At 45.3% G+C, this 72,089-nt stretch overlaps 1 protein-coding gene across 5 annotated transcripts; it reads left to right on the top strand.

Moving 5' to 3' along the window:
• The first annotated feature begins 33,076 nt into the window (after nucleotides 1-33,076).
• On the top strand, nucleotides 33,077-64,090 carry HNRNPA3 (heterogeneous nuclear ribonucleoprotein A3). Of its 5 annotated transcripts, none has more exons than XR_015874827.1 (14): nucleotides 33,077-33,231; nucleotides 38,058-38,084; nucleotides 39,648-39,770; nucleotides 40,373-40,519; nucleotides 40,597-40,807; nucleotides 41,460-41,549; nucleotides 41,638-41,769; nucleotides 41,856-41,927; nucleotides 49,417-49,575; nucleotides 49,752-49,874; nucleotides 49,958-50,048; nucleotides 61,153-61,210; nucleotides 61,869-62,014; nucleotides 63,179-64,090. XR_015874827.1 is itself a non-coding variant. In XM_088461208.1 (12 exons), exons 1-11 carry the CDS (start codon nucleotides 33,211-33,213, stop codon nucleotides 50,029-50,031), a joined length of 1,179 nt encoding a protein of 392 aa, XP_088317334.1. In that variant the 5' UTR covers nucleotides 33,077-33,210; the 3' UTR covers nucleotides 50,032-50,048; nucleotides 50,143-51,822. The 5 variants fall into 5 exon arrangements, 3 of the variants coding, with proteins under 3 accessions (XP_088317334.1, XP_088317335.1, XP_088317336.1); XR_015874828.1 differs by having other exon boundaries at nucleotides 61,153-61,214; XM_088461208.1 differs by lacking the exons at nucleotides 61,153-61,210; nucleotides 61,869-62,014; nucleotides 63,179-64,090 and adding an exon at nucleotides 50,143-51,822.
• The last annotated feature ends 7,999 nt before the right edge of the window (nucleotides 64,091-72,089 follow it).

Here is a 72,089-nt window from a genome sequence, read left to right as displayed (position 1 = left end):
AGCTGTCCGCTCGGTGAGCAGCAGTGGTCCGTGGTCCTGGTCAACGCATAATTTGTTTTGGAGTCAAGTTGTTTTTCATTGCCTAGTTACCGTTACCCAGACAACGCTGGGATCCTTTGCCGGTCTAGTCGCAGTGTGATGAGGTCACGGACTCTGTGCTCCACGAGACGACGCTGGTCACGGAAAGCAACTGGTGTTAGCTGTTTCTCTGATACACTTGGGTATATAGGTGAGTTCATTTTTATTTCATTCATGTAATGTATATCCTGATGAAAAGACCGCACAGGTCTTGAAACGTTGATTTATGGATTTAAAACTATTTTGATTTTTTGAAGTCCGCCGAGTGCCGCCTGGTCCCTGGGATACAGGGGTCTTTTGGTGTATATATATATATATATATATATATATAGATATATATAGCTATTTTTTCAGGAAACATAGGTTCAGGAACTGTGGGTGGAGCTACTGGAGGTGAAGCTATGGATGAGGTGATGAGCATTTCTGTGTGCTATGGTCCTGATGACGGTGCCTGTGAAGACTGAAACGTCAACTCCACTGACGCCCCTGCGTGTATATATATATATATATATATATATATATTAGATATAAAGTGTGACTATTATTATTCAACATTTTCCCACACAATATTAACCATGAGGTGCTCTAGTTGTAAGGATTGCTAACAAATCTGATTCAGTGAGCAGTAGAGATGGTTAGTGAGTGAGTGTCTCAACACAATGACTCAAATAATTCAGATGTTCAAATGATTCAAGTCACTCAGTGTTTGGTGAGTCGAGACACCCACCTCTCTAGCCTCTCTATCAGTGGGAGCCAGAGTGAGTGGCAGCTCTGCCCTCTACACTGCTGAGCCGACCTGATCATACTTCTGTACTGAGTCAGATCAGCAGTGTAGGAGGCGGAGCTGTCAGCAACTCACTCTGAGTCGCGCTGCTACTGCCAGGGCTCGGGGGAGTGCACTGACTCAAGAGAGTCAGTGCAGAACCTTGAGCTGTAGTGCTGGGCTGCGGGGGGGCGAAGCTGTCAGCGACTCACTCAGAGTCACCGGTACCTCTGCTTCCGAAAGCTCTAAAGAGCTGAGTACCGAGACACTGTCCTGAGACAAACCACTGAGTTGAGCCATGTGACTCAACTCAGTACAATGAATCGATCTGCCCATCCCTAGTGAGCAGTAGCCCCGCCCCCACAACTGCCAGTGTGCATGTGACCTGTGCACAAACTACCCTGCTAGGCAGGTGCAGCATCACTGTTAAGGTGCCCATACCCTACCCTCCAACATGTCCCGTTCCATTAGGTACAAAACACTCTGCTCCTGGACTTCCCACCTAATGTATGATTGCCGTCACCTGTGTTGATGAGACAGGTGTTTCAGCACAGGTGGATGCAATCATAAATTAAGAGGGAAGTCCAGGAGCAGAGCATTTTGTATCTAATGGAACGGGTCATGTTGGAGGGTCTGCCATACATGGTGCAATATAGCAGCCGATCCAACGGATTGGTACGCTATAGCTGCTATATCGTAACGTATGATATGGGCATGATATTGGCCAGTGCGCGCTCCTGTGAGGTTGTACATCGCACCTCCAGATCTTACTGCATGTTCACTTGATCTGGGGATGCGATGTACGATCCCATGCATCGCGGCTATTTTCCCGTCGTTTGCGCATGCGCAGTACAGGAAAAATGTCCGCCACAGCCATTTTCCTGGTGACTTGCGAATGCGATATAGACTTCGGGCACACTCTAGTGCCCAGAGTCTATAAGTGCGGCGCTGGCCGCGCACAGCTCAGTGCGCTGCTGGCTGCCGGAGGAAGAGGAGGGGTCCGTGTCGGAGACTGCACACGGGTACCCTCCTCTGTAGAAACGCCCCTGCCTGGAGTGTACTGTCACGCTGCCCAATACATAATATTTTCCCTTTTTTTAGGGGGGCACCAAATTATAACTTGCCTCCGGGCGTCTGGGATGAACTTACGCCACTGTATATGACTACCCCTGAGGAAGCTTTTATCAAGGTGAAACGTGTTGGGACCCCTGCCTCACCTCCACTCACCTCTGCTGACACCCCAAAACACCAAGATACCTGTCCTGGGAGACCAGCCACAGAGATCTTTATAAAATAAGCACTTTTTATAGCCACTAGATCAGCCATAGCCCAGCTTTTGAAACACCCTAATCCCCTGTCCCTTTCTAAGATTGTAGGATATGTTCAGAGGAGTTATGACATGGAGACCATTGGATTAAAATATTCCACCTCTACTACTTCCCCTTTGACCAAGTGGCAATTTTGGCTTGAATACTATTCTACTTCTAAGTCATTTTGAAAGTCTATGTTAGGCATTCCAACTTTATGTTGAGTGGGACCTTTGATTTTATTTAATTTACAGAAATACTGTATACAGAATTTTATCTAGCCATTTCTGTTTACTTTTGTGCACAGATGAATCAGGATTGTACCCCTGTCCTTTTTTTTCTTCTTCCCCTTTGTAACCCTTTTCATTTATATTGAATTGATGCTGTATTTGATATGTTGATTTTTTCTTTTTTTTCTTTTCGTTTTTTCTTTTCTCTTTTCCATTATATATGTGTGATTTTTGGTTGTGGTATCGTGGTCATTTCTGACTGTAATTTCAAAAGGATTAATACAATTTTTCAAGTAAAAAAAAAAAATGTCCAGTAAAATATTTGTACCAACACAAATCTTTTTAAGCAATCCAAAATGTGAGCGTAATTTGCACTACATGAATTAAGCAGCGGTGTAGGGAAGGTCTGGTCACTAGGTCTCAATGCAGTACATCTCGCATATCCCTTATCCTGGGGTGTAGAGGTAGTACTGGGACCGGTATATGCCCTGAGTAAATCCTACCGCTATAGCTCAACATCCCCAGGTAGAAGCACAATCCATGACAACGGTTCAGTTTTTTCTCCACGTAATACGGGTTGAGATGTGGGTGAAACTTTAACCAAAGCCAGAAATAAGAACAAAGCCACCCACTACCAATTATTTTTTGTTTGTGTTCCTATGTTATGTGTGTCTACTACTGTGAAACTGTTATTGTTACTTATGTTTAACCTTTCAATGAGGAGGAGGAAGAGGAGTGGGGCTTGTCTTTCGGAGATATACCAAGACTGTGAAGGACGAGCTACTTGTCCTCCATAGTGAGTGGCAAACAAAAGATAACAACTAACAAACCTGTACACCACTAGTGCTAACGTCCGGTGGGAACCCCCTGCAGCCACTGGGTCCAATAGGAAAGTGACAGGGGAGGGACTTTATTTACCTCAAACTCCCTAATCCCACCACCTACAAAGATGGGAGTACCCTTGTTTGAAATAGGGGAGTCTCCTCTTTCTAACATGAAAGCTAATTTTTGCTGATCACAATGATCAATAGACATTAATCCTTTGCACTATAGAATAAGGCATTGGAGAAGGTCTTCCCAAACCTGGCTAAATATTTAAGGGGCACCCATTTCAGAAAGGGGTGTCCCCTCTTCCAAATGTTGCTGCCCTTTGTATGTTTTGCCAGGCAATGTTACCCCAAGCTATGGAAAATGTATGTAACAGTAACATGATTTATTGATGTGTCCATACTCAGGAGAGAATTAGTAGTGAAATACTGGGTCTTCACCTCTTCAGGGTAAACCAGACATTTCCCTGTTCCCACCATCTCAACATGTTTCTATGCAGCAAAAGGAGTACTGTCAGCACAAGAGTACACATGTACACTCTACATAAAGTAATTTTAGAACTAAAAGATCAGTCTTTATTCAATCAATAATTTACAGAGAATAATTAATAAAATGAAAACATAAAAAATAATAGATTATGTGTCCCCCCTTTCCAGGGGCTGGCTGGCAACTTTCAGGCTGGGGGGCAAACCCAAGTGAGTGGCTCCGGGTTTTCTCTCAATAAGAAAAAGTGACAGAAAATTATAGTGGAGCAGTCATAACTTATTTACGAACAACACATACACAGTACAATAGAAACTACATTGCTGAATTCTAACCTGCGATGTGACACGCAGGTTAGAGGTACTCACTCTACCAGCAGCCTTCTCCGTCCCTAGTTTGTCTCCGCAGCCTCATGCATTCTAATTGGTGGAAATCCCCACCACTGTGACTGGTGGATGAAAAGAGCCTTCCACCAATCAGCAGCCTATCAGCATGGCCGTACGGAATCATCATGTACATGCTGAGGCCAGAAGATGGTGATCAGTTGCTCCAATCAGAGCTGTTTTATGTTTTGGGGGGGTCCAGGGCACTTAAGCTGGGGGGCCTTAGATGGCAACATATAGGACACGGGGATCAAGTCCTTGTGTGCCAGCTTTGGGCACATTAATGAAAAAGTTGCATGGCCACAAAGCACGTCCCCATTTCATGCTTGGGGCATGCACATCACTTTCCTATAGGCTAGGCTGCACTCTCTACCTTTCCTCCATGCTACAGGTGTGACAGCACCCAAAAAACAGGACTGTCGCACCTCAGTCATGATGGTTGGGGGTATGCACACATGCACTGTATATGTACTGTTTTACACATACGCAGGCACGTACATATAAATTTACAAACGTACTGTAGTACACATATACACACACACATATAGTCACATACATTTACATACGTACTGTAGTACACATATACACACACATATAGGGCCTGATTCAGACCCGCTCGCGAGCGCTACGTGCTCGCAAGCGGGTCGATCGTGGCCCAGTGCGCATGCACACGACGGAGCCGGATAGCGACGGGCAAACCATCGCTCCGGGTCTCGTACCGAAGGGGGCGTGCTGTCGATGTTGAGTGATGTTTGGTGGGCGGGCCGGGCGAGTGGCCCAAACAGAGGCGTTCCCATGTGACATGAGTGATGTCAGTGGGAGAGATTTCGGCTCTGTGAGAGCCGAAATCTCTCTGGGGCTTGAGGCAACGAGACCCTACCACAAGGGTCTCGTCGCAAGCCCGATGGTCGCGATGGTCTTGACCATTGCGACCATCTTCCTGGCCGCTCGCTATAGCTGTGGGTGGTCACCCACAGCTATGCGAGTGGCCAGGAGGCCGCTCTAAAAAAACAAGAAGGCCGGCCCTGATTCAGAGCGAGCGCTCTATCAGAGTGTCCGGCTCTGAATATGGGCCATAGTCACATACATTTACATATGTACTGTAGTACACATATATACACACATATATAGTCACATATATTTACAAACGTACTGTTGTACACATAGCCACACATACATCAGGCTTGCCGACATTTAGCTCCCACCTTCTGGGAGGGTACTTTCGGGCTTACACAGCGGGAGGCGTGATGCTGTCAAAGGAGGTGGGGCCCACAACTGAAGCATCATTGGGGCAGAGCATGGGGCTGTGACAGCGTGATCGAGTCATCGCGGCTCTGTCCCCTCTTCACATTGCAGACATTAATGGCATTGTGCAGCAGGGGACGGAGCCACGATGATGCGATTCAGCGTGAATCGCATCACCGCCTCCCCGCTGCTGGGGTTTATACTTTCAACTGCGGAGGGGGGGTGCGAACACATCACTGGGGGCCAGGAGGCTTGCCTGCCTTCCCAGGGGGCCGGGAGCGGCACCAGATTTTTCCGGGAGGCTCCTGGCCGAATCGGGAGGGTAGACAAGTATGAATACATAGGGTGGTATTCAATTGTTTTAGCGGTCCGGTTCTCCCGTCTAAAGTGACGGGTGATCGCGGGGCGCTATTCAATTGTTACTATTTTTCGTGCTGATCGCGCCCAAAGTGGTCGGGTTTAGTCGCGTAAATCAGCTTGCCCCTGATCAAAGTGCTGGGTGTGATCACGAAAAGTGCCGTTTGGACGGCCAAATAGGACACTTTTTGCCCATTTCAGCTGGCACACCCCTGGGGCTGCGAGCTGAAATGGCGCACTGGTAGCTGACAAGAGCAACAATTGAATCGCTCCGTCGGGCGCGAAGGGGGCTGGAATCAATTGAATTCCGCCCATACTGTCACACAGATATGCAGTAACACACTTATACTCATGCATACTGTCACACACATATATGTATACAGTCACATTTATTCATACAAAATTATCACACACATATACACATACAAACACATAGTCACACACGTGCATAGTCATCACATAGTCACACATACATACTGTCATCACCGTCACACACATATACAAACAGGCATCACATAGTCACACATACCTACATACATAGTCACATACACATACATGCATACATACAGTCATCACATAGTCACACACATATACATACAGTCACATACACATATATGCATACATACTGGCATCACAGTCACACACACATACAGTCACATACACTTGCATACATACAGTCATCACATAGTCACATATACATGCATAGTTGTATACATACATACACACATACATACATACAGTCATCACATAGTCACATATACATGCATAGTTGTATACATATATACACACATACATACAGTCATCATATAGTCACATATACATGCATAGTTGTATACATATATACACACATACATACAGTCTTCACATAGTCACATATACATGCATAGTTGTATACATATATACACACATACATACAGTCTTCACATAATCACATATACATGCATAGTTGCAGAGCTGGCCCTAGCCAATTTGGTGCCCTAGGCGAAATTTTGACTGGTGCCTCATAGCAGATAATCCCACCACCAATCTAAGGCCCCCATTTATCAACGAAGGATAACCCCTTTAGCACTCACTAAGGGGATTATGCCATCTTTTCTGGATATAACAAACAGTGGTAATCAAAGATTACCGCTGTTTGTCAAGCATCGCTCTCGCTATCTTTTAGATGGCAGCTGGGGCAAGAAGGAGGATGGGAGCAGGCAGTGTTGGGGGTAGATGGCAGCTGGTGCAGTACTGGGGGGCAAGGAGGGGTTAGGGGCAGACAGTACTGGGGTAGGGAGGGGGCAAGGGTAGATAGCAGCTGGGCAGTACTGGGGGAGCAAAGAGGTGGTAAGGGGCATGCAGTGCTAGGGGTAGATAGGACGTGAGGGTAGATAGAAGGGCAGCTTAAAGTAGTAGTAGCAGCTGGACCATCCCACCCCCTACAAACACATAATCTACTTGCAGACCTTGCTTCATTGAAACAGCATAGGATGAGGTGGTTGTGATCACTGCTGTATGAGGTACAATTGTGAGGTATTTAAATGTCAAACAAAACCAGACAAATAGGACAATAACAGAAGTTGACAATTATGGAATCTAAGGACAGAAAAGCCCAGATGAAAACAATTTTCAGTGCAGCACTAAACTACTTGTCCGAACAGCTCGTGTTGGCCAGCCAGCTCATACTGTCATAGTGCATGTGATAACAATCAAGATGATCCACTAGTTTCAGTATACAAACCAGCACTAGCACTCATAGTAAACAGATAGACACTAGTATAAATATACACTAACTACTTGCAGACCTTGCATTATTGAAACATCATAAGAGGAGGAGGAGGTGATTGCTAATGCCTTACTGCTGCTTTGAAAGTGCCGCCAAGGCTGCCCTCTTGCCAGCCGGATCTGCCTTCCCACCAGGTGCCGGGGACGTCCTCCTGCTGGGTGCTGCCGGACCTGCCCTTCAGCCGGGCGCCGCCCCCCCCGGCTGGGTGCCGGAACTGCCATCCCGCCGGGTGCCGGGGAAGTCCTTCTGCCTGGGAGCCAGACCTGCCCTCCAGCGGGTGCTGGGGTTGTCCTATTGCCGGGTGCCAGAACTATCCTCCTGCTGGGTGCCGCCGGACCTGCCCTTCAGCCGGGCACTGTCCTCCTGCCGGACCTGCCCTCCTGCCGGGTGCTGGGGAAGCCTTGCCTGTCCCTGTAGTGCCAGGTGCTATTACATCCAAGCCACACAAGCAGGAGCCAGGGGATTGGCCACGATAGAGCGCATCCCCGCGGACCCACCACCCATTCCGCAAAAGTGATCTATTACGCCTATTTGTGATCACTGAATGGGAGGAGAGAGCAGCATCGTGAAGGGGGGGGGGCAGCGTCGCGGAGGGGCAACGTCAGAGCCCTGGAATGCCCAAAGGCATACCAATTGCCCGAGGCATTTGCTTAGAATGCCTATGCCTAGGGCCGGCTCTGCATAGTTGTATACATACATACATACACACATACATACAGTCATCACAGAGTCACATACACATACATAGTTATATACATATATACATACACACATACATACAGTCATCACATAGTCACACACACATACATACAGACATCACAGTCACATACATGCATCACAGTCACAAATACATACAATCACACACTTGTCACATATATACATATAGACATTAGTGTTCTCCCTCCCACTTACATTAAACTCTACCACTGTGACGTTACTGGCTGCAGCTCCTCCATGCTCTCTCCCATCATGCTGCTCCTGGCCCTGCTCCAGTGCCGTGTAGCCCCGCCCCCTACTAGGACTCCGCCTCCATTTCTTCAGTTTAACTCAGAATCAGATGATCGCTGCGCTTGTCTTTAGTTTATCTGCGATCAAGGGCTGGGGGGAGGCTTCTGCGAAAGGGAGGGCACGGGGGCACTTATCACCTACCCCCTGTGCCCCCTCCTTAATCCGGCTCTGGCTCCATTATGTGAGTAACACAAATGGAGTGGGTGGATCAGCAGCATCCTCTGCTTGTCTCCAGCCATTCTATCAGCGTTCGGCTGCAGGCAGATGGCGGCCCCCAAGGACTGATATAGTAGCGGCCCGGGGGGCACATGGCACCCTGCCCCCCGGCCCAGCCCGCCACTGCCCCTTTCCTTTCCCAGGCCATATTAGGCAGAATAATGGGATCCATCATCCTCATTGGCGGATTTTCTTTGGAAATTTGGGTTTCTTCATTTTGATTTCTTTTTTATGGTTCCCATTTATGTACCTAATTTTTTTAGATTAGGTTTTTTTGATGAACTTGCTGGTCTTTGGCTTATTTGTCTTTGTTTTCTGCTTCTTAAGTGTTCCTGGGGTTTCTTCAGCTTCAGCATCATGTGTTCCTGGGGTTTCTTCAGCTTCAGCATCATGTGTTCCTGGGGTTTCTTCAGCTTCAGCATCATGGTGTTCCTGGGGTTTCTTCAGCTTCAGCATCATGGTGTTCCTGGGGTTTTGACACTGAAAGGAATCATGACAGAATGTAAGTACAGAGTAGCAAAAACATATCACATTAAACTTACTAATGGTAACTGGAAAAAACAGATGCGATTTCATTGTGTTTAATATAGGGTGCTGGCCTAATATTAATTAAAATAAAATTTAAAAAAAATGTTTCCCCATATTACTGATTTGGTAACAATATGAGTTAGAGTTGTACATAAGTCCATTTGCAGCGTGTAAGAATATGCTGGCCTACAATGTGCATGTGCAGAAAATGCAACTGTCTTTAAATTTGGATTTAATTTACACTTTGGTCCCCTTGCGCCTGGAGTGATGAATCAGGGGTGGGCAGGATAATCTCAGTGCAGTAGGGTGTGCATATGTAAGTGTAATGCTGGGTACACACTATTCAATATATCGTCAGTTTAGCTGATGAATGAAATATTGCATAGTGCATCTGTATGTATACAGAAGATATGTCTGTGAACGTCATCATTCACGGGCATATCTGACCGGCCTTGTTGCACAGCCGATGATGATATATCTAGCAGATATATATTGTTTCATTTGCATGTGTATGCAGGCGACCCGCCGACCGGCCCATTAGGAGGTTGCAGGAGCCCATTTGTTATGTTTGCACAGATTGGTAAGTGTGTATAGCTTACCAAATCGAGCGTGACGGGCTGTCTGCACATTAATCTTTCAGGTGTGTATCCAGCAAAATAGTCACACTGGAGATGTGACCACTAGGAGGTACTGAATGCTGTGTGAGATATCTGTCTGGCAGGACTGTAATGATAGATACAGTAATAACAAATTGATAAATTTAAATCCTCCGTCCCCTACTTTGCACCAGGCCCTGTCCTGCAGGTAAGAGCTCAAGCAAACAGACTCCCACATCAGAGGTTGACCAGCCTGATCTAATATTGTAATATTGTAGTCCTCTCATGGGGAATTCTATGAATCATAAGATCATGATGGGGCGGGGCCAATATGACATGATTTACACAGAAACACTACATGTTGGCCCCGTCCCTCCCTGCTTACCCGCGATTTGTGGCATTATCCTCCTCATAGTACCAACTTCCTTAGGAAGTGGGCAGGATTCGGTAGGACCGCCTCCTTTTCCAGAGGTGCGGGGGATTGCCTGCAAATTCAGGCGTCTCCCTCAATTTCCCATAGAGTAGGCGCGTATGCGTTATTTAGTCTTATTGCTTCTTGGTTGCAAGAGCTTACCCACTGTCTTTACATATGTTCTCCTTTTAAGGGAGAGTAGCATACCATGTGTTGTGATTGGCTGCTTCCAGTGATTGCTTTTGTGTGCACCTGATATAATTTAACTTATTTTGGGTTACTCCATAGGTTTAGAAACAAAAGAACTCCTTTAGAATTACAAATACATATTAGTGGACTTTTAGAATTACAAATAAATCATAGTGTAACATTAGTCTTAAATATAATTATTAGTGCTCCCATAGTATAATAAATAAATTATTAAATCAACATTATTATTAATTCTCATATTTTTCTCCCATAAATGTTTCTGCAGGTGTAGTGCCCTTAATAACTAATTATCAGGAATCTGGCTTAATGGAATGGGTATGTAATGCCAGCTGTCGGGATGTCTCCTGTCAAAATACAGACAGCGGCATCCCAATGGTTGGTATCCCGACAGGGGTCAGGTAAGTATACTTATCGTGCCTCCTTCTCCCCCTAACTCTCCCTTCTTGTAGCCTAACCCTAACTCTCCCCACCATGCACCCTAACGCTAACCCTCCCCAATAGTGCCTAAACCAAAGTCTCCCCCCTTCGTGCAGAAACCTAACCATCCCCCCTTAGTGCCTAACCCTAACCCCCCCAGTGGTGCCTAACCCTAACCCTTCCACCTAGGGGTACCGCAGCTAACAGCTAAGGGTGCCCCGGACTTACTTTGTTCAGGATGGCGTCATTCTGGATTCCGGCATCGAGATTAAGATAGGGGTCGGTATTTTGACGCCTATCTTAAGTCCAGTTTCGGACTTCAGCGTCGGGATTCAGACCGTCGGCATGTCGTCTGCCGGTCTGATAACTACATCTCATATTGTAGTCGGGCTTACTGGATTAAATTATTTGTCATTGGGAGCTCCACATGAGCAGTGCATAGTGTCTATGTGGTGGTGTTTTTATTCCCATATGGGTCACTGGCAGTTGTTGAGTCACACCAACTGCCAGTGAGTCCCGGCTGGCGATGTTTGGCAGTGTTTGGGGTGGCAGTTGGTGTGGCTCCTCTATTTGCATTTTGGACTGCGATGCAGCCCCACCTCTAGAGCCGCCACTGGTTACGTCTGATTCAGCAACAACATAAATGAGACCCCCTTTCTCTCTATAGGATGGAGAAATAGAATTATTATTACCTGGTTTAGGAAGCCTGTAGATCAAAATGGACAAGATCTAAATCCTCAAGTACCTGCAATCTAGTCAGCAGCTGAAATTTGCTCAGGCCTTCCTTAAGCATTTTGAAGCTGGATTGTAAACATAACGGGAAATTGTCAATAGCGCATATAACACTGCCTTGTCTTGTTCCTACAATTTTCCAGAAATAAATCCCGGGGCTATCCTTGGAGATAAGGGACCGTTGGCCACTTTGATAATCCTAGTTATCTGATCTAATAAGGATCTCTATTTCCACTACCCCCCAGTGCCATGTTATAGACCTGGGGACTCCCATCCCAGGGAATGCTGTGCTTTGCTGTGTTTTACATGTCCCCTGCAATCACTTTTCCCCAGGGAAATTGTGATAAATTATTAGTTGCTTATCCCCCTATAACATCTCAACACCCTTAATAATCTGCTATATACTCCTGCACTCATTTATCCTCATTTATTTGCTCCACAAATAATTAAGCTAGTGAAAAAGATGAATATATTTAGCTTTTTCACAAAGATATACAGATTAGTGAAATATCCCGAGAAGTTGTGAGATTCTTTGATTTGCAACATAATTGCACAAATTCTAGACAGATTTGAAATACAATTCTGGAAACATAATACCCAGTCAGGAGATAGATGCTTAGCATATGTATGTAAGATGCAAGTTCCTGCAGCCAGTGATTTGTGGTTTGCTGGATGTTCGATCTGACCAAACCTCTTCCATTTGGGATGCGACCTTCACTTCACTGTCTCACACGTTACTAAACTAAATTTAGGACAATCCTAGGACAATGTGGACTGTCAGCTGAGCAGATTTCCCTATGTTCTGTTTGCTTCATAAAAAGAATATAAAATCACAATTATGTTGTGTCTGAGGGAAAAGGATGAAGACATAGGGGGTAAATGTAATAGCCTGCGCAATCAAGGCATCTGCGAGTTTCCGTCAAGTCTGGCCACTGTTTTGAAAGGGGCAATCATGTAAAAGGCAGAATCAACCTGGTGCTGCATTTTTAAATGTTTTAAAATGCTTAATGTTAAAGTGTTTTTTTTCTCATTTTAATAAAGAGATAATTAAAAAAGTTCCATAAATATTCATTAAATCTCAAAACCTTCAAAATTGCTCACTCCCCCCCCCCCCCCCTTGAGGTTTATTGGGATATTTTGTCCTGTTACACAAAATGTTGTTATTACATCTGTGTACAGAAGTGGATGCATACCTGCCATTAGCTAGCATGCCATGTCCCGATCTACCCATAATTGCTCAGTTCCTCTATTCATAAACATCAAAAATGAACTCCCGTCACAAAGTAAATATTTAAGATTAAAGTAACTTCAAAATGTAATATAATGTGTAGTAACTTACTAAACACAGAAGCAAATGCAGGCACAAGTAAAGCACAGAAGAATAATAGCGGGTCCCGCCATCATTATTTCTCCAAGTCAATGTCCAAATGATTTAACTGTCCAGGAAAGAAAGATGAGAGAAGCATGTGATACATTTTTAGCTGTGTATGCAGAAAGTGGATATAGTAAAAGTAAAATATTACATTTAGGGACCTTGGCCCTGATTCAGACCCGCTCGCAGCCGCTGGCCGCTCGCTGGGTCTGTGGGCATTTTTTATTTTTATTTATTTTTTCCTCCAGCCGCTCGTAAAGCTGTGGGAGACCACCCACAGCTTGTGCGAGTGGCCAGGAGACCATTGTGATAATTGCGACCATTGGCCTGCCGACAAGACCCTGCGGTAGGATCTAGGCTGCCGCAAGGCCAAGTGGACTCCCTGCTCTAATAGAGCAGGAAGTCCACTACTGACATCACTAGTGATGTCAGTTTGCCCGCCCAACAAACGCCAGGCATTCCTAAGGGAACGCCTGCTTTTGTACAGCCAGCCCCCTACCCGCCCACAAAACGGGGCGAGCTGTCACTCACCATCGACAGCCGCCCCGTCTTGTTGCGAGCCCCGTAGTGACTGAACTTCAGTCGCTCAGCGGGGCTCGTGCACGTCAGACGCAGCGCATGCGCAGTGCGCAAACATCGGGCCGCTTGCGAGCGGCTCTGAATGAGCTCCCTAGTTATCAAGCAATTCTGTCCTTGAAATATGCTGAGTCTGCATGTTTAAGGTCAGAATTAGGTATCCCTAACATGTAATAAGACAGAAAGCAGGAGATATAGGAAATATCTGAAGATGGTGTTAAGGACACCATACATCAGCAATAAATTGGGACAATTCTGCATTTTGCAGAGGGTTGTGTAAAACAATCTGCTATGTATGGGGTTCACAGATCCCAGATTCCCATCAAAAAGTTATTGGAATTGGTGAATCAGGTTGTCCAACATGTTGGATTTCACAGACCTCCGTCGCAGTGCTGGGATGGCAAATGCAGCAGGGGGTGTATACAGGGGGTGTCATACAGGGGGTGTCATACAGGGGGTGTATACAGGGGGTGTCATACAGGGGGTGTATACAGGGGTTGTCATTTACCCTTCCTGCTGCATTCGCATTATTGCAAAGATCGCAATGCACAGCTGCCTGCATACAGCTTTGCAATTGTGTTTCTTGATGAATCAGGGCCAATGACGTACAGACTTATGGCTGCCGCCTGTAGAGCTGTTTTGCTGTCTGAGGTGGCAAATAAAATACCCTCTTCTCATCTCTTACACACACTAACATAAACACTTATATAAGAATTGTGTAAGGAGACAAGCAATACAAATACTGTACTCGAATCCCAGAGCCGCGCACTTTATAAGATGCTCCATTGAGGCCCCTGGAGATCCTTTAAAAATAAACATAAATTCATTATATATGTGTGTGTCTTTATTAAGAGATTTACTTAATGACAACCCCATAAGTATGTCTGTGATTTCGGGGTAGAAAACTAGAAGACACGGCAGAGTGAGATACTATACTATACAGACATTACAGAGCTAGTAGGCTCCCCGGCCTCCTTGTCTCATATCTGCCCCATGTCTCTCTCAGGTGTTGTTTGTCTACTATTCCTTACCTCACACTTGTCTGTCTGCTCCTTTCCTCACCAGCATTGTCACCGTTACCTGCTCCACCTTTGCCTCATCTGTGCTCCAATTGTCCCCCATGTCTTGATCACTTTCTGTAACCATGCATCATTTGTCAATGTCCCCCTCCCATGTCTCAGATGACCCCCTGTCTGTTCTCTTGTCTCTTTCCCCTACCACAGAATTATGGAAAGACCACCCCCTTCCCTTGTCTCAGATGACCCCCTGTCTGTTCTCTTGTCTCTTTCCCTTACCCAAGGATTATGGAAACACCACAATCCCAATACCGATGCTCTCAGCTGTTGCTGACACTGCCAAGGTTCCATTTTCTCCCCCATCCCTGATCTGTGGTGACTTCTGTGCCTGGGCCCTTGCTGTTTTGCTGCCTGTACCCAATTAGAGGGGAAGATAAGCAACAGCCATGGACATCTGATACCCCTTGCAGCTTTGGGGAGCTTTTAATGGGTGGTCTTCATAGGGACATATCTAGGACACACTATTTACACTGGGTACTGTCCCTGGGAATCAAGGAAGAATGGCCAGCCTAGATTGGTAGGCCTCATTGAATTTATACAAGGGAACATACAGTAAAATCTACTCTGAAATAGCAGGTAACCATGAAGGGCAACAATCCCTATGACTACTTGAAAATGACTGAAACAGAGATATAGAAAAAAATGCATTTCAGGTATCAAATGGGATCATCAGTGCTGTTCCCTGCATTGGTTATAATTATAAGGCAATATGATCCCTATGGCTACATGCATTTTCAAATAAGATTCTTAATCATCACTTATATGGAATCACCTGTGAGCAGAACACAAGACATGAACAAGCCCTGAAAGTATCTCAGTGTATTTTTATCATTACTGAGTAACAACTGCAGGGTAAAGAGCCGCTAATAAAGGTGGTTCCTCTTTGCCCGATGAATGTGTTGGATGAGCTCTAACCAGCTCATTGCCAGTTTCCTTTGTCCCAGACACTATACTGTATACAGCCAACCTGCGATAGCATGGAAATTGCTGTGTAAGTGGCTTATGCAAATTATGATGATTATCCATTTAGTCGACATCGACTTTCGGACACTTTATAGATCAGTGAACGCCACGCTTCTCTTTCTCTGACCGCTTCCTTCAGGTCATTTATGGGCATGTTCTAGGGAATTAGCCCGCATGACATGTCCAAAATACGAGAGTCGTTGTTTGGTCATCTTGCCTTCTAATGATACTTTTGGTTTGACCCGCTCTAGGACTGCCTTGTTCGTATTCATTGCTGTCCATGTTATGCGCAGCACTCGCCTCCAGCACCACAATTCAAAAGCGTAGATTCTCTTGCGATCTGCCTTCTTGAGTGTCCAGGTTTCGCATGCATACATAAAGATCGGAAAAACAATTGCATTGACCAACCGTGATTTTGTTGCACTGCTGATATCGTTGCTCTTCCATATCTTCGTCATTCCTAGCATAGCATTGCGGCCAAGTGCAATTTGTCGCTTTATTTCAGTAGATGATTCTCCACTGCGATCAATCTTAAAACCCAGAAAGAGGAAGTCTCGTACCGTTTCGACTTCCTCATTATCGATTGCAATATGGACTGCATCTTCACTTGCCGTAGTCATTATCTTTGTTTTCTTGATGTTGAGGTACAGTCCCATGTTCTCGCTTTCTTCTTTGACTGTTCTGACCAGATATTCTAGGTCTTTTCTACTTTCAGCAAGCAGAGTCGTGTCATCGGCATATCGTAGATTGTTGATGTTCCTCCCTCCGATTTTTACTCCAATTGTAGACTCGTCCAAACTGCATCGTCTCATGATCATTTCGATTAAAGATTGAATAAAGTTGGCGAGAGAATACAGCCTTGTCGAACGCCTTTTCCGATCTTGAACCAATCCGTGTTGCCAAAAGCTGTCCTGACTGTGGCTTCTTGACTCATGTAGAGCGATCTCATCAGTTTCTCCAGGTGTTCCGGAATGCCAATCTGCCGTAAACATTTCCATAGCTTGTTGTGATCAATGCAATAAAATGCTTTGCTGTAGTCAATGAAGCAAATGTACACGTCCTTTTGATACTCTCGTGTCTTTTCCATAATCCATCGCAGGTTTTCGATTTGCAAATTATACCACATAATATATAGAAGACTGGAGAGGTAATATGACAAATATAGACTCAAGCTGCATACACACACAACGATTTTGTTACCAACGATTTTATGAACGATTTTCTGAACGATTTTCTGTCAGATTATCTATCAGATTTTATGAAGTGTAATGAACGTTTTTTTTTTAACTACAAACAATTTTTGCATATTCCCTTAATGAAAATCGTTCAGTTGGTCAGTCTGACTGAACTACAAACTACAAACGTGAACGCGTATGAACAATAACCGTCAATCATTTTAACTCAGAAAGTGAACGATTTTTTTCAACAATTGAACGATAAACGATATCGTTATCGACTATCGTTCAAAAAATCGTTGTGTGTATGCACCTTTACTGGTTACTTTTCAGGTGTTATATATGGCGTTCTTTGAAAGTAAAAATACACTGAATATAAACACTTTTAAGCACATACATATATGTATGTATGTATGTATTAGGAATATTAGATGAAAAGAAGGAGGAGCATGGTACGGGATATTCTGTAACATCACTGTGTATAAGTACCAGGAGACTCACAAGAAAGCAGTCTTTCTGCTTTTTCCTCATATCATGAACAGAAAATAAGAGGCTATAAAACTGGCACAGCACAAATCTCCAAAACCCGTGTGGTCAGCTGAGGTACAAAGTTGACACATGGTAGTGAAAGGGGTAAAATAATTAGGAACAATGGGGAAAGCTAGGTGGAGAGGAAGCCAGCCTGGGAGAATGTATAGCATTTGCTGATTGCTCAGCTCCACTTATCAGACATATAGGATCCAGGGCCGGCAACAGAAATCTTGAGGCCCGGTACACTGATGTCTCTAGAGCCCCCCCTCCACCCCCTTTGACCCCACTAACCTCGACCCCACAACCACATATCCTCCCCTACGTCTGCTAATATATGAATACTGATATAGATGCACAAACTCCAGCTCTGAAGAGTGGCTTAGATGCCCAGGTGCCTTCCCGAGGGTTGGGTACGATGCCAGCACTCGTGATCGTGGCGGTCAAAATCCTGATGCCGACATACCAATAAGGTAAGGATACTGACAGCTGACGGTAGGTATCCTAACCTACCCCCTCTCCCTACACCTCCCTCCCTCTCCGGTGCCTTAATCTAACCTCCCTTCCCCGCAACCTAACCCTCCTTAGTGCCTAACCCTAACCATCCCCCAAGTGACTAACCTTAACGTTAACCCTCCCCCTAACCCCGCTACTTACCTTCGGGATGCCGGCACCAAGATTATGACAGGTGTCAGGATTCTGGAGCCCGTATTCTAAGCGTCGGTATCCCATGTGCTGGGATATTGAATGCATCCCCTTTACGAAGATAATAATCAAATGCAGAAAAGATGGACGGCTCTCAAGGGACTTTTACAAGAACAAAATCACCACACTGTCACAGCATAAGTGTGTCCCTTTGTTGCGGTCTTTAAAGAAGGTTATTAAAACTGAAATGTTGGAGACATTTATGCTGTGACAGTGTGTTTTTTCTCATATAAGAGAGAGAGAGAAGAAAACGTAAAAGTCCACTTACGATTAAACTGTCTCGGAGGATGCCTGCAGTCTGTACAGTGTACGCTGGTGCTGCTGAAGCCTCCCTGTGCTCCTCTTAGGTGGCTGCGGCAGCAGGCAAGGACAGAACAGCCGGCGCAGGGTCGCACAGCATCATGAGCTCGGTCATTCCTAATATGGCACGCACTTGATGACAAGGGTAGCCAGGGGAAGGGGCAACTCACCGGAGGGGCGGGAGGGTTACCAGGCCCAGCGGCGGCACTGTAATGCCGTTTTGAGCACCTGAACTTCGGGGCCCCTCTAAACCTTGGTGGCCGGGATGGGGGTACTCTTAGTACCCCCCTGTCGCCGGGCCTTGTAGGATCATATCTACTATGTTACGATACACAGGCCCGCCAAGAGCTGCGGCGGGCCCAGGTAACAGGGGGCGTGGCCTAATCGTGGGAGGCGTGGCCACGCCCCCTTCAGGAAAAAAAAAGATTGCGCGCTGGCGAGGGGGGCGCTCTGTGATCGCTCCCCCCCCCACAGGCATAGGAGACTGCTGTGGCTGCTGCTCAGCAGCCACAGCAGTCTCCAACTGCAGCTCAGCACACGCTGTGTGCTGGGCTGCTGTGAGGGAGGGGGGGTTCGGCGTCAGACCCGGGCCCCTGCCGGGCCCGTCGGGAAGCCTGGGCCCGGGTAATCTGTACCCGCTCCCCCCCACTCGGCACCCCTGGTACTATTTACTTACTTTATTAAAATTATTTTCTCTATCTTAACAATTAAACATAATTTCAACACTACTAAATTGAACAAAAAACTTTACACGAGGAAAAGAATATTTTTAATACTTTTGCTCTGGTAACTATATAATAGGATGGCGTTACCAGAACAGGGATTGCAGTGCTATGTAATGTGGGCAGTAAAACTCTTTGATATGTAGGGATGATCTCTTCAGCAATAGGGCTCTCCTATGATAAATAGGCCCAGTTTCCTATGTGGATTAATTTAGCAATCTTTACTAATAGACTTTCATACAAATAATCCTTCATTACCTTTTGCTGTAGGCAATGGATGGTCTTCAGTCCAGAACGTGATCAAAGTCGTGGCACCCTCAGGCAGCTGCCTAAAGTTGCCTAATGGTAGCGCCGGTCCAGGGTTGATCCCAAACACCAATGGTCAATAACTGAGGAGAAAGAGAACATTCTCACAGTAAAAGTAAGTGAGGTGTGGCCACCAAGTTTTCCGTTGCAAAGTCAAAGCACGAAAAACCAAACTGGGAAGATAAAAGAGCTGGAAAAACCAGATCTGTTAGTGATTTGGAACAAAATGGGCCACCGGAAAGCATCAAAAGTTTTCCCTATATCAAGGGTTAAAAGCATAGAATGGTACTTAAAGTGGTGAACTGCACAAACAAGAGATACAAGTTTGCATACATCATATGCCACGTGTCTATGTTTTATAAAGGAAGCCTTTTTGTCATGTGAGCTTCAGGTATGCGCATTCAGCACAATCCAATACAGTCATTGTGCTATAGTTTTTACATTATTCGGTGCCTGGGCTTGGGAATAAACAAAGCATGTAAAAGAATTATTGCATTTTCCCCCAGGCTAACACTGTGAGGCTGAAGAAAATCAAGTTAAACCCTCTCCCTGGACTGGTCAAACTGAAGTCACCTCTATACCCTTCAAACTCCAGTCCAACAATGGGCCTCTTCACTAGCATCCAATCATAAGCAGCCAACATTGCAAAACACATATGATTGGCTGATAGGGAACAGGAGTGATGAGGACTCCCAGCCACATTTTGTGTCAATTTTACAGTGTTGCTCCGTCATGTTTACCAGGGATACTTCATTTTTTTTTTCTGTTTAATAAACTAATTGTAAAGATGCCATTCCAGGGGTCCATCTTTTGTTAATAATTACAGGCCCCACAGCCCGAGAATTACAGGCCCCACTTTAGCATTTAGCTAGTAGCCTCTGTGAAGGGCCCAATAGATTTACCACCCCTGCACTGACCAATATGAGACAAGTTTTCCCTACAGCAGTGGGGCACCACGCTGTAATAGAGGGATCTTGTTGAGGTTGTCTAGCTTTGGGACTGGTTGAGCATTTGAAGGGAGGTTTTTAAATATTTATTTATTTTTTACACAGAGCATAGCATTTTTACTGCAGGATCAGCATAAATAATGTTAAAAGCAGCATTCACCCATTTTTATAAATTAGTTGTCCTCTAGTGAGTTCTTAGAGCCCTAACACCCAAACAGGGGTGCTGAAAGGGGTACTAAGTAACCAGGACTTGTTGGAGGGGCCTGGGTGCACCACGGCCCTCTTCTTCCGTCTTACGCTCTCCTCAGTGGGGCTAGGAAGGCTGCTGCCGCTCACAGTCTCCCCTGCCTATGCAGGGGGGAAGCAATCATACAGATATTGCCTCCCACCTGAATTTTCCCCTCGCCTCCTGCGATTAGGCCACACCCCAAAAAAGTAATGGGGTCCAGGCCAGCTCTCTACGGACCTGCACCCACCACTCGTGATGAGTAAGAGACCTCTGAAGTAATCCACACAAATCTTTAGTGAAGGACTTGATGCTCTCTTGATCTAACCAATATACTGGTGCCCCACCCTCAACAGCAACTGGGGGTACTGAAGTATTATTTGCCAAGTGCCCCACCACAGAGACAGTTGGGTTCTCAGTGTTATTCAGGGCCAATATCACTGTTTCGCCTCCAGGTTAACAGCATGGGATGCAGCAGAATCAGTATCCAGAGTCTCAAGCTACAGCCCAAGCACTTGCCCTCCAATGTTCCATGGGTGTTAAGTAGGAATTTTGCATTCTTAAACTGCCAGCTATAAAGCATGTTTCTATTTCATATTTTAAAGGGGAAGGAGACGTATATGTGTGTATTGATTTGAGGTTACTAAAATCCTTAATTTAGTCTTTGCGCCTTGATCTAACGTTCTTTGACATGGTTAATGCGACTTTATTTGTTACTGATATCACTGTCCGGACATGTACTATATTGTGTATGAAATGTGTACTATCATTTTACACTTAGAACTACCACTGTGATGCCTCATCTCCTTGCGTAAACCAGACAGAAAGACTACCATGGTCTCCAGGAGTAAAGGAGCCGCATATTCTACCCTTGTTAAGTTGGATGTATCTGGCAGATTTTGCCTGTTCTGCAATCTAAGCAAAATGTACAATTTTTATGGGCACATTTTGCGTTTGGTATTTAGGGTCAAAAGCCAGCCACCTCTACATGAGCCCTATTGTCTCTCAGTATTCAATAATTATGACAGTTTAACACCTACCTGTACAATATTGCTTCAAGATCTCCATAACTAAACAGGAAATCTGATTATTTTTTTAACAATAAAAGCAAAGAGGGCTCTATGTTTAAACACATTGTTTTGTTTTTACTTACTAGTATGTGTCAGATTTTTTTTTAAATCTATAAATATAGTCAAATACATTTTGTTTAACTAAGCTATAACATGTATATTAATTTATTACCAGGGACCTTGCACCATGTATGGGGTATGATTAATTGTATAGTAAAAAAAATAAGGCAACCTCAAATGATGTGTATCCTTAAGGCAAACATGTCACCTTATTATGTATTACTGCAAGTATTTGGAATATTCAGCATCTTTTTTTTCCCACAACCCATTATAGGTTGACCTAGATGATAAACATCATTGAATATAGAGTGGGAAAACTTACAAGCAAATAAAACTAAATTATTTTAAATTGAAACTAAGCAGCCTGGTACAGTTTTGACCGTATATTGTTCTCTTCTTTTGAAAATGACAATCTCTCAAAAAATGTGTTTTTTTTATTTTTTTTTATTGGCTCATCTAAAATTCCTGAAATAAACGGTAAGTGCTGGTTTTTCAGATCTAGCGCCTGATTCACTACGTGAACAATAAAGGAGCGCTTGTCAGGTGTGTAAATGAATATAAACGAAAATGGCAATAAATACGTGTAAATAAAAAATAGATAAACAAATGAATGGTAAAAAAAATAAAAAATAAATATAAAAGAGAAGAAAACTAATAAATAAAAGCAATGCTGAATCACTTAAAAAAAGGTGACAAATAGGGCCATATTCAATTAGAGGCGAAAAGCCTTTTTCGACTATTTTTTTGCGAAAATTTTGTCAAAACACTTTTCGCCTAATTCAATTCCAGGACAATTTCGCCTAAGAGGAAACTCGATGCATTGAATTCACCAAAAAAGATTCTCCAATCAATAGCAGGTGAAAAGAAGTGCAAAATCTTTATTTTGGGGTGCAAACATAGGGAAACAACTCAGAACCCTTGGGACAGCTCCCCAAAAAATAAAATCTGCAAAAAACAAAAACCTAAGAACAACCCAAAAAAGACATGTCATTTTTGGGGTGAAATGTAAAAAGTAGGGGGACAAGCATAAAAACTAGCGAAATAGGCTTCTTGGGGGCTGCAAGGATGGGTCAGGTGTTTTTGGGATTGTAGGTGCATGAAGCAGGTGGACTTTTCACGTTTTTAAAAAGTTCACTTTAGAGACATAAAAATATGCTAGCACCCATTTTCAAGTACCCCAAATTTGACTGGACTACTTATTTTCACCAAAAAATACTGCATAATGCTATTCTTCACCACTTTTACAAGTGGTGGATAATTTACGCATGCCCCTGCAATGGCTTTGAAACACACTGGCACGCCTGCGTTCGCCCGACTACCCCGACACGACCCACAAGCGGCACTTCCTGTCAATCCCTCTGCTCTGGGTCTGCGTTGCCTCTGCAATCGCAGTTCGGATCACAATTGCTAGTTCGGGCACGAGCACTGCGATGCGTATGCATGCGCAGAACGCAACAAGTGACCAATAGCATGCATAGAAGGAGGTGTTATCAAGAGATTGCGCTCATTGTTGCCATACGATGTTGGGTAACATTTTTTGATAATTTCCAGATCCCTTGGAAAATACACTACATGAGCTCTGAGGCAGGTGAGAGGACACCTAAGGATAATAATTGCCTATGTGGTGATGCAGCTTTGAAAATCGGCACATCCAGATAATAAATGTAACTTTAACTGTCTGGCCACTTTTTTGCTTTACAAGTGGGCTTGATGCATTCACCATGTGCAAATCACCATCAAGGCATAGGCAAAATAAAGCAGTCCCAGGGTACATTGATCATTGTGGTAAAGGCTTATCATTGACAACATGTTAAAAATAGTACACATGGAAATAGAAACCATGAGACTTTTTATTATAATCCTGGCATCATACATCATTTAGTGCCATAGGGCTCTATTTATTAACATTATTTTTACTAAAATACAGTGAAAAAGGGTGTTTTCACACCCTTTTCACATTATTTTAGTATCACCTATAGTTATTACAGGGCAATTGGAGTAGAATTCGTAAAATTCTACTCCAACCCCTAAGTATCACTTATTTTTAGTAAAGCAGATCGCATTTCCCATAACTGTAATGGGAAATGTGATCCGACCAGAGTTACTAAAAATAAATGTGAAAAAAATATCGAGGAAAGCCCTGTGATAATAACGCCACCTAGAGGTGGCGTTATCCAGGGTCTCCCCCGGTTACCGGCCTCCTGCCCTGCTCTAACGGGGAGAGCAGAGCCGGGAGTCAGTCCCTGTAATCAGCTGTGTGGTCTAAACAGACCGCAAGCTGATTACTGTAAAGAAAAAAAAAAAATTGTAAAAAAAAAATTACTTACCTGACTCCAGGGACCGGTGATCGGGCCTCCGGTGATGACTCCCCTCCGGTCAGTTGGTCTCCCATAGTGCCCTGCTGCCCGGTCATCAGGTGATCGGGCCCCAGTGCAGTATGGGAGATCACCTGACCGGAGGAATGGAGAACATCACCAGAGGCCTGGAGAATGCAGGTAAGTGTAAGTAAGGTAGAGGGGGATCAGTTCTGTGATTCCCCCTCCCCTCCCCTCTACCCTCCACACCCATAGTCTTTGTTGATTGTTGCTTTGTTTAAGTTCTGAATGAATAGTGCAGTGCATTATGTATAGTATAGGATGTCTTGTGCTATATGTTTTGCAGTGCATTATATTGTATGCTTGATTATGTTTGATAGTGTATTGGGTTTAAGCTGTGCTGCGACACAGTACACTTGTATGTGTGATTTATGTATGTTTTTTGCTATCTTTATGTTAATAAAGAATGCTTTTTTCAATCAAAAAGAGGGGGGTCGCGGGGGGCGGTGTTTAGCACCGGGGGCGGGGTTTAGCGCCGGTGGGGGGGGTAGCAGCGGCGACCGGTCGGCGCATGCACGGGCACTTAATCATGGTATTTTTGGCGAAAATACCGTGATAAGGCTCCGGACGGGATTCGCAGGGACAGAGCTTTATCACAAGCTCTGTCCCTGCAAGGGACTTGTAGTAAATCCCTGTGATATTGCCTGAATTCGCAATGCGAATTCAATCGGTAACATCACACTACAATCTGCATTACAAATGCAGATTGTAGTAAATAGAGGAGAAACAGAAGGAGAAAAGGTCCATCAAGCAACAAACCTCAATAATCTAAAGACTCAGACTACAACTAGACTCCCTGTACAATCACGGCAAGAACACTTCTATTGCTATTCATAATGCTGGCCTTCTGATTCTCGCTTACAATTCAGTGCTTATCGTACTTTTTGCCATGTCAGTTTACATCTATCTACTTTGAAACACTGTCCTTTATCTCAGCTCTCTTGCATAGCCTCACATCCTCTATCTGCTTACATTCTGCATTATTTTTCATATTCTGCACACATTTGAATTTTGAACCCCACTTTTAATCCTCCCTATAACAATCTTGTTAATCTGCATACATATTTATACACTGTTTTTTGATACATCACTGGTTTTTTTTTTTCACTTGCATTCCTACAAATCTCTTGCACTCATACCTCATTTACATTTCCAAATTTCATTTCTCTTGTTTACCTATAAACACCATGACAAGGTTTTCGTCAACTCCCTCCTTCACTCAGTCTCTACCTAATCCTCTATTCTGCCCCCTGCTTCCACCTTTATCCTTTCCTCCTTATCTCTCCCCCCTCCTCCTCCCCTCCCCTTTATCTACTCCTCCCCTTCTCCCCCCTCCTCTGTCTGCCTACTCTTCACTCCTCTCCCTTTACTCCACTTTCTTCCTGTTCTACCCCCTCTCTGTCCTACTACCCCACCACCAAACCCTCCTCCTACACTCCTCTCCCTGTCACTTCACCCCACTGCCATCCACATCTCTCTCCCTACCCACCTCCTACATATTCCCTTTCTAGCTCAGGTGCCCGCACCATCACTAAACTCGCTTCATATCGGTCCTCCAAATTAAGCTTACCTCCACGTTACAGCAACCCGGATAATCTTATTCACATCTCCCCCACAAATGCTATCTCTCTATCCTGTGCCCTCTGGAATGCCAGGTCAGTCTGTAATAAACTGGTCCCCACCCATGACCTTTTTATCTCCAACTCTCTGAATCTCCTAGCCATTACTGAAACTTGGATCTCACCCTCTGACACCACTTCTCCTGCTGCTCTATCCTCTGGGGGCCTCGCCTTCTCCCACACCCCCCGGCCTGGGGGTCGCCATGGTGGTGGTGTTGGGGTCCTTCTAGCCACCAGTTACTCCTACCAGCTACTACCCTCTGAACCATCCCTTACATTCCCCACATTTGAGGTTCATGCTATACGCCTCTTCCAACCAGTAAACCTCAGAGTAGCTGTCATTTACCGTCCCCCTGGCTCTCCCTCCAAATTCCTTGACAACTTCGCTTCCTGGCTCCCTCACTTTCTCTCCTCAGACCTTCCCTCCATTATCCTAGGTGATTTTAATATTCCTATTGACATTCCCACAGAATCCTCTGCAGCTAAACTCCTTACCCTCACCTCTTCATTTGGTCTCGCCCAATGGACCTCCTCACCCTCCCATTTGAGTGGGCACTCACTTGACCTGGTCTTTACGCACCGTTGTGATATTTCTGATTACTCCAATTGCCCATTCCCCCTCTCTGACCATCACCTTCTCTCTTTTAACCTATCCCTCTCTCCTTCCCCTCCTCTAACTCCTAAAGCTACAATTACTAAGCGTAATATTGAGGCTATTGACACTGTTGCCTTTTCCTCCCTGCTGAACTCTCTTCTCTCCCCTATCATTTCTCTCTCCTGTCCTGAACAAGCTACTTCCCTGTACAATTCCTCCCTTACTTCTGCTCTTGATTCTGTTGCTCCAGCAATAACCACTCACCCTCGCAGATCCACACCACAACCCTGGCATTCCAAATGCACCAGATACCTACAAAAGTGTTCAAGAATTGCAGAGCGTCAGTGGAGAAAGTCACGCTCTAAGGCTGACTTCCTCCATTTCAAATTTATTCTCTCTTCCTACAGTGCTGCCTTGTCTCTCTCCAAACAAACATATTTCAAGAACCTCATCTCCTCCCAGTCCTCAAACCCCCGGCGTCTCTTTGCCACTTTCAACTCCCTACTCTGCCCTTCCCCTCCTTGCCTTCCCTCCTAGCTCTCTGCCCTCAACTTTGCCACCTACTTTACATCTAAAATTGACTCCATACGTGAGGACATCATATCCCATCAGACCCTCAGCACTCCTCCCCCTCCTTTCCCTGACCACCCCTCCCCTTCTGTCTCACCAACTCTGACATCCTTCTCCCCTGCTTCTGGAGAGGAAGTCATGGCCCTCATCCGGTCCTCCCCCCCCTTCCACCTCCACTCTTGACCCTATCCCTTCCCGTCTCCTCTCCCACCTGTCTCCTTCTGCCTGTTCCCATCTGGCTCCCCTCCTTAATCTCTCCCTATCATCTGGCACTGTCCCTTCTGCATTCAAACATGCTCTTGTCTCCCCCATTCTTAAAAAACCTACCCTTGATCCTAACATACTTTCCAACTATCGACCCATCTCACTTCTCCCTTTTGCTTCCAAACTCCTTGAGCGTATTGTCTACAACCGCCTTACCACCTTTCTTTCTTCCCACTCCCTCCTTGACTCAATTCAATCTGGCTTCCGATCTCTCCACTCCACTGAAACTGCCCTCACGAAAGTCAGCAACAACCTCCTTGCTGCCAAATCCAAGGGCCACTACTCTCTGCTCATTCTCCTTGACCTCTCTGCTGCATTTGACACTGTAGACCACCCTCTCCTCCTGCAAATCCTTTACTCTCTCGGTCTACGTGACACTGCCCTCTCCTGGCTTTCCTCCTACCTCTCTGATCGTTCCTTCACTGTGTCCTCTCATGACTCCTCTTCCCCTCCACTTCCACTAAAGGTAGGAGTTCCCCAAGGTTCTGTTCTTGGACCTCTCCTTTTCTCCCTATATACATCCTCTTTGGGTGAACTCATTAACTCGTTTGACCTCCAATATCATCTCTATGCAGATGATACTCAAATTTACCTTTCCACCCCTGAGCTCCTTAACCGTATCTCCAACTGTCTTTCTGCTGTCTCTTTGTGGATGTCCCAGCGCTTTCTTAAACTTAACATGTCTAAGACTGAGCTGATCATCTTCCCACCCTCTTCCACTACATCACTTTCCACAATTTCATTATCTATTGATGGCACAACTATCTCCTCTAGCCCCAAAATGCGCTGTCTTGGAGTTATCCTAGACTCCTCCCTCTCGTTTAAACCGCACATTCAGCACCTCTCGCAGTCCTGCCGTTTTCACCTAAAAAATATCTCCAGGATTAGACCCTTCCACCCAGGATGCCACTAAAACCCTCATCCACTCACTGGTCATATCCAGATTGGACTACTGTAACCTTCTCCTAGCTGGCCTCCCAGTCTCTCACCTCTCTCCACTACAATCGGTTCTTAATGCTGCTGCTCGGCTCATCTTCCTCTCCAGACGTTCTACATCTGCTTCCCCTCTCCTTCAAGCCCTACACTGGCTCCCCTTCCCCTTCAGATGCCAATTCAAGGTTCTTACATTCGCCTACAAAGCCCTCACCAAATCCTCTCCCGCATACATTTCTGACCTTCTCTCCCTTCACACTCCCGCCCGCCCACTTCGCTCAACTAATGCATGCCGCCTCTCTTGCCAACTGATTACTTCCTCCCACTCCCGCATCCGAGATTTTGCCCGTGCTGCTCCCTACCTTTGGAATGCTCTCCCTCTCCCCATCAGACTCTCCACCTCTCTACAAATCTTCAAACGGGCTCTCAAGACCCACTACTTCATCAAGGCCTTCCAGCACTCATCCTAACCCACCTCATGCTCTTTCCTTCCCATCTTCCCCTTCTGTGTCATGCCTGTCTATCTGCCCCTCCCCTTCTGTGTCACACCTGTCTGTCTGCCCTCCCCTTCTGTGTCACGCCTGTCTGTCTGCCCCTCCCCTTAGAATGTAAGCTCTCACGAGCAGGGACCTCTTCCTTCATGTGCTTCTCTTTACATTTTCTTCTACTCTCTACTCCCCATTAGGGCACCTAACACGGGACCGCCAATTCCCGGCAGCTTATTGTGAGTGCTTTAATCACTATTTCAGCAATGTATATAAGTTGTGTCCTTGTCCTGTACTGTAATGTACTGTATGTTACTTGTTTCTTGTTCACCTATTAGTTCTATGTTCTATGTACTATGTAAGGCGCTGCGGAACACTTGTGGCGCCATATAAATAAAGGATAATAATAATAATAATAATAATAATAATAATAATAATAATAATAATAAATAGAGCCCATAGTATGGTGACAGCTGCCCCAAACTTAAGAGGCCATCACTATAAATCCCAGTTAGCAGTAGTCTTAGCTGCAGCTATTTTATGGCCCAAAACATAGATCAATCCTCAGATAAAGTAAGCATGTGTGGTACGCTTGTGAACGTTAGAGGTTGAAGTATACATTTTTGTTTATATTTTTCGCACGGTGTTAATGAAGTAAAAGTAGCTGAGTAGGGCTGGATTAAGGGCCAGGTGGGTCTGGAGCTGAAAATGATCAAGGGCCTATTGTGAGAAGTTGCGACCAGTGCTGTGTGGGTGCGGACAGTGCCCACCAGCCCCAATGACTCCCAAAATGTGTAATATATATAAATGTAATCATTTTGTGAGGAAAAAAGAAATACAATTTTAATACTTATGCTTTATGGCCTAACCTGTGGCCAGATGGGTGACTGCTCATTACCATGCCTTCATTTTGATGGGCCTATTGTTACGTGGATGCCTGGAGCTGTAGACCCAACAGCCACATTGTTAAACTGGTCCTGCAGCTGAGAGAAGAGTTATAAAATCAGGGTAAATTGCATTTTTTTTATAAATATTTATTCCAACAGCCTATCCTCTCCCACCACCAAGAAAAGTCTTATACGTAAAGAAACAAAGGTTAATTTAATTTGGCCACCTATTAGTCATTCTTCAATTGTACAGTGCTGAGTAATATGTTGGTGCAATACTGTATAAATCAAGGAATAATAATAATAATCCTATAAGGAATCGTGACAGCTGTGCCTGTGGCAGGTTTATCAGTCTACTGCACCACAATAGCTGTGTGAGGTTATGTTAAACCCAGATATATGGTTAAATTATGAAGACTTACAGAAGTGAGCAGTCAGTAAAGGTGTGAATTAAGGTAACAATGTTGGGGGATTTGGTGTCTGTGCCAGGGCTAGTGTTACACTGTCTGGAATGTCCTCATCAAGTTCCTTTAAAGAGACGATCTTATTCCACTCAAGAACAATTGGTGTCAATTGTGTTATGTTCAATATACAATTTCACAATGTTTCTTGTCTAGCTCTGAGCTGTCTCCAAAACAACGGCAATATTCCAGATGGTATTCAGCAGCAGCAAGCCCTTACCCTGTCCAAGCCTCATGTGTTTTTTTCATCCTTGGGCAGTACATGGGGGCCTTATAAAACCTTACTATGGGGGATACAAATATCTAGTTACAATATTAAATACATTATATCAACTAATTTAGATATAAAAAAATAAAAAACAAGCTACACACACATACACAAAGTAATACACCAGTCCAGGGCCTTCGTACAAGTATCCGCAGCTAGTTTTATTAGCAGCACAAAAATAAACAAAACATAAAAGCAAATACTGGCCTATCCAGCTCTAACTAAACAAAATGATTTCCCTCTCTCAGAGTACAAGGACCTAACAAACCTCTCACAAAGGAGAAGTCTTTAACACAGCACTTATAGTCAATAATCACAGTGTATGGACTTGGCCCCTGAGACTCCCAGCCATAAGAGCCATACAGAGTACCACAAGTACCCTATACAACCACTGCTATTACTAAGGGGCATAGTGCCACTAACCACAGGGGAATACTCCATCCTGCCGCCTGGCATACTACAACAGCAATACCCTTACACTCCAGGCTGCTCCACTATTGTTGATGTACATGTTCATCCCTATGTCTTTATGCCACCATGTTGTTCTACCTTTTTAAATGAACCTAAGACCTGGTTAAGCTGTACCACATGTGCTCGAACTGCCACCAGCACCTTTACTGCGCATCTCACTCAACATCCTGCACACCCAGGACCAAGTGTACTCCAAGTGTACTGTCTGCGGTTAAATACATTTATTTACATCATGCTAGCTATCAAGCTACAGACCCCAGTGTCCTTCCTTGGTCACACTGCCAATAGGTCACATGCCTAGACGCACATATAAACGCAATTTAATTCATTTTTCTGTTTGCTGAATTTCTCAATAAGAAGCTTTTGGCCCAGGGGTGCCATGGAAAAAATGCTGATACTCTAAGGCGCCGTGATTCGAAAAAGTTTGGGAGCCACTGATTTATGGTCCTATTTACAAAGCGAAGGCTTTTACACTAGGCTCTTGTTTGTCTCTGCCGGGCTGTCCAGATAAAGACTTTGGTATTAGGGAAATAGGGGATTTATAGGCTGTGGAGCTGACACACAGATGGCCTCAAAATGAGCATAAATTACTAAAATAAAGTACACAGAAAAGTAGCATAATTCCATCCATATGAAGAGACATACATCACAGACACTTTCATCCTATTTGCACCAGGGGTGGATTCAGAAAAGGAGGAGGATCAGTGCGAATGTCATGTAAACCCCCTTCCTGGATCCCCCCACCCCAGTAACACACACAAGTAGCATAACAATTGTTCATAACACCCCCATGAAGATGGTGCACGCACACGTGTCTCTACTGACTTGAGCATATCTGCAACTTAATTCCTATTTTCGCACCTGGAGAGGTAAACAAGAAAACGGGTTGAGGAACACAGAGTATAGTGAAGGAAGGTGCAAAAACAAACTGATGATGACTTGTTGTAAACTAGACGCATCTATATAAAGTGCTGTGGAAAATGTGTGCTATATATTACTGTAAATCAATATATCTCAATATGTCAGTGTGCTAGATGCGGTCTACTATCTATGACAGACAGCGGTAGCTCCAGCACTACAGCTCATGGCTGATGCTGGTAGAGGAGTGAAAGTTATGCATCCTATACCTGACTTTTGGCAGCCAGTTGCTCCAATGAGTTGCCCATCACAAGATGTTACTGGCTTGGGGTAGCGTTAATGCATACCTCCCAACTTTTCAAAACGGGAAGGAGGGACAGGGCGCGCGCGCCCGAAAAAGGGGCGTGACTTTCAAAAAGGGGACGGAGCCTCGCGGCTTCCCCCCATTTTCGTCACTATAGGGGCCGTGCCCAGCACTCTCCGAGATGCTGGGCAGCCCCCCAGGCTCTCCCTACGCTAGTGAATAGATGCCGTGCGATGCGCACGGCATCTATTCACCTTCTGCACACCCGCTGCTCTGCAAGCAGGTGTGCTCTCCTCAACTTCCCCCCACCGCGGGACACTGCGGCCCGCAGTGCGACAGCGCGACAGTCCCAGAAAAACGGGACTGTCCCGCTAGAAGTGGGACAGTTGGGAGGTATGTTGATGGTCAATGTGGCGCTGGTATAATTAACCCTGCATTAGGCGCAGCTGGCCTGACAGGTGCCACAAAGCTGTTCTCGCACACCTCTCCGCCGCAAGGGGGCGCAGCAGCCTGCCCCTCCTAGTGCCTTCCTATCTCTGGGTGCTGTTTGAAACCCCCCTAGTCAGTTTTCCCGCCGCCTGCGTGGCGTGCTGTAGTGACCTTCCTGGTCTCTCAGGCTCACTGCGCCCGAACTCATCCGACTTTTGAAGGTACATATTTCTTTTTATTTTCTCACAATTTTGTGTATTTTGTTCATTTTATGAATGAAAATTACAAAGGTTGTGGGTATTTTGCGGAAACATGTAGGTTTGTCCAGAGCGGGCTCTTAGGCACACTGCGCCTCTTAAAATGTATTTTTTGTTTTACTTGCTTTAAGGGTAATAAATGTGGTTTTGTGAATCCATTTTCCATATATTATCTCTTTGAACATCCTAAAGAAGGTCACTGATCACTTTAAGAGCGTTAGAATTGAGTTAATTAGGTGCTAATGACGATTTTATAACAGGCGCCTGTCAGGCGCACTGTGCCTGAACCTGGGAGACCCATAGGTGCTCCTGACGCAGGGTTAACACGTACCACAAACTGTACATATACCATGCTGGAGATAACGATCATTTATTTGATTTTTTTTTTATTTGTACTGAATTAAACTGATAATTTAGCAAATGGCCTGAGATGCTCTGAGAAGCGGCTCAGCTGCTGTTGTGGAACTAAAAGTTCCAGCATGTCCTGGCAATGTTTGGGAGCAAGGAAAGAATGCAGGGACAAGGCTGCAGCACAGGCCAGATGCATGACAAGTGAATGTATACCACATGATGTGACGTACATGATATACACAGTGTGTTATACATGGCTAGTATACAGCATATTATACACTGACTGGTAGCAGGAGCCCGCCAGTTCGTGACGTCATCGGACTCCACGGACAATGGCGGGACCCTGGGGTGGGCGGGGCCGCTTCGGCAGAAAGAACGGGGGAGGAGCTAGCATCCGTCACGAGAGCGTGGAACGTGAGCCGTTCTCTCCCTTCTCTTCTCCTCAGCAGCTGCAGCGGCACCGGAGGTCGTAGTGTGTGTGAGCGAGCTCGGTGCCATGCCCCGGCCAGGAATGGAGGTGAGTGCAGGCTGGGGAAGCGGTGGTAGCGGGCGGCTATTGTTTGGCTGCCAGGGAGGGAAGGAATCGGCTGGGTGGGAATAGGCAGCATGTACCTCTGAAGCTGCCCTTAGCCTGTCTCGGAGTCACTTTTACAGGAATGCTGGGACTTGTAGTGACCGTTGACCAGCGGGAAGGTCCTAGCACTGTGATGAGCTTTTCCCCAGCGCCGCGGCCTAGCAGCGGCCGTGATGGCGCCGGCTCCCCCTCCCCCCCCTCCTCTGTGCGGCCTGCAGCAAATGGCGGCGGTCAGGAAGCGAGGAGGCCGCAAGATGGAGCCGACCCGGGGTGACCGCGCTTCTGCGGCACGGGGCGACTGTTAGTGTCCCTTTATTCCCGGGGCATGGCTATATATACACACAGGGTCAGTGATTGGGTGTGCAGCGCTCAGTAGTGCCCATCATTCCTGCAGCACAGGGCTATAGGGGGCCAGTGATTGTGATGTGCAGAGCTCAGTAGTAGTTCTCATTCCTGCAGCACGGGGCTATAGGGTGTCAGTGATAGGGGTGTGCAGAGCTCAGTACTGCCCATCATTCCTGCAGCACAGGGCTATAGGGGGTCAGTGATTGGGGTGTGCAGAGCTCAGTACTGCCCCTAATTCCTGCAGCACATGGCTATAGGGGGTCAGTGATTGTGGTGTGCAGAGCTCAGTACTGCCCCTCATTCTTGCAGCACATGGGTATAGGGAGGTCAGTGATTGGGGTGTGCAGCGCTCAGTAGTGCCCATCATTCCTGCAGCACAGGGCTATAGGGGGCCAGTGATTGTGATGTGCAGAGCTCAGTAGTAGTTCTCATTCCTGCAGCACGGGGCTATAGGGTGTCAGTGATAGGGGTGTGCAGAGCTCAGTACTGCCCATCATTCCTGCAGCACAGGTCTATAGGGGGTCAGTGATTGGGGTGTGCAGAGCTCAGTACTGCCCCTAATTCCTGCAGCACATGGCTATAGGGGGTCAGTGATTGTGGTGTGCAGAGCTCAGTACTGCCCCTCATTCTTGCAGCACATGGGTATAGGGAGGTCAGTGATTGGGGTGTGCAGCGCTCAGTAGTGCCCATCATTCCTGCAGCACAGGGCTATAGGGGGCCAGTGATTGTGATGTGCAGAGCTCAGTACTGCCCCTCATTCTTGCAGCACATGGGTATAGGGAGGTCAGTGATTGGGGTGTGCAGAGCTCAGTACTGCCCATCATTCCTGCAGCACAGGGCTATAGGGGGTCAGTGATTGGGGTGTGCAGAGCTCAGTACTGCCCCTAATTCCTGCAGCACATGGCTATAGGGGGTCAGTGATTGGGGTGTGCAGAGCTCAGTACTGCCCATCATTCCTGCAGCACAGGGCTATAGGGGGTCAGTGATTGGGGTGTGCAGAGCTCAGTACTGCCCCTAATTCCTGCAGCACATGGCTATAGGGGGTCAGTGATTGGGGTGTGCAGAGCTCAGTACTGCCCCTAATTCCTGCAGCACATGGCTATAGGGGGTCAGTGATTGTGGTGTGCAGAGCTCAGTACTGCCCCTCATTCTTGCAGCACATGGGTATAGGGAGGTCAGTGATTGGGGTGTGCAGCGCTCAGTAGTGCCCATCATTCCTGCAGCACAGGGCTATAGGGGGCCAGTGATTGTGATGTGCAGAGCTCAGTAGTAGTTCTCATTCCTGCAGCACGGGGCTATAGGGTGTCAGTGATAGGGGTGTGCAGAGCTCAGTACTGCCCATCATTCCTGCAGCACAGGGCTATAGGGGGTCAGTGATTGGGGTGCGCAGAGCTCAGTACTGCCCCTAATTCCTGCAGCACATGGCTATAGGGGGTCAGTGATTGTGGTGTGCAGAGCTCAGTACTGCCCCTCATTCTTGCAGCACATGGGTATAGGGAGGTCAGTGATTGGGGTGTGCAGAGCTCAGTACTGCCCATCATTCCTGCAGCACAGGGCTATAGGGGGTCAGTGATTGGGGTGTGCAGAGCTCAGTACTGCCCCTAATTCCTGCAGCACATGGCTATAGGGGGTCAGTGATTGGGGTGTGCAGAGCTCAGTACTGCCCCTAATTCCTGCAGCACATGGCTATAGGGGGTCAGTGATTGTGGTGTGCAGAGCTCAGTACTGCCCCTCATTCCTGCAGCACATGGCTATAGCGGGTCAGTGATTGTGGTGTGCAGAGCTCAGTAGTAATTCTCATTCCTGCAGCACATGGCTATAGCGGGTCAGTGATTGTGGTGTGCAGTGCTCAGTAGTAATTCTCATTCCTGCAGCACAGGGCTATAGTGGGTCAGTGATTGTGGTGTGCAGAGCTCAGTAGTGCTCATCATTCCTGCAGCACAGGGCTATAGTGGGTCAGTGATTGTGGTGTGCAGAGCTCAGTAGTGCTCATCATTCCTGCAGCACAGGGCTATAGTGGGTCAGTGATTGTGGTGTGCAGAGCTCAGTAGTGCCCATCATTCCTGCAGCACAGGGCTATAGCGGGTCAGTGATTGTGGTGTGCAGAGCTCAGTAGTGCCCATCATTCCTGCAGCACAGGGCTATAGCGGGTCAGTGATTGTGGTGTGCAGTGCTCAGTAGTAATTCTCATTCCTGCAGCACAGGGCTATAGCGGGTCAGTGATTGTGGTGTGCAGTGCTCAGTAGTAATTCTCATTCCTGCAGCACAGGGCTATAGCGGGTCAGTGATTGTGGTGTGCAGTGCTCAGTAGTAATTCTCATTCCTGCAGCATATGGCTATAGGGGGTCAGTGATTGGGTTGTGCAGAGCTCAGTAGTAATTCTAATTCCTGCAGCATATGGCTATAGCGGGTCAGTGATTGTGGTGTGCAGTGCTCTGTAGTAATTCTCATTCCTGCATCACATGGTGATATACCCAGAGGGCCAATGATGGGATGCTTAGTGCCCCTCATTCCTGCAGCACATGGCTATAGGGTGTGCAAAGCTCAGTAGTGCCCCTCATTTCTGCAGCACATGGATATAGAGGGCCAGTGATTGGGGTGTGTAGTGCTCTGTAGTAATTCTCATTCCTGAAGCACATGGCTATATACCCTGAGGGCCAATGATGGGATGTGTAGTGCCCCTCATTCCTGCAGCACATGGTTATAGAGGGCCAGACTGGGGCATATTTCTCTAAGTGCCCCCTTATTCTTGCAGTAAGCCCACGTAAGCACAGGGATATTATATAAACTCCACACAGTTAGGGCCCTACTGGGATACATAGGTACGCTTACTGTTTCTCCTCAGGACATATCAGTCCCGCACTGCTGTACTGTTAATAGAGCTCATCATTCCTGCAAATGCTGTGAGTCTCATTAGACCTTTGTGATTGCTTGATATGATAATTAAGGAGTTTAGCCATAACATCCAATTGGTCTGTTCAGCTGATTTGTTCTATGGGCCGTATTCAATTGCCGGCGAAAAGCCGAGATCGGTGAAAAGTTCTCGCCGGTGATGTCATTTCAGGCAGGGTTTGAGGTGCAAGTTGCGGGAACACCCCTGCAGCCTTGGTACAGTCCACAAAAAAAAAAAAAGAAATAGTTTAACACCCCCAAAAAAGTACTTTCGTTTTGGGGGCGAAAAAGTTCAAAGTTGGGGGACAAAGTTAAAAACTAGTGAAAGACTCCAGGGGATCCCCCAAGTATGCTCCATGTGTTTTTTTTGATTGCAGGTGCATGCTGAAGGTGCGTTTTTTAGTTTTTTTAAAAAACACTTTAGCGATTTTTAACTATGCTTGCACCATTTTCATGTACCCCAAATTTCCTGGGACTACTTATTTTGGGCAAAAAAAACTGCTAAATGCTATTCTTCACCACTTGAGCAAAGATGCTAAATAGCACCAGTTGAGAGCATTTAAGCACCCCAAATACCTTCTGCAGGGCTATTCGGGGGTATACATAGTGATCCCCCATGTCAGTGCATCTTTTGGGGGGTGTCGGGCAAAACTAGCGATGACGGCGAAAACTCCGGGACTTTTCGCTGGCAATTGACTACGAATCTACGTCTGTAGAGCAAATATTTCTTCTGCCATAAACATAATGAAAATACAATTATGTAGTAAACTTGTAGTATTCTTCCTGGTGTGCTTCTTTGCACATGACAATTTCTGATCAGATGAATGATTTTTTTAGGGGCTAATTTTCATAAGAGTATAATCGTGGCTTACATTTGCATGCATCTTGTATTTTTGTGAATTAAAGGAGTGAGATTCCATGCACTGCAATATTTTCTTTGTGTTTATCGATTTATCAATGAGGATTATACCTTATTTTGCTGTGGTACTCCTCCCATGTTATGTTGGGTTAGTGAGTACTTTGGGACATTTCTCTATATACCCAGCTAGGTGGTATGGAGTGTCTGAGATTGGGATATATTATGCTTAGTTTTCCCCATCCATTCCCATGTCTATAGCCATCTGGAAGGTTCCATATTGGGGTATTTCATGCATAGTTATCCCTATCCCAGCAAGTACAGCACATGTCCTTTAGCCAGCTGGAGACTACAGGGGGTCAGTGATTGGTGGTAAATAGCACTAGTGTCTGACCTGTCCCAGCGAATATCTATTCTCAAGGCTTCTGTGGGTCCTTAAATGGGCTATATAATGCATAACTTCTGATATCCTGCATGAATAACTTGTGTATGTACAAACTGTTAAAGGCTATGACGTAGCCAGGCTGGATTTATACAAATCTCCCCTAGCCAAGCACTAGCTGCACATGCCTGTACACAGCTAGAAGTTGTGCAGGGTCAGTGGTTATATGCTGGTACTGTACATGTAAGGCAATCATGTTTCTGTCATAGTAAAATATATTTTGTATCTTTTAAGGAACTCTGGACGACTTCGGAGGATTCGGTAAGTTTACATTGTTTCCAGCCAATATTTGCTGTCTGTTCACCCAAAATACAGAAATACCTTGTGTAACAGGCTAAATTACCAGAATATATCATTGTAATTATTTATTTGGTAGATTGCCAAGTACAGTTATATTCTACTTTATCTATGGAAGTGTGTGTGCTATGTAGTTTGTAAAGGGGGGTATCCACTTAGCGATTTAACCAAGCGATTGCACTATAACGACGTCGTTATCGTGCAATCGCTTGCAAGTCGCGCATGCATCGGGTATGTTTTGGACGGAAGCGACCAGCGATGGTCGCATACGACATCGCCCGTACATGCTGGCCAACCTGAAGATCTCGTCAGGTTCAGCATGTGCGGGGATGAGGGATGTGCCTGGACTGAACGAGTGAGTGTTCATTCTAGGTACATCACTAGATATACAAACGAGAGCACGATTGCAATGTCGTAATCGTGCTCTCGTTTGTATATCTGTTAGTGGATAACCGCCTTAAAGAAAACCAAAGTTCTATCAAACCATACTATTTCCATAGTAGCACTGTGTGCACTTGCTGTCTGTGGGGTGCACATAATGGCATTTTGTTGCTAATGGTTTTTAAGAGAACAGGACTTTGGTTTTTACACTATAGTAAAGCATGACACCATTCCTGATGGTTCACGTTTTTTTTCCTGACCACATAACCTGCTCCAGAGAATATTTTTTCACAAATCAAAGCACAATAAAACCATAAGGTTCTTGTGCTTGAGTCTCAGTGGGTCAAAAGAAACCTGTCCCTGCTATCTTTAATTCATGAAATTCAACTCTGGGTGCGGACGACATGGTTCACATTCCATCTTACATATGAGGCACTATCCAGTTAGGTGTGAGTTGCTCGCCAAGCGTGTAATGCTGCCCATCCACTAGGCGATTGTGACAGGCGATTGCACGATAACGACATTGTTATCGTGCAATCGCTTGCAAGTCGTCCGCAAATCGGGCACTTTATAGTCGAAAACGACCAGCGATGGGCGTGCATGCTGGTCGTCTCCGACATCAATCATCAGGCAAACATGCTGGTCAACCTGACGATAACGTCAGGTTCAGCATGGTGCCAGATGATTTATGAACCTGCACTGAACGTCTGCTTGGTCAGTGTAGGCTTATCACAGACATGGAAACAGCACGATTACAATGTCTTAATCGTGCTGTCGTTTTTATGGTCTGCTAGTGGATGGGCAGCATTAGTGGGGAGGGGGCAAGCTGTGGTCTCGCCCCCTTCACATCTAATTTGTTTGAGTATATAGGGCTGAAACATGGGACATGTTGCAATGACAATTCACCCCCTTCACACCTAATTGGACTGATCTCATACTGATGGTGGTATGACAGGCAATGGGAGGTAAATTTATTTAGCTGTCAACATAGGCGAACATGTTTCTGCTAGTTGGGGGTTTAAAGTGAAAATTATTATACATTTCCTTATTTGTGTTTACACTACCAATGTGTTTTTTTTTTTTTTTTTTTTTTTTTTTTCTATTATTATTATTATTATATAAATTTTATGTCTTAATTCCATGCAGGGACATGAACCGAAGGAGCCAGAACAGTTAAGAAAGCTGTTTATCGGTGGCCTGAGTTTTGAAACTACAGATGACAGCCTAAGGGAACACTTCGAACAATGGGGAAAGCTCACAGACTGTGTAGTGAGTTCTCAAGTTTTCATTCTATGCATTTGAATTGTCGATGTTGGTATTTTAAGTTTTTGTTATTAGACCATTGCACCAATCTATACATTGATTGTGTAGCCACTCTGCTGCATCAAATGTCATCAAGCCCAAATACGAATTGTGGTGGTGTAGTTGGAGATCTTTGAGCCTAGGTAAAAAATTCAAAGTTTACACACTCCTTACCATAACCCTATCAATATACACCTTTGTGACACTACCGCCGGGATGTAGTTATGAGACCGGCGGCTGCGGTTCTGCTGGTCTCAAACCCGATGCTGAAAGTACGTCACAGGACTTGAGGCGTCGAAATACAGACATCTATCTTAATTCCAACCCTAGCCTGAATGAGGTATGTCCGTGGCACCCTTAGTGTTAGTTGCGGGGTGAGAAGGTTGGGTTTAGGTAGCATATCTGGGTTAGCGTTGGGCACCGCTGGGGAGGGGTGGGAGGGTTAGGCACCACTGGGGGGAGACTTGGGTTTAGGCACTAACGGGGAGGGTGCGGGGTGTGTAACATAAGGATCATTTATCAATGCTTTGCCATCATGTGATCTCTACTAAACCAAGCCTTATTTTCAGGTTATGAGAGATCCACAAACCAAGCGCTCCAGGGGTTTTGGCTTTGTGACCTACTCATGCGTAGAAGAGGTTGATGCTGCCATGTCTGCTCGGCCACACAAAGTAGATGGTCGTGTTGTTGAGCCCAAAAGAGCAGTTTCCAGAGAGGTAATACATTATTTATTTCTGGTTCTGGCCGCATTTACTCTTGAATGGTCCAAAATAACAACTGTCCCTGTTCATAGGATTCAGTCAGACCTGGTGCACATCTCACTGTAAAGAAAATCTTTGTGGGTGGCATAAAGGAAGACACGGAAGAGTACCATTTGCGAGACTATTTTGAAACCTACGGCAAGATTGAAACCATTGAAGTTATGGAAGATCGCCAGAGTGGAAAGAAAAGGGGATTTGCTTTTGTCACTTTTGACGACCATGACACAGTTGATAAGATTGTTGGTGAGTAAATTATATTTACTAGTTTGTTAGGTCTGTTCTCTAGTAGTCACGGCAACCTAGTCTTCCTGATGGCTTATTTGGAGATGAACACCTGTATCTTTCCTTGCGATGGTGCATTGTCCTAGTTCGGTGGCTGAAATTTTGGTAGTGAGTTTTGCTGGGCAGACACTAGACGAAATGTCGTCTGAGCCGGCGGATTGGAGCGGCATATCTGGCCCATGGTCTAGTGTGTACCTTCCATGTCGCTGACTATGCGCGCTCCCGCCGGTCGTCGGCGACATCCACTGTCAGCGCTACATGCAGGACTAACTAGGGATGTTGTTAGCTCGGGCCATGCTTACGAATGCGGCATGACCCCATCAGTCGCTGCCCGCATCGGCAAATGTGTATTCCCTTGCCGATGTCTGGTCCTATCGCTGAAGATGTCCGGCTGGGTACACGTCGTACAGTGTGTACCCAGCCTTAGATTAGGAGGCGGTTTCTTCAGGATCAGTTTTACCAGGCTCGGATATTTTATTTCTTACAGAAGAAAACCATGTTAGCTATGTCTATATACATATGAAATTAACACATTATGTATAAATGAAAGTTACTGAGTGTACCTTAACTGCAGTCTCTTTAAAAGTAAAAAATATTTTTATTTGTCTTTCAGTACAGAAATACCACACCATTAACGGGCACAACTGTGAAGTGAAAAAGGCACTTTCAAAGCAAGAGATGCAAACGGCCAGCTCCCAGAGAGGTAATCTGCTTTATCTACCAATGTGGCAGGCGCTTGAGTAGGGCATTTATTCAGCGGGTTTGGAGACCATGCTTTTCTTGTCTGTTAGGGCGTGGAGGTGGCGGAAGCAACTTCATGGGTAGAGGTGGAAATTATGGAAGCAGTGGCGGAAACTTCGGAAGAGGAGGTGGAGGTGGGGGTGGTGGCGGCGGCAGTGGGGGCTTCAGTAACAGAGGAGGAGGTAAGGCCACCGACCCAGGTGGTGTGCACTCATAGCCTTGTTGTGTGCTAGAAGAAATTGAAATGTAACTTAATTTTTGCCTGCAGGTGGATATGGTGGTGGCAGAGGGGGTTACGGTGGTGGTGGTGGAGATGGATACAATGGCTTTGGTGGTGATGGTAAGTGGGTGCCCACCCCATAGTAAGGAAATAAGATGGGTTATGTAATTTTTTTTTCACCTTTGTGAAACTTTGTTATGAAACAAGGTGGTTTTGTAGTGGAAATAAAATAGACAATTCAAAGTTCTAGAATAGTCAGTCTCCGGTTACAGTGGCATATGTCACAAAACTGTGCCCTGCAGGCCCTAGATGCGCAGTGAAGGACCCCAGGTTAGAATGGGGCTTGCTGGCCGCTGTACTTGCAGTCAATCAAGGAATATTGTGTATTTGGTGATAATGGGTAGTGAGACGTCAAAACCTCATGATAGACTTAAGAAATCTGATAACAAATGTGGAAAATTGATATTTCCACTATCGATGCCTATCCCTACCCTTTGGCCACTTACTCAGAAACATAGATTTTGATGGTCTGCCCTTTTTAGGGTATGGTTAGGGTAGAGCTGGATTAGGGGTTTGGTTAGGGTGTTAACTTAAACGCTAAAATTCTAACATTAAGGGAAAGGGGTAGTTTGTTAGGGTAGTAAGATTAAGGGTGAGGGTTAGAGTATTAGTGTTTGGGTTTAGCGCACTTGTATAGCGTACTTTCTACTTCAGGGTCCATAGGGGGTCCACAGGGTTGACCTTGGGGTTATAGCTGGAACAGGATCCATGGGCACCACACAGTTAAGCTTTTAGCTCCCAGGATGCACTTGGGTCCTCCTCTATACCCCGCCCCCGAGCCACAGGCACCTCAGTGTAAGCTGGTGCCCGGCCGGAGTCGGTCACCGCGCAGGGGGGCTGCAGGAGCAGCCCCCAGAAGCTTTTTATTTTAAGTTAAATTTTATTTATTTTTAATCTTTTTACTACAGACGGCAGCGAAGGGCTGTCTGTACAGACGCCCACGCTGCCGCTCTGTTCCCCGACTGGCGCTGCGACGCCAGTACTGATCTGGGGATCGCGGCGGGAGGGCAGAGTCCGTACTAGCCGGACTCTGTCTACCTCCCAGGACTGCTGCCGGAGTCGCCGGGGATTCAGGTAAGCCGCGCGTCGCTGGCTAGCGGCGGCGCGCGGAATGCCTTAAATGCAGTCCTTTAGCCTCCGGTCCGGGGGACAGACCGGAGGCTGCTGGCAGTGGCGGCGGGCCCCCCCATAACCCGTGGGACCACTAGACCACCAGGGATAACCGGCAAGCGGGAAGCCAGCATCCCTGGGGTTATGGCCAGCCAGGGGAGGAAGCCTTCCCTGTCAGCGGCTCCTCCCCTCAGCTCAGCGCGCCTTTCAGCACGCAGTCTGGCGTCGCTGAGCTGCAGATTCCTCGGCCACTCCTCCTCAGGTCTCCAGCGGCCATTTTCCCAGTGGCAGCGCAGATCTCAGGGAGCACGCGGACCGGTCCCCCTGTGTACCTCTCCCCTGATTAAGGACAGCGTACACAGCACTATAGCCCTCCCAGACACTGAATCTGGGCAGGTTGATTGTAGTGTAAAGGTGCAGTGAGTATATCTTCCTGCATGGTATGTGACTTTTTGCTAGTGCTGCCTGTCTGTGCTTATTTTCCGCTTACTGTCAGCTTATACCTATCCCTTTACTTCTCCTACAAGCCCTGCAGGTGTGTGGGGGAGGGGCGTTTCTACTGACCTCACTTATATAGATCACGTATTTGTGAGGTCCGTCACATACAGTTGTGTGCTACTCAGTGCCATATTGTGGGCTGTTGTTCAGCACACCGGTGAGTGCGTTTTACTTCTACCCTGGTGCCAGATATATAATATATTCTGTCATGTCAGACGAGGAGGTTGAGCGCTCAGTGGCTCCGGTGTTGGCCTCCTGCGGACGCTGTTCTGCAGGAGTAGATAGGGAGGATTTGTCACAGGATGGCCTGTGTAGTCGATGCCAGGTGGCTCCTGGCCCATCCAGACCTTCTCTGGCGCAGGAACCACCGTGGGCGATGTTTTCTCAAGTGCTGGTGTCTATTGCGGACCGTCTGTCGGTCCCGACTGCTCTCCCTACTAGGGCGGTGCCCCAGCCGACCATCCCCCATTCCCCGGGTGTCCCGCAGTTGTTGCGGAGTCCTCCTGGGTCTCAATCAGTTGGTCCCTATGCGGGGTTGCCTATGTATATACAGGCTTCCCCTGTGCCGCAGCAGCCTGTGGTACCTTTTCAGGCCCCTATGGCGATGCCTCCACCATGGGTGGATGTGCTCTCCAACTCCGTGCAAAATTTGGCGTCCGCTTCCTCAGCTTTTCGGTCAATGTTGCAGACTGATATGCCTTCTAGGATTTCTAAACGCCCACTCATGACACGGGCTGCTCAGGTATCTGACTCAGAGGGTTCCTCAGATGATGGGGAGGTCCCTGATGACACTGACTCGGACGCCTCGGTCCAAGAAATGGATACCAAGTCGTCCATTAATGTGCGAGCACTAGTTAGGGCGGTGCGAGCTATTCTTCTTATAGAGGATGAGGCACCGGTTCCTAGGTCGAAGTTTCCTAGTTTCAAAAAAACTAAGGTGGCTTCTGCGGTGTTTCCCCTGTCGGATCAGTTGACGGATCATATGGCGGTAGCTTGGCAGGCGCCCAGTAAGAGATTCCTTCCTCAGAAGCGGTTGGCTTCTAATTACCCCTTCCCTGAGGCACATTGTAAAAAATGGGAAACTCCACCGGCGGTGGATTCCCATGTCACCCGTTTAACTCGGGGCGCCACCTTACCATTACCGTCGATATCCTCGCTGAAGGATCCCACGGACAGGAAAGTTGAGACTTGCTTAGTCTATTTACTCCCTCTCCGGGGCGGTGGCCCGACCGTCCATGGCCATTTCCTGGGTGGCCAAGGCCATTGAGGGGTGGGCCAATGCATTGGAAGATACCTTCCCGGACGACGCTCCGGATGTCCAGCGGGCGTTGTTGGAACAAATGAGGGACGCCGCTTCTTACATTGGAGAAGCTTCTTTAGATGCTAGTCTGCTGACCTCGCGGGTATCGGCTGCAGCGGTGTCTGCCCGCCGATCCTTATGGTTGCGGTCCTGGAGAGCGGACTCTGATTCAAAGAAAGGTCTGGAGGCCTTACCTTTCAATGGGGAATTACTATTTGGTCCGGACTTGGACAAAATAGTGGACACCCTGGCTAAATCCAAGTCGGCCTTCCTCCCTTCGGCGGCACTGCCTGCTAAGGTTCGGAGTTCGGCTTTTCGTTCCTTTCGGGTTCAGGGTAAGGCGAAAGGTCAGTCCTTCCCGAGACAGTCTGCGAGTAAGACGGCCTCTAAACCCAAGAAGCAAGCCTGGAGTGCTCGGCGCCCTTCTTCCAAGCAGGAAGATAAACCTGCGGCCTGATGGGACGGGCCTCCCTCTGGGGGACCTCAGAGTGGGAGGCCGACTTCTTCTATTTGCCCAGTGCTGGCACAATACCACCACGGATGCCTGGGTTCGAGAAGTGGTCTCCCAGGGGTACGCCCTGTCTTTTCGGCACAGACCACCCCACCAGTTTTTCTGCACAAGTCCTTCTCAGAACAAGACCAAGGCGTTACAGGTTCAGGAGGCTATAGAGTCCTTGCTGAAAGCAGGGGTCATTGTTCCCGTTCCTCTATCACAACGAGGGACGGGGTATTATTCGTCTCTGTTTCTGGTGCAGAAACCCAATGGTTCTCATCGCCCTATCCTCAACTTGAAGTCTCTGAACAAATTCCTCAGAGTTCCCAAGTTCAGGATGGAAACGTTACGTTCCATCATTCTGGCGATGGAACCGGGGGATTACATGGTGTCCCTGGACATCCAGGACGCCTACCTCCATGTTCCGATAGCATCTTCACACCAGCGGTATCTGAGGTTCGCTATCCTTCAACACCACTATCAGTTCCGGGCGCTACCCTTTGGTCTCTCCACGGCACCGAGGGTGTTCACGAAGATTATGGCGGTCATGGCCGCACATCTTCGGAACCAGAATGTACGGCTGCTGCCGTACCTGGACGACCTCCTGTTGCTGGCGAGCTCCCCGGAGGTACTGCTTCAACATCTCCACCTGACGATCGCTTGCCTGCAAGCACACGGGTGGTTGATAAATTGGAAAAAGTCCTCTCTGATTCCATCACAGCGGATGGTTCATTTGGGAGCCCTGCTGGATTCGCGTCAGCAAAGGATCTTCCTGACTCCGGAGAAGGTCGCCTCACTACAGCTGCGGATACGCAGTTGCCTGAGCCGTTGCCGCCTGTCGGTCCATTCGGCTATGAGAGTTCTGGGGTCCATGGTGTCGACATTCGACATGGTGGAATTTGCCCAGTTCCATTCCCGGCCCCTGCAGGGGCTGATTCTATCAGAATGGAACGGGTTACCTCACCGGATCCGCTCTCAGGTGCTGGTGTTGTCTCCGGACGTTCGGCTATCTTTGGCTTGGTGGCTTCAGACAGCTCATCTGGTCGAGGGGCGCCCATTTTGGATCCCGGACTGGGTCCTGCTCACGACGGATGCCAGTCTCCGGAGTTGGGGGGCAGTGACCGGCTCTTTGTCGCTTCAGGGTCGTTGGTCAGCGGAAGAAGCACTTCTCCCCATCAACATCCTGGAACTGCGGGCAGTATACAAGGCCCTGCAGTCGTCCGGCCCCGCTCTTCACGGAAGGGCGGTACAGGTGCAGTCCGACAACGCCACCACGGTGGCGTATATCAATCACCAAGGCGGAACTCGCAGTCAGGCAGCGATGTCGGAGGTGTCTCGTATCCTGTCTTGGGCGGAGGGTCACATTCCAGCGATCTCGGCGGTCTTCATCCCCGGAGTCCTCAATTGGGAGGCGGACTTCCTCAGCCGTCACGACGTGCATCCCGGGGAATGGTCGCTTCACCCAGAGGTGTTTCAGCTACTCGTGGACAGGTGGGGACTGCCGGAGCTGGACTTGATGGCCTCCCATCACAATCACAAGTTGCCCGTTTACGGGTCAAGGACAAGAGACGCAGGTGCAAGTCTGGTGGACGCGCTGTCGGTGACATGGACGTTTCACCTGGCGTATCTGTTTCCTCCGATATCCCTGCTTCCTCGGGTTCTGCGGAAATTCAAGCAGGACGGCGGCATGCTCGTGCTGGTAGCTCCGGCGTGGCCCAGACGTCCTTGGTACTCCGATCTGAGGAGCCTCTCCATCGACGCTCCGTACCTTCTTCCTCAACGTCGGGACCTGTTGTCTCAGGGGCCCTGCCTTTACCCGGATCTGGGTCGGCTGTCTTTGACGGCGTGGCTCTTGAGACAGCCGTCTTGAGGTCTCGGGGCTTCTCCAGTTCGGTTATTGGTACGATGCTCAGGGCACGCAAGCCTGCTTCAGCACGGATTTATCACAGAGTGTGGCATACTTACTTTCAGTGGTGTGAGTCCAGACTTTATGATCCTCAGGTGTTCCGAGTTTCTAGGATCTTGGAATTTCTTCAGTCAGGATTGGATCTCGGCTTACGCCTTGCATCTCTGAAGGTTCATGTGTCCGCCTTGTCCGTGTGGTTTCAACGGCGGATTGCAATACTACCAGACGTTCACACCTTTTTCCAAGGTGTTCTCAGGATCCAGCCTCCCTTTGTGCCTCCTGTGGCTCCTTGGGACTTGGCGGTGGTGCTACGGGTCCTGCAGGGTCCTCCGTTTGAGCCTCTTGAGGCGGTGGAGCTCAAGTGGCTGACATTTAAGACGGTTTTTCTCCTGGCAATTGCTTCGGCCAGGAGGGTGTCTGAATTGGGGGCGCTTTCCTGTCGCCCTCCTTTCCTGATTTTTCACCAGGACAGAGCGGTGCTCCGCACTCGTCCTGAGTTTTTGCCCAAAGTGGTCTCGAAGTTCCATATTAATCAGGAACTTGTTGTGCCAGCTTTTCAGTCCCCTGATCTTTCAGCTGGTGAGACTTAGATGTGGTCCGGGCGCTTAGAATTTATGTAGACCGGACGGCTTCGGTTAGGAAGTCTGATTCCTTGTTTATCCTCTTTGGTTTTCACAAGAGGGGTTGGCCTGCCAACAAACAAACGTTAGCCCGTTGGCTTCGTTCCGTTATTTGTGAGGCTTATGCACAGGAGGGCTTACCTGTGCCAGCCTCTGTTAAGGCTCATTCCACTCGTTCTGTGGGTCCCTCTTGGGCTGCTAGACGTGGCGCTTCTGCTGTTCAGCTGTGTAGGGCGGCCACTTGGTCTTCAATTCAAACGTTTTTGAGGTTCTATGCGTTTGACACCTTTGCCTCTCAGGATGCATCCTTTGGGCGCCGGGTACTCCTTTCAGCACAGGAGCGTCCCCGCCCTTAGTTGTACTGCTTTGGGACATCCCCAAGGTCAACCCTGTGGACCCCCTATGGACCCTGAAGTAGAAAACAAGAGATATGGTAAGAACTTACCTTTGTTATCTCTGTTTCTACGAAGTCCATAGGGTCCACAGGGCGCCCGCCCTGACGCACCTGGCTTCAAATGGGCTGTGTGGCTGGTCACCGGTTTTCCGTCTCCTATTGCTGTGAGTATGGTTTCTTGTGTGTTCCAGTCTTCCTTCTCTCTGTTCCATATTCTCCTCCGGCCTAGGCTGCTTACCAACTGAGGTGCCTGTGGCTCGGGGGCGGGCTATAGAGGAGGACCCAAGTGCATCCTGGGAGCTAAAAGCTTAACTGTGTGGTGCCCATGGATCCTGTTCCAGCTATAACCCCAAGGTCAACCCTGTGGACCCTATGGACTTCGTAGAAACAGAGATAACAAAGGTAAGTTCTTACCATATCTCTTGTTTTCACCAATAGATCTTAAGGGTGAGTGTTAATGTGTTCGGGTATTAGCATAAGGATTTAGGGTGAGGGTATTAGGATTGATGGCTAGGGTATTAGGGTGAGAAGGTATATGGACAGATATTCATGGCTAGGTCACTGAGGTCCATCTGGGTAGTGTCCAGGGGGGAGAGCAGAAGCTGTAAGGGTAAGATTTTAAACTTTCAGAGGTGTATCAAGCAAGTGTTATCTCCTTGCAATGTTCAAGCAGGGTGGCCAGCAAGTAGTGTGCAGGACATGGAGTAAGCAGGGTGGCCAGCAAGTAGTGTGCAGGACATGGAGTAAGCAGGGTGGCCAGCAAGTAGTGTGCAGCACATGGAGTAAGCACGGTGGCCAGCAAGTAGTGTGCAGCACATGGAGTAAGCACGGTGGCCAGCAAGTAGTGTGCAGGACATGGAGTAAGCAGGGTGGCCAGCAAGTAGTGTGCAGGACATGGAGTAAGCAGGGTGGCCAGCAAGTAGTGTGCAGGACATGGAGTAAGCAGGGTGGCCAGTAAGTAGTGTGCAGGACATGGAGTAAGCAGGTGTTTGAAGAAACCGCACTTTGGCCTCTCTCCAAATACAAAGTAGTATTCCAGTAGTAGAGTTTTCAGGTTGACGTTATCATACTGTTTTTTTCTCCTGTTTTTAACTCGTACATGTACATACCCCACACTGTCCAATTATAAAATGTTTATCAAATATTTTAGCTGTAACCTGGTTTAACTTCCAGTATATACTGTACATTCACTCAATGCCTTTCCTTTACTACTTTTCTTTGTACCTAGGTGGTGGTGGTGGTAATTATGGTGGTGGTGGCCCTGGGTATGGCGGCAGAGGTTACGGAGGAAGCCCAGGCTATGGAAACCAAGGAGGTGGATATGGTGGTGGTGGCGGCAGCAGTTCTGGATATGATGGTTACAATGAAGGCGGAAACTTTGGTGGTGGTAAGTTTGGCCTGAAATTTTACGACTTAAAATAAAATAAGTCACATAGTTTAAATATATATTTTTATTTATTTTATTTTCTTATTTGAAGGCCTTCCATTCTTCAGGTTGGGGTTTTTTTTTGTACATTAAAAAAAAAAAACATTTTGGTTTTTGTGGCAACTGTCAATTTGCAGGTAACTACAATGACTTTGGAAACTATGGTGGCCAGCAGCAATCCAGTTATGGTCCCATGAAAAGCGGCGGAGGAGGAAGCTTTAGCGGAAGAAGCTCTGGAAGTGGCAGCGGCCCCTATGGTGGTGTGTAGCGTTTGGTTTTTGTATCTGCTTTGCATTTTATTTTATTTTTTTTCTTTAACAAAGCTAAACTCACTCTTTCATAGGTGGCTACGGATCTGGTGGTGGTGGAGGAGGGGGAGGTGGCGGTGGCAGCAGCTACGGCAACAGAAGGTTTTGAGTCTACAACAGAAAAAGGTAACTTCTAATGGCTGTTTTCTGTCTTGTGCTAATCGGATTTGGCTGGAGAATCACTTGAGTAATAACCTTCTTGTCCTATATCATTCAACAGGCTACAGTTCTTAGCAAGAGAGCGAGGAGTTGTCAGGAAAGCTGCAGGTTACTTTGAGACAGTCGTCCATGTGCATTAGAGGAACTGTAAAATCTTCAGGAGCAGCGATGATCCATAGTCAGAAAAGTTACCGCAGCTTTATACAGAGGAGGCATTTCTTGTTCAGGACTGTAATAGCCACAGTTTGCTAACAGTGCAGCTGATGATTAATGCAATGTAGTGTTGATTAGATGTACATTCCTGAGATCTTTTTATCTGTTGTAGTTTTTCTCCCATTTCCCCATTACATCAGGTATATTGCCCTGTAAATTGTGCTAGTGAAACCAGGAATAAAGAATTAAGGAATTTTTAACTTTTAAACTATTTTGTGCAGTTCAGTATTCTTCACTTATCAGGGCACAAAGGATTGCTCAACAAAAATAAACATGCTCCTTTTTTATTCATGAGTTAGTCAGATTATTAACAAATGTGTACCTGGAAGTATCCATGGGTGCAACTCCCAATGACCAGAGTGACCCTTTCCGCAGTGGTATTTCAAGCGATAAAACTGGTTGAGGGGTTTTTATTTCCTCTCCTGCTCCCAAATCTATTAAAGTTTTGGGTAAATTCACTAAAGCTTGGGTTTAGGTAGTTGTCCATAGCAACCAGAGATCTGGTTCTAGTTTATCTGGTACATTTTAGGCAGTGGTAGCTGAAATTCGGTTGCTATGGGCTGTGTACCTTCACTTTTGTAAACCCACCCTTTAGTACAGTTACCCCTTAGACCAGAGGTTCCCAAACGCAGTCCTCAAGGCTCCCCAACAGTTCAGGTTTTGGAGAGATCCATGGCTGAGCACAGGTGACTTAATTAGTACCTCAGTCAATTTGATTTAACCACCTGTGCTCAACCATGGATATCTCCAAAACCTGAATTGTTGGGGTGCCTTGTGGACTGCGTTTGGGAACCTCTGCCTTAGACTGAATTGTCTCCAAGTTGAGGCGAACATACTAGTGCAGGGGTTCTCAAACTGTTTTCAGGACCCCACACAGTTCACATTTTCCAGATCACCTAGCAGGTGCACGGATGTGTTCATTACTCACTGACACATTTTAAAAGATCCACTGGTGGAGCTAACTATTTCACTTGTGAATCTATGAGGATACCTGGAAAACATGCACTGTTTGGGATCCTGAGGACAGAGGTTGAGAACCTGTGTACTAATGAAATGTCTTAAGGACTTGGTACACTTCTGTTTATTCTGAACATCACTGTCTGGTTCAGTCAGGTCAGATGATTGGTAGCCTAAAATATCAATTACTATCGCCATGTTTAAAATGTTTCATAATGTAGGCTCGTGTGCCATTTTGTATAAATGTATTAGACCATGGTAGTCACTATTTTGTTGCTGTACCTGAAGTGATGTATTGACAAAAGTATGTGTAATTGGGTTTAGTGTTTGAGTTTTTTTTTTTTTTTTTTTCCTCTTTCTCCCCCTATAGACAATCTGAGATTTTTGTTTTGACACTACTTGCCAAGTTGTTTATATAGCTTTCCATATAGAACTAGCCAGAAACTACTTGCATGATCTTATTTAAGTTTGTAGGAATTGATATTCACTACCAACGTAAGAATTATTATTTTTAATTTTTTTTTCTGCCCACTCCTTGTATGTTTTCTAATAAACTGGCTTGTATCTGTAAGCTTGCCTCACGTTATTTTAGCACAACGTTCTTCCATGGAGAGTAGTCCTTTTGGTGGTTAAGACCACCATTATTAGAACACCAAGTTTCCAAAACCATGTTGGTTTTGTGCCACCACAAATAACAGCTGCCCTGAGATGGGTTTTCCCAATATTGTTTTGTTTGCAATATAGCAGGTAGGATTACCCTTTTCCAACAGCTATTAAATGCAGCTTTTGTGGTAGCCCACATAAGGGCATATCATGGCAGGATAAAGATTTGTTTCAGTACATTCCTTCTATAATTAAAAAAAAAAAATACCATTTGGGGGGGGTGTGTTAAGCATAAAGTTGATCAAATAACTTCAGACTTTTTGGACTTACTAATTCAGATAGTAGAATTTTATGCTGCTTGGTTTCCATGGTTTTGACTTTTTCTACTTGTCACATTTGACATGGCTTCTAAATGACGCTTTCATGTTATATATTCCTAGTTGGGCACTTGTAAAGATCATAGGGGCATGACTAAAATCGTAGATACAGGTAATTTTTCATCTATTAATGCGCTAGCTTTACTGCTCTTGCCTTAAACTGATCCTATCCAGTGCATTCTTTGATTAGATTTTCTCCTCCCTTCATTGTCTGTTTTATTTCTTTTTTGGGGGGAGGGGAAGGTTTCTTGGCTAGGTTGCTCTTATTTCTGGTGGTACCTTTTTTTATTAATGCACTGATGCTCAAGTGGAAGAATTCTTCATCCTACTGAGGAAAGCTTATAGATGACCATTGAACTGAAATTGGAAATAGACTATTTTAAAGTAGCTGCGGTAAAGTCACTTCCTGTTTGGTATAATCTAGGGGACACGTACACTGGAAGGAAATTCTAACTTAACCTGTCACTTCTCTTTAGCGATGGCATGGGTCGGCACATGATGCTAATGCTTTGTAGTTTTTCATATTTGGCTCCTCCTATTACCCAGAATAAGACAACCTCTGCTGTCCCTGGAGTGTGCAGCAGAGTCTGCTCCTACTGCCTAAACCATTTTGGTTGCAGTTTTGAGACCACTAGACCCACTGCCGCCTTGCAGGAAGCTCAGCAGTTGGCAACAAGATGGCTCCTATAAGCCGCAGAGTACCCTACGGCACATGGAGTTTCTTGAAAGGCAATTTGAGGTCCAGATCAAATGTTTGAAGTATCAGGGTAGTCCAGCTTCAGGTCAGTTATGGAACAACCAATTGACAGTCTGGTTTCCTCTCAAAATCCATAGCAGCTTGTCACCGCTATACCTCCCACAGTTTAGAGAACCTAGTGTACCCAGAGGCCTAGACACACACATTAGGGGCAGGAGTTCTGATACCTGAGGGGCATCTAGTTAACTGGTGCTATGACCTACAGTAAGATGAGGCTACTCCAGGGTCATATGTGACTAGTTGACCAGAGATCTCCTATCTTGTATTGATTGTCTACCTATACCTAGTCTTTGGGACAATAGCATGGAATCCATGTGCACTGCTGACATTAATTTTTGTTTTTTTATCTGTATTTCCACCCTCCCAATTCTTAGTAAGATTTGGGTGGTGTTTGGCACAGAAGTACAGTAACTTAACCGGACGGTTTTATTTGTCTCACCGCCTTTGATCAGATCTGCCTGCTGTCCCTTCTTAAGACCATGGCACTAGAAGTAAATATCAAGTGGCTATACTCATTTAACCAGACACTGGGGTCATGCTCCACTTTCTACCCATTAATACTAGATAGAAATTTCCTTTTTTCTGCTGAAATGGCCGGTGTCCATTCTTTTTAACCTAGCCTTGAAGGACCACCCAGGTGATATTTGAGCGGTTTGGTGCCTAGTGTTTTCCTTCTTTGAAGTAGTTTTTATTTGCTAGATGAGTTTCCAGCTGGCATCCTTCCAAAGGTCACCTTATTTATCATTGAGGGGTTTCTTGCGTTTCCTTCCAAAACGGTGGCTTGTGCCTTTCGTTGTACCTACATCCAAGAAAATTCAAAAGAGGCAGTGCCTCACACCGTTTGTGGGGGCACATATGCAGGAGTTCTGCCATACAGATTCCCTCCTGGTGGCTATTGATGGATATTGAAAAGGCTTTGGTGCCTCATCTCCTTATGGAACAGTGGTAATTAGGTGGGCTTAATCTATGGTAGGTCCTGTCTCATTTACAACTCATTTGGCTGTATATTCTACAATTTAAAGAGATGCAGTTTTCTTGTCTCCTCATCCCATTGTCAGATTTCACACTGGATGACTTGGTAGGCATTACTACCTATTGTGTTGGTGACTTTGCCTCTGTCTCCTGTTTCCTTGCTTGAATGCTAGCCATGAGGAAAGTGGTTACCCTATCTGTATATCCCAGCATGCGTCCAATAAATACACTATTTGGTACATAAGAATATCCCCTTGCATTGCCATGTTGCCTGGCTCTGTTATTTGTGACATGATATACAATAACGTTTGAATCTTGGAACAAGCCAAAGACTTTAGAACATGATTTGAAGAGACTACTGTGCACTTAATGCCTGTAGTGACTTTAATAGTATATATTCAATAAAGGGCAGACTGTGTCTAAATGAACCTATACCCAACTGTATTACTTAAACATCCTGCTTTTTAAAGTCTAATATGGTATGTGTAATAAAGGGCACCCAATACTGAAGTGCCATTTGAATTACTGTGTTGAAGTGTAAACAGAAGTTGCCTCATATTGCGCAAAGATATCAGAGCTTGTGTGAATCCAGGCTATAGGGCTGCCTTAGTTTAGAGAGTGCTCTGTAACGTCCCGCAAATGCAGAAAGCCTAGTCAACTGGAACATCCAAAGTGCTATGTACATGTAATCGTACAATAGTACTTTTTATGTAAACTTTTTTTTTTTTTTACGAGTTATTTAGTGCACCCACAGTGACTTACAGAGAATATTTGGCCATCACATCAGACCCTGTCCCAGTGGAGCTTACAATCTACATTTCCTACCCCACACACACGTTCATTTTGTTGGGAGTGGGATGAAATCGGAGCACCCGGAGGAAACCCACGCAAGCACAGGGCGAATATACAAACACCACACAGGGCCGTAGTGGGAACAAATAATTAAACCTGTAGGACGGGTCAGGGAACTTTTTTTTTACCTTTTACCCCAAAATATATTTAGTTACGCCGACATTATCCCCTTGATTTGAAAGGAAGGAAATTGTATAGTTATACCCCTCTAGTAGTGCCCCATATCATGCCCCTGGGTAGTAGTGCCCCCATATAATGCCCCTGTAGTGCTGCTTGTACAAAAAAAAACCACTTGATCCTCTCTCCTGTATCCGCCGTCCTGTCCGCCCGGCTGCTCCTCTGAGTCATGACGTCTCTCCCATAGTGTGCAATGGAGAGAACCGGAAGCTGGAGTTCAGAAGAGAACTCCAGCCTCCGGCTAACACGGTGCTGCAGGGAAGGAGCCGGGCGCCCTCTGGTAATAACATCTCAGCGGGCGTCCGGCTTAGGGCCTCCCTGTGGCACAGCCGGGCATGTATATGAATTATTCTATATTATAGAATGATTCATATGCATGCCCGCCTGTCCGTCCATTACCCCCAGGAATTTCATTTTTACCCCATCTGGGGTAATTTACCCCTGTTCTCTGACCACTGCTGTAGGATATACCCACAGTAACATAACTTGGCCTAATGTTTTGGCAACTGCCTGGAGCATATTTTAAAGGGATCAATGATTCCTTTAACTACATTTTTCCAGTCCTGTTCACAAGTTGACCTGCTCCATTGTGAATTAGTGCTTAGACTGTTTTCCATAGTGGCTGAGTCAGGTAGACCACAGGCTCTCAAACTCTGTCCTCAGGACCCCAAACAGTGCATGTTTTCCAGGTCTCCTCACAGAATCACAAGTTAAATAATTCTATCCACCTGTAGAGCTTTTAAAATGTCGGTGAGTAATGAGTACACCTGTGCTGCAAAATGTGAACTGTGGGGGGGGGGGGGGTCCTGAGGTACCACTGAGGTAGACTGCTGAACGCTTGCAATTAGGCTCAGTGGTTGCCAACTCCAAAACTTTAAGGATATCCACTGCACGGGTGATTACATCTAAATGACTGACCCTATTTAAGGGGTTTGTACTGAGTATTGGTGGGGATTACCCCATGGCCAATGAATCTACAGAGGATTTTGTATGATGTAAATGGAACCTCTTGGCTTTACCATGAAAATACTATTTTGTGTGAAATCTCCCAATGTAAATGCCAATAGTTAGGTTTTTATCCATGACATTGTCTAGTTGTGCAAGTTTCTATGCGTTAGGTTACACATTCTGTATTAATTGCAGTGGGTTGTGGTTTTGGAGTATTTGAAATGGTGAATGGCCAAATAACGTTTGGCTCTTGTACCAGACACGTGACACTGTGGCCAAGCCCTTGCTATGTACTGAGGATGTATTACTGTACAGGGGCCAGTTATCTGTGTGTAATCTGGCTGTGCTTGCAGCAAGCACTCCCTGCATCCTAATGTGCTCTAAGCAGTCATTTCTGTCTGACGATCTAATGCTAAACTTTTGTGACCTAACAACATGATCTATTATGTTTCAGCCTTTTAGCCATAGCGACCCAGCTTAGATCTTAGGCTTCCCTTCTGGATGCAGTTGTAGTAATTTGTTACTCTTAATGTGAAGATAAAGACGACTTTTTTACAGCCAGAGGGAGAATATTTATATATTCTAATGCCTAGGCTTTGGTCCATCCCTACATTTCAGTCAGCCTCTGGAACCCTTACTGAAACCCCTGCGCTTTTTGAGGGGTATTCAATATGAAACGTTAACTTCACTGTCGAAGTTAACGTTTCATATCGGAGTTTTTACCTGCGTTAAAGTATCGGGCGCGCTCCCGCTTATACCCGTATTCAATATAAAATTAACGAAAACGGGAAACTTCGAAGTTGGATTTGCGTAAAGTTACGAATTTTTCCTTAAAAAAATTGTAAGACCCTAAAGTAGTAAAAACATAGGGGAACACTGGGTACCCCCGTTTTAGCCTTTAATTGAAAGTCGGGGATTTAAATAGCTGCAGCAGGTGTTTTTTTCCCGACATTGAAGTGATGCAGAAGAGCACTTAGGTCCACTTAAAAAAACGAAAATAACATCAAATTTGGGGTACATGAAAATGGGTACTAGCACATTTTTATGTCCCTAAAGTAAGTTTTTAAATATGCTGCATTTGTGCACCTGCCGCTATAATTCTATTCTTCAAAACACCTGCCGCATACTTGCAGAATAGCCCTGAACCTATTTCCTTATTGTTAAACAATTTTTTCCCATATATTTTTTTTTCACCCCAATTTTTACATTTTTTTTGGGGTGTCCCTATTTTTTTTAACTTTTTTTGACAGTTCTTTTTTAAATGTCATTCCCAGAAGTGCAGGCTATTTTTTTTTAAGCCTGCACCCCTAAACCCCAATTCTGCACTCTTTTCGACACCTATTCAATGGTGAAAAGTTATCCCCGTTTTTTATCAGACTTTTCAAAACTGCGATAAGTCTTTGAAATTGAATACGGTGTAAAAGTCAAACCTGCGATAATGACGTCAAAAGTGCGATATTAACGCAAAACGATGTTATCGCTCCCATATTGAATATCCCTGATAGTGTTGGAAGTGGCTGAGAACCAATAGAAGGTGCCTGGTCCACCTTGCTGAACCCTGAAAGCTCAGGTCCAGTAACGAGATGACTAGCTTGGAATCCTATAGTGTTTTTTTATTGAATTAAATGTTACTAGTTTTGATGGTGCGGTGGACCTAGTAATAAATGAAAACTGTGATGAAACTCTAAATGAAATCCTCAGTAGTATTCTTCACGACTTCATAAATCCCAGCACAGATGTATATGTGGTGGTCACATAGGGGTGATTCAATTAATTGCGATTGTTGAATAGCCCCAGGAAGGGGTTCCCAGAGAGATTCAACTGACCACGATGTTAGCCCGACTAAAGGATATCCTCCCACACCCTCCTGAGGGTGCGAGTAGAAATCCGACTAAAGTGCCAACAGCGAGGCTGTTTTTCCAGCTATTCGCGGCAGTAACTGACATTGCGGTTTGCACTTTAGTCGCAAGAACTGGCATTCTTAGACTGAACGCCAAGGTTAAATCGAGAGAACCGACATTCTCGGACAAAGTTTATAGTTGGCCTAAACAGTGCACTGAATTTATTTGGCACCAACTGCACAGGGCTATTCACCTCGTGCTGAATTGATTCACCACCATAGATTCTTGCTGGATGCTAGAATATAAATTGGCTGCCTTGAATGATTGGCAGCAGGTTGAGCGAATTCTATATCCTCAATATGTAACAAGTCATACCGTTAGTGAGTTATTTTTGAAACTTCTGGCGTACACTCAGAGGTCCCTCCACACATAGCTCTTGACGTATGTACTTGAATGTATCTTGCTGATTTGTGACTCTTAATGCTGCTTACACTCTGGACAATATATCGTTTGTACACAGCCAGTGAACAATATATTGTCACCCACGATATGCTGGCTGCAGGAATCTGTGACCATGTCACAACTGGTTTCTGCGGACAGACTTGTAAGGTGGACGATTTTAAGTGTGTATGTACGGCCACATACTTGCTGATTCGTCAGCCAGCTGTGTACCCTACTTTAATGGGAATGGGTATGAAATACCGCCGCCGCATGGTCGGCGGTTCGATTCCCGTCAGCGGCAGCCCGACAGGAGCAGAGTGCGACGCAGCGGAAGCCCGACAGCGCTGGAAATCCCGATCGTGGATAGGTAAGTATCCACCAACCTAACCCTCCTTAGGAGTGCCTAACCCTAACAATCCCCTTCCCCGCTACCTAAACCTAAGACCCCCTGGGGGGGTGCCTAACCCTCCTCCCCCTAGCCTAACCCTCCCGGGTGGGTGCCTGACCCTAAGCCCCCCCCCCCCCCCCCCGGGAGCCCTACACCTAAGCATTAAACCCCCCCCCCCCACGCGGCTGTCCGCTCACGGCGCCCGGCATCACTACGATCGTGATGCCGGTCTCATGCGGGCGTCTACATCTAGACGCCCGCCATTTCACCCATGCCAGGATAAGACAGTCGGGAAGCCGGCTGCCGGTATATAGGCAGTCTGCTTCCCGATTGCTTCCCCTTTAATGAAATCTTGGATTAGGCAAGGTTCGTTTTTTTTTTTTTTTGTTTGTTTTTTTTTTTTTTTTTTTTTTTGCTGCACTGGTTCTACCTTTACGTATCCCTTATTCAAGACTTTTTTTTTTTTTTTTTTCCCCCCTCCTATGGGGCATTTAAATCAACTGCAATAAACTTTTTAAATCTGAAGCCCTTTATAAACTGTCATATCGACTTTCTTTTGGTAGAACCTGTGCAAAAGGACCTTCCCTATTCCAAAGTCTCCACAATGTTATGGAACCTGCCTTCCTTTTAAAAAAGGCAACAACTGCAACCATTTGCTTCCCAAGGCTCCTTCAGTGAGAGGGTGTGGATATTTTTCTTAAATATTTCTTAATGAAACATACTTAGACTACAGAATGTTTCTGGAAGGCATAGCCTACATAGAGTATCGGTAGATAAACAATCTGGCTGCCATATCATTCTAGCTAATCGACCATTTGTTCCTCAACACTAGAAAACAGACAAAAATGGTCGGCCAGACCAATTGGTTAAGTCAGTTTTGATTTACCCAATTTGTCCGAATAGCTGTTTTTGTCAGTTTTTCGGCTAAATAAGTCTGTAACAAATACAAGGTATGCTTGGCCCAAATTATTCTTATAAAGCCCCAACCTATTGTGCAGTGTTGTACATGGAGGTGAGGAGAGAAGGTTTTGCGGTCACCTAGTAGAAAAGTGTCCATTGTGACCTGCAATTGATTATTGGTACAGATGGGCACTTGGGTGTGGATAAGAGCTCTAACATTGCATGGGTGGATGAAATGTACAATTCAGGAACTAGTTGTCAAAATCTAGGAGCAAGGAAGTTGAGTTCATTGCCATCAAGAAATTATTTCCAAAAAGTAGACCCTAGCATTTTTTGGCAGGTATATTGGCTACATGCTTCTGGAATATTCCAGCTATAGACCTCAGGTGTGTGTAAGGAACCCTCTGTACATATGTTAATGTTGCAGTATCTAGCTATCTCTTTGAAATCTCCCGGAGGTATATGTAGTAGCTGACGTGCTTTATCCCGCTGTATTAAAGCAGAGCTGAACGGTTCGGATTCCCCTCTATTAGCTTTGATCTGAAAACGAGACAAAAACTCCATCTCTCCGCTACTGGAGATCCAAAGCTTCCACGAAAGATGACGTTTTGCCTCCTTTCCAGATCCCAACTTGCGATAAGTTGGTGTAAATCCGAACCGCCATGTTTTGTGATAAGTTGGCCTTATAAAAAAAAAATGGGCACTTTACATTTTGTGGCTAAATTGCTGAAAACTCACCACTACCTGCGACTAGCAGGCTGTTATACCCCTGGTCTACAAATTACAAGTAGACTACATCATCAAATAGTGATATTACTCCATAAGGGCATCATAAAGGGCCGGGGCCTGGATTTACACAAGTGTTTGGCGTCTTCTCGCTTCATGCTGTAGAATATGAATTTACTAAATTCTGAGCAGTCTCACTAGCTCATATCAATCTTGTAAATGGTGTAATTTTTGCCTTAATCTTTTATTACAATAAAGTACAATAGAGTATACTTAAATAGAAAGCCATTCACCCATTTTATCCTGGTTATCCAGAGCTTGGTTTTCAATTCAATAAATTTGAACGAGACTCTTGTGGTGAGAAAAACCATTTGCACTTTGGCAAATCTGGGCTCGAACCGTGCACCATAGCCAAATGGGAACAATCATTTTTCATACTTTTTTTTTTTTCACATTCATAATTAGTTCATGTTTGTTTGCAGATAAGTAATTGTCTATTGTACTAGTAAATTGCGAGCGGTACTTCTTTATAGACCAGAGGATTACAGGAGACCTCATTAGCACAGGACTTCTCCAGCTTTTGCAGTATGGACTCAGTCAGTCTTACAGGAGTTACAGCAGGAACAAGAGCTGCAAGCTTCCGAGAAGTGAAAGGCCTTTCTATGCTGATTAGTAAGGAGCTTCCCCCCCCAAGACTAGTTACAGCTGAAATAACGAAGAGAGACTAGCAAGAGAGCAACATCTTTTTGGAGCCTACTAGAATGATAGCTACTACAGGTGTGACAAAAAGCCAGTAGGTCTAGCAGTGAGACCTGAAAGCAAGGGCCATAAGAATAGGTAAGGTGAGCTTTCATTCTCTACCCTTTTGAATGAAAGTTTGATCGTAAAGTTATGCTGACTTGTCTCTCACTTTTCACAGGGGTTTTGGAAAGCAGTCAAAGAAGGGAAATCGTGGAATTAACTGGACAATATTCCTCGTAAGTGAGTAAGAAAACCTATGGATAGGGGAGCAGGGACATAATGTAACCCTGCGCATTTGGATCTTGTCATTGATGATCACAAGTTGTATTCTGAGATTTACAAATATCCCCCTGCTGTCTAATCAGTAATGCCTTTGGCAGCCAAATTATTGCATAGGGGCATGTATTTACGGTACCAGGCACTGGTAACCGTGCGCCTGCATGTGATGGTCCTCTAATGAGAAATATCCTTAGTGGTTCTCAAACTTGAATCACAGCACCCCTAGAGTATCAATGCTTTCTTCATGGCAGCCCTAGGCCCAAAGGATTTTATTGAGCAATTCTGCAAAAATTATTAAATTAAGTAAATTGTGCTTACCCTTATTTATGTGGTGGTGGACAGGGTTCGGCTTCTGTCCACATTTTATGATAGGTAAACCAGAGCTGATGGCTGCCAGTCTTTTTGACCATAAATAACTTAATTTGTTCCTGGACCACCAACCCATGGCAAGTGGCCGGAGGCACCCCCGGGTGTCACAGCACCACTGCTCTATGTGAATCTCTAGGTTTTAAATTCTCAGATTTTTAAGTTGCCGATTGTATCTTGTCATATTTGAAATTCTTATTTTAACAATCATAACAGATTGTGTTTTATCTTTTTTTATTTTTTTTATAGCAAGGCCCTGTGGATTCAACGGATGTGCTAGAAGAATCTCTTCCCACCATAGGCCCTCGGGTTGGGCTAAAAGTTGATGAGTGGTGATGGAAATTGGCGTAGCCGTTACTGGACCTATTGACCTTAACGCACTGTGGCTCTAAAAGGTTACCTTTAATAATTTTACTTGAATGTGCTAAAACAAAGCAACATGAATAGTGAAGTAGCGAGGGGGCCTATTTGGCTGTTAGCACATAACCAATATTACTGTTATTCTACAGCACATTAATTGCTGTGCGCTATAGATTCCAAGTATACGTTCACTACTTCATGTTACTGAATATTGCCAGATCACATAAACAGCTGATACAGGCGTTAAGCTGCTGTGCCACATTGGCCCACATCTTCCCGTGTATGGCCCTTCGACTATGACCAGTGGAATTTTACTTTTTGCATTTCACATTGTGGAGATGCGACTTGTACTTCACCAGTTCCTTCAATTTATGTGAAACTAAAGTTAGGTTATTAGTAACCATTATAGTCATTTTGAGTTATCACCTCTACCATTTTTGTCCCAGCACTCGCCCTATTGATCAACGTTATCCATGTTATTTTTTCCTAGTGTAGGAGCAGGTTTCTAGATGCAGTGCTGGTATGTTTTGTAGCCCTAAGGCACAAAAAGGAAATGTCAAAGTCCGCAACGCTACTTTGCAATATCCAGAATATGACGTTTGGTCTTCCGCTTGTATCATCGTTCTGGCTGCCAGACATTCTGGGATAAATGAGGATTTTGGGCTAGTAACAGTGGTATTTGGGAATCAAAGATGAGATGAAACCATTTTATAGGGCTCGCCAGAGTCCAACCTATGAGCAATCATTGCGTTACACGATATTGTTACACTATAGTAATATATCTTGGCTCTGAATGTATAACTTGCTGTAGCTTTTACAATGTGTAGAATAGATAACAATGTAGAAACTTGGAACATTTTTCAAACAATGTCACTTGCAATCTCAAGTGCTAGTTATAGGGGAAATATCACTTTTTCCCCCTTTTAATCCATTCCATACATCTGGCCATATATAATTGATGTGGATACTCGCCCTACCCCCCCCCCCCCCTCCCTCTCCCTTTGAACAGCACTTCTCATGTGATAAGCCGTGCCCATTGCAGTTTGTAATAACATAACTTCTGTAATGTTTGTCTGACACTAGAATTTTCCAAATAGTTTTGAGCTTTTATCATTAAAAAAAAAAAAAAAAAAAGTCATTTTGCACACTAGACATAATACAGTTAGTATTAGAATATTTAATGTGTGGTCTCCTTACAGGTAATACTGAGGAAATCGACGGGTTTAAAGGAAGTTTCAGAGAAAGAAGCGACTGGCAAGCTAATGCAGAATGTACAACCTGTCACCGATACCTTTCACTAAGTCTTGGATTATCGAACATATTCAAGATGTCATCATTTTAATGCCTGCAATAATGCTAGATGCATATGCAGATTTTGTAATCTGTTTTAATGATCATTTATTTATGTAGTGTCACCAATTTATGCAGCGCTGTACATTCTGATCTGTCCTGGCTCCAACTTCCCTAACATACAAGTGTGTGCTTATTTTGTCTCAATCCAATTAACCTACCAGTATGGTTTTTGGAGTGTGGTAGGAAATTTGAGCACATGCAGGAAACCCAGAGAGAACATACAAACCCCACAGCCATAAGTGGGAATTGAACTCATGGCTTCAGTACTCTGAGCCAGTATTGATAAGCACTATACCACTGTGATGCCCCAATAGCAGCATCAGTATCATCTATTTTTTAAATGTTTTCTCTCTATTTGCAATATAGAGATGAATGATGTATCACACCACTGTCATGTGTGCACTTACAGAATACACTGGCTTTCATGTGATTATAGGTTTACTCCTAAATACATTTGTACATGGCAATGTTTGGATGCAGCATGGAACCAACTCTCTGATGTTCAGTTAAGCAATAAACTAAGTGTTATGAAAGCAGTGTGTTATAGGACTGTATTTCCCAGTAAAATAGAACTGCTGCGCCTACTGATGCAGAATGTGGACTCCTGAATAAGGAGCACATTTTCCATTAACATTACCCTACTATTGCCCATATGTTTTAGTGAACATTTAGAGAAGTCAAAACAAATTATATGTAGTACAAAGCTATATATTGATTTAGGGAAAAATAAAGTTGGTCTTGTGTGACATTGTAAACAACTTGTTGCTGAACGGTGTCTTTTTGTGTTAATGAGTTGACTCCATAGGTTGTTAAATTAATTGTGTGAAAGTGACAGTTTCGCTTTAAGGGCTGATCCAGTATGTAGCCTGTCCTTGTGTAGTATTCCGTCTAGGTCTGGCGTGGGCAGGGCACTGTACCGTGTGCCTGGAAAGGGGGGAGGGGTGTCTTTAAGACTCAAAGCTCTCCTCTTTCTGTGAGTAGATGCCTGGACGTTCAGGCTGTATATCTGCATGTTCCTATTATTCCATCCCACCAGCAATGTTTACGGGTTGCTGTCCTTCAGCAGAATTACCAATGTCAGGCTCTACCCTTTGGCCTGTCTACGGCTCCCTGGGCATTTACCAAAAAAATGGTAGTCTTGATGGCCTATCTCAGGCGTCGGGGAGTCAGAATTTTGCCATATCTGGATGACATATGGCATAGACTGGTTGGTTGTTTTACAAAACAATCTTCAACTGACCATAACCTGCTTACAAAACACGGCTGGGTCATCAATTGGAAGAAATCATCACTTTCTCCAACACAGCAAATGGTACATCTGGGAGCTCTTCTGTATGCTCAGGCACAGATTGTTTTTGCCAAAGGACAAGATTGTTGCCCTATCCGTTGTGAATACACAAGCTGCTTTGGAAGCAAAGGGTATCCATTCTGCTAGCGATGCAGGTCCTGGGATCAATGGTATCCACCTTCGACATGATGGGGTATGTTCCATTCCAGGCCTCTGCAAAGATTATACTGTCCTTTCCACTTGGAAAGAATCAATCTAATAAAGTGCCAGAGGATCCTTCTTACTCCAGAGGTTTGTCACTACCTCCTGTGGTGGCTGGGAAAAGGATCATCTGAACAAAGGGCGTCCATTCTGGATTCTAAATTGGGTGCTTCTCACCACGGATGCCAGTCTTCGTGGATGGGGGGCAGTGACAGGTCATCACACCCCGGCCCTCAGCAGGGAGTAAATAGCCTCCTGGAGGGCCAAGGCCTTGATAGAATCTGATGGTAGAGTTGTGCAAAAAAAAACTTCTGGGTATGCATCTGGAAAGTGAGGGCATACCCCTGAGAGACACCTTCTTGGACAAAGGCGTCTGATGCCAGTAGTCCGCAAATTGAAGAAGTCGGCCTCCCACCCTGGGAGCCACCCCATCAGCAAAGGATTTATCGTCCGGCTTAGAAGCTGGATGTCTAGCTGGCTAGGACCTTTTAGTTTGCTGCTTGGTTGCCCTGTGAGAACTAGACTGCCTGAGGACGAAAGGACCGAAAAGAAGACTGCCACGTAGCTGTTGATGGCAGACCAGCAGATTTTGAAGCTGCCAGAGTAGCTATTTATCTTAACTAATTCTGCTCCAAAACTTATATTCCCAAAAAAAAGGTAAGGATTTCAGAGCCTTCTTTGACCCTGGATCTGCTTTCCAGGACCTTAACCAAAGGGCCCCATGAGCAACAGCCGATGCTTTAGAAGCCTGCTGCCGAGCATCTATTGCAGCTTCTCCCAAATAGGAGGCCGCTTCCTGTATGTGGGAAATATGTCATCTGTTCTCTCTGGTAGAGTATCTGCCAATGTCCTTGTCCATTCTTCAACAGCCTTGGCTTCTCAAGCCCCAGCCTTAGCTGGTCGAGTAACTTCTCCAGATGATGGAAACACTGATTTAAGACCTGTTTTAAATTTTCCTATCTGTAAGAGAAGATGCCAACAGAATAGGCAACGTAGCATTCCTGACTAATTGTCACATGAGCATCCACAGGAGGAGGGATTTCCCACTTGGTACATCCAGTAGCTGGGAAAGGATGCAAAGATGCTAATGGAACCAATTATGCGGGTTACTTCATACCTCTTCCATAAGTTCAGTGAGCTGCTCAGATTTAGGAAACTCCGCTTTTACCGCCTTCTTGTGTTTAAATACTTTGGCTTTCTTTCTATCATCCTGTATATTTAGGATTGATCTAACTGCCCTCACCAAAGAAGGAACATCCACTGTAGAAGGCCGGTTCTCTTCTGAGTTAGACCCTGGAGAAGAACCCGGTGCATCATCTAATTCCTCTGATGATGCATCTGAATCTATATGCTGAGCAGACAGATAAAAAGGTAACCTCTGCTTAGGCGCCTTCGTGACTACCGGTCTGTTCGCAACAGCCGACTGAGCCATACTCTGACTTGAGTGGACATTAAACATACACCCAGGAAGGATGTATAAGAGGGGCAAACATAGCATGCTGCGGGTATCCCATTAAAGGAGGCAGTGTGGGAGTAGCCAAACTATCCACTAGCTGCGTCGTCACCTGGGACAAGGACACCCAAGATGGCTTCTCTACAGGGACTGGTATACTGGACTGGTGAGGTGGTTCTTTATAAAGGATGGTTTGTGTGCTGTTTGGCGACCTTGTCCCCTCAGGACTTTATAACAAACAGAATTTATATGAAACCAGCATAGGGGCCTCCGCCTCCTGTTTCCCTTTTGCAGAAAAAAGAACAAAGTATTCCTATATGGGGCACTCGTGAGCATCAAAATAGTATCATTTGGCAATATCCATCAATCTAGGGATCTGACAGTTACCTAAAATATAGCTTTTAATAACTCAATTAAAATAATGCCAGCGAAATATGGAACAAGTAAATAACACACAAATAGTGAAAGTGAGATTTAACATAAAATGTTGCTTTCAAGAAATATGTTAGTATAGATTCTCCATAATTCCTATATATGTTTAGCATAGGATCCTATGATTAAGCTGACCAAGTGAAACTCGTGTCAGGGAGACACCTGGCACTTGTCAGCGTGTACAATATGATTTTGTTACAGATTCTAAAAACTGATATGTACTAACCCTTTTTCTGATTGTCTGTGACCCGATGCTAATAGTAGGAACAATCACATGTATATAGCTATCGTCTTTGATCTAAAAAAAATGTACTTATTGTGATGGATGAGAATGAATCTGTCCTGGAATAGACGACGTGATAGTTACATTCACAACGCTGGCTGATTGTCAAGTGGATGAGAATAAAACTGATGTTACAATTCAATTGAATTGTTTCAACAAACAGCAACTGTTACTATATTAAATAAGTATCTAGACCGCAATCTCTTTCATATTAGGTGCTGGGACTTGGATAATAAGGAGACCTGGTCTCTAATCGGGATAAGAAACTGTGTACAGTACCTTATCATATGTAACAGGATAACGCTAAACCACTCCTGACAGATAATTACTGAAACTCACTACCTTTTGAGACAGCTAAACCACATTGTCACAGCTTTGTGGAGGTATATGAGCCTAGACAAACCGATGTTACTATCAACAAAATGATTCTCTTGCACAGATAAGAATCAGCAATACTTGTCATTGTATGAACTAATATCTAAAAGCCCCCCAACAGTATATTAGGCGCCTAAGACCAAACTATAAGGGAATTTAGTTTCAGGATAGGATAAGAGAGTGCAATATACGTAACATGATAGTTCTAGATCATTCTGATTGATCCTCAATAAGTCAGGTTTAACAATATGGTGATAATCACACATGATATTAATATGTGAGGATGATATTTTAAGAATATAATTTCTGATATTTCACACCATTATTTGGATTAATGGAAACGATACCATCATTGACAGCCTTGATAAGCAAACTTATCAATAATTGAGCATTGTGGTCATAAAAATTCACTGTCTATTGTGACTGACTGAACCCTAATAAGAGGACCCTCTATAGGGGAACATAAGCAGTGTGGTACTTGTAATCAACAACAATTTCTGCTAAACATATATGGGAATTATGGAGAATCTATACTAACATATTTCTTGAAAGCAACATTTGATTTTAAATTTCACTTTCACTTCAATATTTTGCTGGCGTTATTTTAATTGAATTATTAAAAGCTATATTTTAGGTAACTGTCAGATCCCTAGATTGATGGAATGTTGCCAAATTATACTATTTTGATGCCCATGAGTGCCCCATATCTTTTTTTTCTGCACATTCATTATATTCCTGGGTGCACCTCCCTTGCATAATAAATATAATGAGAAATGTATAAATATAATATACAAGAATGTAAGATAATAGGGAAGAGCTTTTAAGATTCTGAGTCTGTGTGGGTGTTTTGTGTATCACTTTGCCTTTTGCCATATCAATTATAAAGGTAACAATGCAATGTAATGTGACAGCCTTCACAAATAACAAGTAAATGTGAAGTACCAACGAGAACCCCCACGCACCTGTAACAGAGGGATGAGGAGAAAAATATGATTGTTCTAACGGACAGAAAATAAAAGGCAGTATCAACACAGCAGCTAGCAAACTGTTACATACAATGCATAATATAATTAAGTTGTCAAAGACCCTGTATCAACTACTCAAACGCGAGGTGTGGTAGGATATAGAGCACTATATACCGGACCCTGGGGAGAGGTATACGGGGAGACTGATCCAAAACCTCCTGAGACCAAACCGTTTCAGAGTGTCGGGATGCGGCTTGGGATCGGGGCTACTCACCCCTACGACGGCGTCTTCGCGATCCGAGGCGTGTGGATGCCATGTCTAGGAATCAGTTGTGGCTGCCCAGGGACTGCTAAGATCCTCATGTGCGCATCTTGATTGGCGTGGACATGTGCACCGCCATGTTGGCTTGTGTCATCTAACTAGTATCCTCCACTGGTAGCCTGCGGTCAGTCAGCTGCCTCGTTCGGCCAATGACCAGCTACCTAAGGGTATTTTAGTTCAACTGCTGGAACAGGAAGTTGCCTGTGCAACTTCGCTTCTCTAGTGTTCATTTGCTGAGATTGCGTCCTAGGCTCAACACTATTCCCTAGTGTTCTCTATCAAGTTGCAAACCTTTGTGTTTCTCATCGCTATTTAGCGTCTGAATTCCTAGTCACCTAAAACCTTCGCTACACAGCATCAAACTCACCAGAACTGTTATCCATCACTATTCAGCGTCTGGATTCCCACCTACCTCGCTATTCAGCGTCTGGATTCCCAGCTATCTTGCTATTAAGCAACTGGATCACCAAAGCTGTTTTTTTTTCACCATTCAGCATCTTAGTTCCCCAGTACAACTAATTGTGGCATACAGTCTCTGGATCTCCCCGTCTCTAACCTCCAACTCACCCTAGCCCCCCGGCCACCCCGTCTCTAACCTCCAACTCACCCTAGCCCCCTGGCTACTGAACCCACAGCTGAGAACAATCTACATCAGGACCTGACAGCAAAATGGAAGCTGCCGGGTCACGGGGAAGGAATTCTTCAGAATTTACTAACTCGTATGGAGGCCCAAGAGACAAACCAGCAACATATGGGACAGCATCTTCAGGACGTCTCCCATCAACTTGCTTTTATTCAAACTTTGCTTACTGCTTTGATTCCGACTCAAACGTCTCTTACTAATAATCCTCCGGTAGTTCAAGTGCTCCCGAAATCTCGTCTCCAGTTGGTCCACCCTAGCCATTTTGATGGCAACCCTAAAAATTGTAGGGGTTTTATCAACCAATGCAAAATTCATTTGGAATGCTTGATGCAAAATTTTCCCACTCGGAGGTCCAGAATTACATACTATTTCCTTATTTACTGGTGGCGCATTGGATTGGGTGTCACCCCTTTGGGAGAGAGTGGATCCCTTGGTGTCTAACTATGATGAATTCATTAAAGCTTTCAAGTGGATATTCGATTGAGCCAGGAAGATCAATATCCGCGTCTTCAGATCTTCTACAGCTTTGACAGGGTTCGCGTTCTGTAGGCCAATACGTAGTATTATTTCAGACAACGGCGTCTGAAATACAATGGAACGATGCAGCCCACAAAGCAGCCTCCTTACATGGTCTATCCGAAAGAATGAAGGATGAACTTGCTTCTAGAGATCTACCTGAAACTTTGGATGATCTCATTTCCTTATGTATCAAGATTGATCTGCGGCATCGAGAAAGACAAGCCAGTCGGGGATGTGAAGTACATGCATCTGCCCGTCCCGCTATTTCTCCTTCCATCCGGGGTCCATCTTCCCATTTTGATGAGCCCATGTAAGTCAAGTCCCGGTTGACCCCTGCTGAACGGAGTCGCTGGATGCGTAATCAACTCTTAACTGGGCCAGGTAATTTTCTAATATCATGTTCCTTGCTGCCAGGACACGAGAAGCCTTAACTTTTGATAGAGGAGTACGGTTAAGGGTTGCGACCAAATCTTCTAATTTAATAAACCCCTTGTTTCCGGTCTCTGTGGATTCTCGTTCTAAGAACCTTTAGAGCTTTTTTACTTGATTCAGGAGCAACCAGGAACTTTATAGTCTATCGTCCATGAACTGCAAATTCCTGTCGTACCTCTTCGGTGTAAATTAATTTTGTCTGGTGTTGATGGGAACACTCTTCAAGCTGGATCCATATCTTTCAAATCTGTACCTATTGTTCTCCGCATTGGCGCTCTTCATCAGGAAGTTATAGAATTCTTGGTTTTACCCAGTGATACTCATGATTTTTAGTTTTAGGTCTGCCGTGGTTGAAAATCCATAATCCAACTTTGGACTGGACCAACATGCATGTGTTTAGCATAGGTAGCTAATTGTCAAAACAAGTGCATTTCCAAAGTTCTGCCTGTACAGACCATTCCAAGCTATACCTCCAGAATTAAAGTCTTCACCGGATTTAAGTCCTGTTCTATTACCAGAATCATACTGTGATTTTGCAGATGTCTTTTGTGAGAAGGCAGCGGATAAATAACCACTTCACCATAAATGGGACTGCGGTATAGAGCTAATTCCTGGGAAGATGCTACCTTGTCACCGTATCTACCCTCTTTCGGTTTCTGAAACAGCTGCCATGTCTGTTTACATAGAATAAAACCTAGCTAAAGGTTTTATTAAACCATCTTCTCCTGCTGGGGCAGGATTCTTCTTCGTCGAGAAGAAAGATGGAGGTCTCAGACCCTGCATAGACTACAGAGGCCTCAATGATATCACTATCAAAAACCGGTACCCTCTTCTCCTCATTTCAGAGTTGTCCGACAAGGTACGGGGAGCCACAACCTTTATGAAACTCGACCTTTCGGAGCGCATACAACTTTATTCGAATACCTGATGGAGACCGACTGGAAGACTGCCTTCAACACCATGGATGGGCACTACAAGTACTTGGTAATGTGTTTTTGGGTTGAGCAACGCTCCAGAAGTCTTCCAGGGGTACGTTAACAAACTTTTTCGAGACATTCTTTATCATTTTTTGTTGTGTATCTAGACGACATTCTAATTTTTTCCAAAGATCTCAAGTCTCATCGTCTGCATGTCAAAGTTTTTTTTACGGCTCCGAAAACATCAATTCTATGGAAAAATTTCTAAATGCATCTTTGAAAGATCTTCTGTACCTTTCCTAGGTCACATTATCTCCGGGGAATCTTTACAAATAAAGAACTTGGCTGGGGCCATTCCTTCAAGGATATTCAACGATTTTTGTTTTTTTCTAATTATTATAGAAGGTTTATCCATAATTTGTCAACCATAGTTGCCCCCATTACTGCTCTCACTAAAGAGGGTGCTAACCCCGCTCTTTGGCCTCCTCCCACGGTGTTAGCCTTCCAAACACTCAAGGAAGCCTCTGTCTGCTCCTATCCTCAATCAGCCAGATGTAGAAAGACCATTCACGGTAGAGGTTGACGCGTCCTCTGTCGGAGTAGGGGCAATTTTGTCCCAAGTGGCCGTAGATGGTCGGAATCATCCATGTGGGTTCTTCTCCCGAAAACTCTCCTGTGGAGAGGAATTATACCATTGGGGACCAGGAACTCTTGGCAATGAAGCTAGCTTTAGAGGAATGGAGGCATCTTCCCAGTTACCGTAATTTCAGACCACAAAATAATTCTGTACTTAAAAACTGCCCTAAGACTCAATCCCAGACAAGCAAAATGCTCACTTTTTTTTTTTTTTCCAGTTTTGACTTTAAGGTTATTTCGGCCTGGTAACCTAAAGAAAATGCTCTTTCAAGGTCATTCGTATCTGTTGGG

The sequence above is a fragment of the Taudactylus pleione genome, unplaced genomic scaffold, assembly GCF_031769625.1.
Source record: "Taudactylus pleione unplaced genomic scaffold, aTauple2 ptg001027l, whole genome shotgun sequence".
NCBI classification, from domain to species: domain Eukaryota; kingdom Metazoa; phylum Chordata; class Amphibia; order Anura; family Myobatrachidae; genus Taudactylus; species Taudactylus pleione.
This window is presented reverse-complemented; position numbering and strand designations above follow the sequence as displayed.

What these genes read in the sequence shown, in the direction of transcription:
- HNRNPA3 (XM_088461208.1), top strand. Translation starts at nt 33,211, where the DNA reads ATGCCCCGGCCAGGAATGGAG. An exon ending in CTTCAGTAACAGAGGAGGAG is followed by an intron (nt 41,770 to 41,855) that starts GTAAGGCCACCG and finishes TTTTGCCTGCAG; the next exon opens with GTGGATATGGTGGTGGCAGA. An exon ending in CAATGGCTTTGGTGGTGATG is followed by an intron (nt 41,928 to 49,416) that starts GTAAGTGGGTGC and finishes CTTTGTACCTAG; the next exon opens with GTGGTGGTGGTGGTAATTAT.